General features: G+C 39.3%; 2 protein-coding genes and 1 long non-coding RNA gene across 4 annotated transcripts; 2 read left to right on the top strand and 1 right to left on the bottom strand.

Annotated features, from left to right (window-relative positions):
• Nucleotides 1-8,524: 8,524 nt before the first annotated feature.
• On the top strand, nt 8,525-17,589 carry PSMC1 (proteasome 26S subunit, ATPase 1). Its single transcript, XM_055717171.1, has 11 exons — nt 8,525-8,637; nt 9,372-9,425; nt 10,259-10,355; nt 10,761-10,885; nt 11,384-11,569; nt 11,758-11,886; nt 12,879-12,975; nt 13,149-13,338; nt 14,417-14,568; nt 16,338-16,492; nt 17,292-17,589. Exons 1-11 carry the CDS (start codon nt 8,635-8,637, stop codon nt 17,424-17,426), a joined length of 1,323 nt encoding a protein of 440 aa, XP_055573146.1. The 5' UTR covers nt 8,525-8,634; the 3' UTR covers nt 17,427-17,589.
• A 2,617-nt stretch (nt 17,590-20,206) lies between these two features.
• On the bottom strand, nt 20,207-50,690 carry NRDE2 (NRDE-2, necessary for RNA interference, domain containing). Of its 2 annotated transcripts, none has more exons than XM_055717169.1 (14): nt 50,478-50,690; nt 43,065-43,173; nt 40,839-41,066; nt 38,712-38,861; nt 36,756-37,212; nt 36,161-36,563; nt 32,383-32,516; nt 30,273-30,393; nt 28,110-28,288; nt 27,032-27,418; nt 25,083-26,005; nt 22,745-22,883; nt 21,695-21,766; nt 20,207-21,036 (listed from the first exon to the last, which is right to left on the bottom strand). In XM_055717169.1, the coding sequence occupies exons 1-14, from the start codon at nt 50,554-50,556 to the stop codon at nt 20,911-20,913; spliced, it is 3,507 nt and encodes a 1,168-aa protein (XP_055573144.1). In that variant the 5' UTR covers nt 50,557-50,690; the 3' UTR covers nt 20,207-20,910. The 2 variants fall into 2 exon arrangements, with proteins under 2 accessions (XP_055573144.1, XP_055573145.1); XM_055717170.1 differs by having other exon boundaries at nt 40,839-41,063.
• Nucleotides 50,663-52,840, top strand: LOC129736554 (uncharacterized). The gene is made up of 2 exons (XR_008733322.1): nt 50,663-50,791; nt 51,354-52,840. It is a non-coding gene; the product is annotated as an uncharacterized LOC129736554 (long non-coding RNA).
• The last annotated feature ends 19,249 nt before the right edge of the window (nt 52,841-72,089 follow it).

Below are 72,089 nucleotides of genomic sequence, written 5' to 3'. Positions count from 1 at the left end.
CTGACATACATGTAAATACTCCTTAGATCTTTTTTGTTTTCTATTATTGATTTTGCAATGTTAAATATTTCCTCCTTGGTGATTTCTATTATCACATCCCATTCTGTCATTGTTTAGTCTCTCACTTTATTATGTATCTAGGATTGAGCTAAACCGGCCTATAAGTATCTCGCTTTTTTCTGCAGCTGTGACCTTTCTGTGTAGGAAGACAGTTTACTTAGATTGTATGACCGCTGCATAGGTGTGCACTGTCAGTAAGAGCAACAGCAAACAATAAATGACTAATGGGGAAAACCAGGATAACCTAGAGCAAAAAGTGCATCTCTTCGTGAAAACAGCAGCACACATACACATGAAGATCTCGGCTGGCAAGTTCTAAGCTCTATTTGAGAATCACTGAGATGAAAATGAGAGTCAAATTATTACACTGTTTAATGAATTTTACTTCTAACCATAAAGTATCACTTGCGTATTTGTGGAGGAATATTGTCATGGCACTTTTTCTTACAATGCATGATCTATTCTTAATGTGTATTTTCTACCAAATATACTACTAATGTAGTTTGAAAGGTCCAGACATTCCTGTGTAATTATTGCCAATGGTGTGCTGTGTTTAACATATCATTTTAGCTGGAATTCTTTTAGTTTTGCAAAGAAACATTGTTTCTCTGAGCAGGCATCTGCCTTTTTCATTCTCAGGCTGGGGAGGTTTGTTTTACCATGACCTAAGATGTCTCCTTTTAAGAGCTGACAGCAGAATACATTGATATTGTTTTAACTGCTGTCCCTGTTTCATATTTAATTAACTGGAACACTTCCATGAGGTTCCTGCAGCCACGATTGTGCCACAATGAAATCACATTTCATGTATAAATATGCGTGGGCTGGACCATTATTTGGATGTGAGACCTGCCAGCAATATACTGCTGCTACAGAAAGTTGTCTTTAGGTGTTAAGAGTGATGAAAGCAGGATAAGGGACTAGAGAATTTTGCATCTTGATGTTGAGTCACATGTAGCCTGTGTCAGATAGGTCACTTCAGACTGAGCTTGGGGGTACTCTCATAGGTTACATCAGGGTTTTTTTTCCAGACTGAAAAACATATTCTGAAAAAAAGTAATGTCTCTTCTACCTCTAGCCTGTATAAATCTATGTATCTTTGGTTGAAGACTTTCTCTTTTGTTAGAGGGGATACAAACAAATCCTACCAAATAATCACAGCACAGACAGTTGCAGTCCTCACACTGATGCAGTGCTTTTGACACAAAGAACTGTGTGCATCAGCCTGTCACCAAAGCATTACAATCTCCTCGTGTTGCCATTCAAGAAGTCACTAATATAACAGGTGATTTTACATGTTTCAAATGCAGTTAAGAGTAAATAGCATAGCTTCTAAACCAAAAGGTTATGAAAGATGTGACGCCCAAAATGTCATAGTATGACCCCAGTGCAGTTTGGTGTTATTGAAAAACAATATAATCCTACGAATCAAACTCATACACTCTCTAAAGACTAGATTATGAAGTATATTATCCTGACAGATATAACATCTGAATGATACAGTACAAAAGAAACTGCTGTGAATGAAACCCAAGGAAACTGAAATAGCGAGCTATTTTTAAAGCAGGGAATATGGAAATTTTCACTAACTATAAACTTCTATCTGAAAACCTTTGCTAAGGCTGACTTTATATGGGATTGGGGGGGAAAGAATCTGTATCAGGGAGGGACAAAGTTTTTTTTCAATAGATTTCTTTGTAGAATTGTAGAAGACAGAATACAGCACATGCATGGCTCCTGTGCTTTTCCAGAGGAGACTGGCATCTCCAAATACTCCTGAATTCATCATCCTGCCCATTATTTGAAAACCCCATGTGAAGCAATACCGAAAGCAAACAGAAATTCATGCATTTCTCATTTCTCACTCTGCATGCCACTACCACACTCATTCCACTGAATTCAGGGCCTTTTCCAGCTGTTTTGAATAGACAAGATTTCTGCACACTCTCAATAGTAAGTACTGGAACTTCCATGATGAGGCTTTGGTTCTTATTTTCGAAGTTTTCTTTCAATAAGACTATCTTTTGTGTAAATGAGCAAAGTGGAACTAGAAAAAACAGTCCCTCAGCAGCTGAAGAAATAATCTGTAGAAACTACTGCTTGCAAGTGACGATGACTGATTTGACTAACTCAACAGATTCAATTTGCATTATTAACAGTAAACATAATTACATAGGTATATCAACCATACCTCCAGATAGCTCTGCAATTACAGGCTGATTGAACAGACTATGCATCATGAAACTGAAGCCACAATTACTCAATAGAGGATGTGAACACGGTGGGACGCTTGAGCAGTATTAGATTACAGTGCTGCAGGAAATGACAGAAAGGAGTGATTACGTTATAGCCAACAGATTAATGTAGAACCAGTACTTCAGTGAGGAGCAATTAAAACCAGCATATCTTTATCTCAACTCCAGTGGCAAGGTGGTGAAGCTAGTGACCCCTAGGTTACTAGGGACATTAAGATTTTTCCACTTGTTTTCTGATGTCTCAGATAATGACTTCCCATTCTCTTACACTGATGATAGCTCTCTCCCTTCTCTCCACTTTCTGCTTCCCTTTAATACTCCGGTGCATTATGTCCACTCACACTATTCATTGTTATACCGAGCCTTTCCTTCTATCTAATTCAGTGGGCTTTGCGACTGTCCCTAAATGCTTTCTGACTTCTCAAAACTACTGTCTTTAACAAACCCTTCGCTAGTGCATCTGCACTGATCTGTTTTGCCCTCTGGCCTCCTTCCTGCACTGCACTGTGCGGAGAAGCCCCATGGAGCAGGCATAATGCCTTTCTTGGGTTTTGCAAAGCATGAGGATCTGCAGCATTAGGTAAGTAATTATAACAACTCTGCCTTTTCATGAGAAAAAAAAATACAAATCATTAACAGTTAATAATTCCATGGAGTGCACAGGCTTGACAAACATCTATTGTTGTCTAAGGATTTCAGGATCACAGCCTAAGTAGTAGTCAGTATAACATCTAGAAAGCATTCATAAGTGTCTTTAGAAACATTACTTTCTGTATAATGAGGGGGTAAGTCTATTTCTTTCCATGAAAATTATTTCAGTATTTCTCCTTCAATTGAATGAGTCCTGCAAAGTGGCTCTGGAACAAACTAAGTTTATGTGCAGGCTGATGTAACTGATGATGAAGTACTCAGTTTGTTAAAACTATTCCAGGCTCTTAGTATATTGATAGGTCGACCCTGAGGAGTGCTGGGTGATGGCACCTTTTCAACATCAGCAACTATTAATCGGCCAGGTGAAGAACTCTGTATTCTGTTTAGATGGCATCTCTGTATTTTATCACTTCTCTTTTTCTCTTTCCCCCAAATTTAGTAGTATTCTCATCAGGCAGTCTTTTGTATCAGCTTTCATAAAGCTACGAAAAGCCCTACAAAATACAGACTAGGTAGTATGTTAGACCTCACAAACAAATCAGCTGATTATTACATTTGCCTGCCACGCAACAAAAAGTCACCATAGCAACATCATTCTTTGTTCACTGCTGAAGTACTATAAATTCTTTTCTTACAGAAATACAAGAACTAATAAGCCACACCACCTAGTATTTTGCCAACCACTGTTTCAAAAACAGGAAAAAAAGACATTTTCTTCTTACACTCACTTTCAGTTGGGTTTAGGATGCACCTTTCCTCTTGTGCTGCTTTCACTCATCGGAACCCTTTGGGCCAAACTTTGCCATCACTTATGGGAATGCATTTGCCACCAGGTGAATGAGGAGAATCTGATACTGCTTATACTAAGGAAGACACAATTTCACTTTAGGACTGAAACAGTCTCCTTCACCTACCTGCCTCTGCCTGCCTACAAGACGATGAGGTTTAACTTAGGGGAATTATGTGTTGCTTTGAGACTTCCAAATGAGACCATATGAAGACACAGCATATTACAAGCATAGCTTTTAATATAATGACTTGTCCTGCAGTATTCTAAAAACATGTGTGAGTCAGTCTTCAAGGTGTCAGACTTTGCTACAGCACTGAAAGATTCCCAATAATTTTATTATCAACATTTTTAAAAGTGTCCATTCACTCTGGATGTTTTGAATTCTGCTTGTCCAGTTCTAAATAACTCCTGCTCCAAGGAGTCTACTTCTTAGTGGTACTCAGATTTCACAACACCAACATGTATCAGTGGGAGCTGCTGGGCAGAGGAACAAATACTTGAAGATAAAGTGATGCAGGTGAGTCAGTAGCTGGAAACTCAGGTGAGCAATCCAAAGACACTTATTTGAGCAGCTTAGTTAAAAAAAGTCCTGTCCCTAGTTCCCTGGGTGGGCAATGTAAAGTGAAAGACTCTCCCAGAAGGTGATGAGCCTTGTTCTGAATTGGGGGAGAAACTTCTCTTAACTGACTCTGTGGGGAGCCTACATGGAGTAAATACCCTGCAGATAACTACCCTCCACATAGTTACATGCCAGTTAGTAGGTGGTGGGAATAGCTTCCATTACTAAAATGTTTGAACAACTTGTAAGCAGCACAGAAACTTAAAGGTTAATTGGGTACTCAGACACACACAGACTCAAAAAAAATATGTATTTCCAAATGGTCCTTAATAACTTGCAGTTTTATTCATTTATTGAAGGGGATGTAAGTTCATAACCCACTTACAAGGGGAGCCAAATTGCAACTTTTGAAAATATAACCCACTATATTAGCTACAATAGCAAGATTAATATTCCTCTTATCTGTAGGTTTGTTTATTTAAACTTTTGGAAACATAAAAAGCTCTAGGCGCCTAGACATAAATTAAGAAAGACAAATTAATATGAGCAATCCTAGTAATTTCCTCTGTGTGCAAAGGGAAAATAAACCTCTTTGCTATGTACTAATCCCAACCCCAATATTCCCCCAGCCCTCAGCTGCCCTCTTCCTCCTCAAAAGCCTGGGAAAAGAAGTAGGGGTTTACAATATGCCTAAAAGATAAGCCTACTTCAGAATAAAGAAAAGGGTATAGAAAACAGCAAGAAAAACAAAGCACAAAAAAACCCCACCTTCCCTGAACAACTTTTAGTATTTTTTGATATGAAGAGAAGCTTTTTGATGCCCCCAAGGCTATGTTTGTCTTTAGCAAACAAAGACTGTGTGTTATTTCCTGTTACTCCTCTTTGCTTGCTGTTTTGTTTTTTTCTAGCGAGGATAACACACACAAAAAATCAGAGGTGCTTGGATCATTAAACATATTTATTGTTTAAACTTTCTAATTTGATATTATCCATACTCTGCAGCTAAACCAAAAATCTGGATGTGGAAAGTTAAGACAAGCAGCCAGGTTACAGAACCGCATTTCTGTAATGCTTACAGTTAGCCAGTATTACTGACCCCAAGAGCTGAAAGCCGTTAACCAGATCGCCCCAAATCAGGAAGCTGGTTCAAAACCCACAGCATTTCCCTTCTGTGATTCATGTTTTCTGCCACAGCATGTATTTAAGCAAATGAGCTGGGAGACAATGTTGACAGCATCCTTTTACTGTTGCTCCCATATATAATTTCCTAATTTTTATAAAGGCTATAAAACCAGATATGCTGGCGCAGATGTGTCTTACAAGCCCACAAATGCGAAGCTGAGCTTTTAGATTCACCCAACACCCCTACTGTTTAGGTCAGCTTATGAAATAATTCTCCCACTTCAAATGACTGCAAAGCTACAAGCCACTAAATCCGGGTTTTATAAGAAAAAAGTGACGACAAATTTGAATCATACTGACCGTTACCAATTACAGGTATAATTCTAAATAAATATGGGTATGTCTGAATCTAATGTGAAGTTGAAGAGAGGAAATTATATTTGAGGGAAAGGATGTTCTAGCATCTGTGCACTGTAAGGTTAAAAGAAATACAGATGCAATCCTATAAGACAGTAAATTCCATAAAGTGTATGTTATTAAAGCAAAGAACATCTGTTTTCATTTCATTTCATTCCAAGTGTCCTTAGAAGTTACAGAACAGCTGATAGCATAACAAAAATGCAGCTAATTCACAAAAAAATAAAAATAATAGAGAAGTCAGATTAAATCCACAGTGCAAAACAGTAACCCTTGTGAACAAACAGAACCAAACCAAACCCAAATAAATTATCAAAATCTCACCTTTTTACACAGCCCCGCCAGTTACATTAATATTTAATAAATAAAATTCCCTACTCAGACATGGATTTAGAGAAAGCATGAAAGAAGAAACAACATCAAAGCAAACAGCAAATCATACTTCACACCCTACTGACTGCTCTATAGTGAAGGCGTTTTTCATGAACACTGATCTTTACATTGAGAACAGTGATGGATGTAAATACAATCTCTATGCTGGTTGATTTATACAGAATACAAGTATTTTTAGACTACATCCTCATTGTGATTGTAACTTTTGTGCTGATAGTGACGCTGACAAAAGGCCCTGTCCTTCCATATTGATTCCCCACACAAACTTGCAATAACTTCAGGCCAAAGAAGAGGAAGTATCTGAAGATCCCCCAAGTTCATCAGCGACACAGCCAGGGTTCCCAGAGGCAGCAGGCACTTCGGTTCTGCAGCAAGCTGCCACGGAGCAGCCGCTGCAGGCCCCCAGCAAGGATGGGGCCTCTGGTGCAAGGACACAGGGGAAAACACACTTGACCCAAAACCGGCATTTGGTCCCAAACTGATCACATGCTTGTGTTCAGTCTGTGCTTTACCTCTGGGAATGTCAAAAGCTGGCACCAAAAGTTTCCCCAGGAGTATTACAGATTGGTAGAGCTCACTGTAAGTAGAAATGTTATGTTTATCTGGAGGGAGGGATTTCCTGAACTTCACCGGTGTTCCTACAGTGCTACCCATAAGCAAAGCAAGTCTTACACACAAAAAATTTACATTTTTATATTGACTAGCCAATGCAAGAGATGAAAGGAAGCATCAGGCCTAGGAAAAAAATCCCATAACTTTAAATATAGGCCATGAAGAATATTTACCACTCTTCCTCCTCTGCTTCTACACTCCCACACAGGTCAGATTACAGCAGGAAGTCCAAAGAGAAAGGTCACAGTGTCTCTTCTTGCTTGGCATTTAAGACTCCTGAAACTTAGATTTCATTCCTAGACATAAAAAACCCCACACCAACTCTCACTTTCTTTGATTTGTATTTCCATTTTTTAATTACTGAGAAGCTTATCTGGTTGCTCCCTCTGCAAATAACTTTAAAACAAGGTTGGATGTCTTCACTTATTTTGAAAACACAGGTGGGAAAACGTTACAGGAAAACAAACTTTTGGAATAAGAGTTACAGGCATTTTATACACAGAATGAATGTGTGTTTATATTGCTGGAACAGTCAAAACACATGGCAGCTCACACTACAGGTGGAGAACCACCAGCACCAGTAGCACTCTGAAAACAAGCAGTACTCAGTACCAGACACAGTCTCAGTAAAAGATCCTTCCATCGGTGTTGTAAAACACGAGCTGGTTTTGTTCCTTTCCATACTTCATGCTACTCTCCTGAGCTTTAAAATTCTGTCCTCTTCAGTGTTCACATACCTTCTTCCACAGCACCAGGCTACACATTAAAAGCAGAGTCTGCAGCATGTGCAAGGCTGTGTTGTGACTGATGAATTCTTCCTGACAGCATATTTTAAAGAACCTCCCACGGTACCTGATGGGACCAGGACCTCGGCCCAGGCAGGCGTACAAAGCAGGCAAGAGCTGCAAACTCTAACGTTCCCACTTGTGGCACAACACAGCCAGAGTGCTTTGGGTTTTCCAGGAAGACCCATCTCTCTGTGGTGAAGTAGCAGTGCTTAAGGGACATAAGCAAAACCACCAGGATTAAGGCATACTTTCCCAGCATATTCAGAGGTTTTAACACCATTTTTATGAATTTTAACCTTGCGGCAACTGGCCATTATGAGCTTTAATACGTATCATAAGCTTCTTGTATTGATGTGAACTGTAAAAATACCTGAGAAACATCTCACAGGGAACGAACTGCTTTCCTCTAGGTCTCGGTGGTGGGGCAGTGCCATGCTTTCGAAGCAAGTCCCGCTGTTGGCAGGCTGTTGGACATGCCTCCACCACTTAGTCGCTATGAAATGCTTCTTCTGTTAAGAAAAGTGTTATTAGTCTGAAATTGTACTCAGAAGGTATTGCAGCTGAAGTAGTAGCTGAAATGTGACCACGAAGTGGCCCCCAGCGGGGCAGAAGTCGCTTTTTCTCCACCAAGCGGTTCACTGCGGCCAGGAGGACGCCCGCGCATCCGACTGGACCGGCTGCAGGCGGGGGACAGCCGGGCCGCCGGGGTGGCCGAACGCCAAAGCCCCGCGGCCGACGGGCACCGCCGGGGAGCGCGGCGCGCCCAGGCGGCGGCAGGGAGCCCCCTGCTGCCCGGGGCCGGCGTGACAGCCCGAGCGGCGGCCCCAGCGCCCGGGAGGCTCCGCGCGGGGTCACGTGACCCACGCCGCTTACGCGGGCGTCGCGCCCTTCGCCCCGCCCGTCTTGTCTGTCCCTTGCCGGAGCCCGTAGCGGCGGCACCGCCTCCGTCGCCGGGCGCGGGCGGGGCAGCACTTCCGGCGCGGCGCGATGGTGAGCGGGCGGCACGGGCCCGGCCCGGGGCACCGGGGGCGCGGCCGCGCGCGGGAGGGGAGGGGGCCGCGCCGGCGCCGCGGAGCGGAGCGGAGCGGGGGGCAGGCTCGGCACGGCACGGCTCGGCGCGGCCTCCTCAGGCATCCCGCTGCCGTCGGCCGGGGTTTTGCGGAGTCACCGCCCGCGCTGGGCCTCCAGGCCGCCCCCGGCGGGGCAGCAGCGGGGGCCGCGCGGCCGGTGGCGCTGGGGCCGGGCAGGGCGGCGCGCCGGGGCCCGGTGCCGCTGCAGGCTCTCGCGGCCTGGCTCGCCGCGGTGGGAGGCCGGGGGGCCGGGGGGCGGGCGGCCTCCTGCGGGGAGCGGCGCTGCGGGGCGCGGCTGGCGGGGGGCGCAGGTGAGTGGGCCGGCGGGAGCGCGCAGGAGAGCTGCCTTGCGCTGCACGGCGGTTAGTGGCGCTCGTTAATTTAAGGGAGCAGGGAATGAACTCAAACTACGATGTAGCAAAGCACTGCAGTGCTACGTGAGTCAGAACCACACGGGTGAACATCTCCTGCCCTGCCTCATAAGTCCACACTTTAATTCACTGGCTTTTGACATTTAATTGGTATATGTTAGTACTTAGTTTAGGTAGGAGAAGCCTTATTATGGCATTTCTTTACGTGGAACTGTCCATAGGCGTTGAGGTTCATAGCAATGTACTTACATTTGGCTGGTTTGTGGTTTTTCTTTTTACACAGGGTCAAAGCCAAAGTGGTGGGCATGGTCCTGGTGGTGGCAAGAAGGATGACAAGGTAATTGAAACCAAAACAAATGCTTTTACTGATAGGGCGAGGTACAAGTGTGCTACAGAGGCTGGTTGCAGTAGGTTTTATTTTACTTATTTTTTTCTCCAGCTGTTGTACTTGGAACTGCATAAGAATATGCTTTTGCTAGCTTGGATGAAATGTCATCTCTTTTGGATGTACATTGGAGAAAATAGCTTGCTGTTCAAAACCAGAAAGTTGTACTTAACTATAAAGGAAAATGAAATTATTTCAGTAATAATTTATTCTTAAGAAGAATAAGACTATAAATCTGTCTGGGCTAGGAAAGACTAGTTGCCTTCAAACTGTCACTTAAGTAACTGGCTTTGATTTGAAAGTGGCAGCATGCTGTCATCTCCACAAGATCTGTACTTCATGTGGTGGACTATTAGAGACCTTTCCAGATTCCTTTTTGGATGGAAGTGTAATGCACATGGCAAACTATGTCTAAGCTGGCAAACTGAATGCGTGTTATGTGTTTATTAAAATGCAACAGCAATGTTCAGGCTCAATATTTTCCTTATCCTTTCACGTATGATTTTTTTTGGTGTGATTTACTTCAGGCTTTAGCCTTGTAAGTTCTATATTCACTGAAAATTGACAGAAATCTAAATTAAAGAGAGGAATGTAAAATAAGCAGGAGAAGAAATTTTTGCACTTCCTTTAAAAACTAGGAATAATATTTATTTTGTATTTCTTGCTATATATCATAATTAGACCCTTAAGCTGAGCTCTCAGTCTGTGCGCCTAACATCTGTGTGTGTTTTTCGATTGTTAATATCCTGATTTTTTTTTTCCCCGGAATGCTCTTTATGAATAAGGATAAGAAGAAGAAATATGAACCTCCTGTTCCAACCAGAGTGGGGAAAAAGAAGAAGAAAACAAAGGGTCCAGACGCTGCCAGCAAACTCCCCCTGGGTAAGGATTCTGCCTGCCCCAGCAGTGCTGTGGGCTGGCCCCTCACTGAGAAGTACAGAGCCGTCCTCTCCCCTAGATCTGGCTGTATGTAGGTCATAACTGATTAAACAGAAGGCCAAATGTAGGTTTTTTCTAACTAACATAAAAACACAAACTAAGGTTGTTGTTATGCAAGATGCAGCCTATGGATTACTGGGTAAGAGAGAGAGAGAGAAATTGAAATGAGGAGAAATGCAGAGGAACATTGTCTTTTAACCTAGAATTACAGTGGGACAAGTAAAATACTGCTGCTTGTATAGAAGTTCCTGTCAGAAAACAAAAGCAGAATTTCTGGTAAAGAACTAGTGAATAATAGGTACCATGTCAAACTTGGTGTAAAATACTGTGATTGTACTTTGATTACAGTGACTCCTCACACACAGTGCAGACTCAAATTGTTAAAGTTGGAGAGAATTAAAGATTACCTCTTAATGGAGGAAGAATTTATCAGAAATCAAGAGCAGATGAAACCTTTGGAAGAGAAGCAAGAGGTGAGGTTTGAGTGAACTGTTACTTCTAATATTACAGTAAGTGCTCTAATCTAAACTGCTTCATACAAAAGCAATCGAAATAAGGTGCTATGAATGTGTAAAGTCAGTACAAATACCATGTATATTAATATTCTTCATTAAATCACAACTACTGTCCAGAGAACAGAGGATTTTTTTTCTAGTGGTGTAACGGTTGTGGCCCAAGCATGAGGCCACAGTGGTTTTTTGTTTCTTCTGTTTTGTTAGTGGTTTGTTGAAGTGCAGCTCCCAGATATCCATCAGTAGAGAAAGAAAGTCTGTTCTAGCTATGTACATCTATATAGTGACATCCACAGGTAGAACTAAACCAACAATGCATTTGTTACTGACCTGTGCTTTTATGCCTTTTGGGGAAAGACCGTTTCTGTTATGTTTGCTGTGAACTGTTGAGCCGGTGTTGTACAAGAATGTTTTGCCTGTGTTCTTGAGGGTTTTTTCTTGGATTCTTCTTGACAACAGGAAGAAAGGTCAAAGGTGGATGATCTGAGGGGAACACCCATGTCTGTGGGTACCTTGGAGGAGATCATTGATGACAACCATGCTATCGTGTCCACGTCGGTAGGATCAGAGCACTATGTCAGTATTCTGTCTTTTGTGGACAAGGATCTGCTAGAGCCAGGCTGTTCTGTTTTGCTAAATCATAAGGTGAGTTGTTTTTATAAAATGAAGCACAAAGTTCTTGTACCGTTTTTAACTAGCCTTTCTTTCTGAGAATCACAGTAGAGCCAATGCTGTTTGTTTTACACAGCTAAACAGATGGCATTGGGTTTAGGCTTCAGCTTGTATTAATAATGCTGCGTGCTTTCTTTGACAACTCTTAATGTTTGGATTAGGTTCATGCTGTGATAGGAGTTCTGATGGATGACACAGACCCTTTAGTTACTGTGATGAAAGTAGAGAAAGCTCCTCAAGAAACATACGCTGACATTGGTGGCCTTGACAACCAGATTCAAGAAATCAAGGTATTCAGCTGTACTAATTTACTGTGTTAAGCCAGCAACGTAGCTGTTGTGCTGGGAGCTTGAAAGTGTAAGAGCAGGACCAGCTGCTGTTCGTGGAGTGCTCTTTTGTGTCTTGCACTTCTTCGTTTGACTTGGCTAGGCAGACGCCTGGACCTAAATCTTTTCAGTGGGTAGAGTACCCATTCACAAACCGTACGCGCAAAACTTTTCAGTTGCTGTGGAACCTGGAGAGCCCTGAGCTCATAACAATCCCTGCAATACCTTACTATTTTGCAAATTGTAAAGTTATTGATTGTTGCAAGATGAGAGTTAAATTGTAAAAAGTGCTGAGGTTGTTTTGAGTGTCTGATGCCATGCAATCTAAGGATTTTGTGGGTAGGGCTTTTTTGGCTTGTTCTGTGTTTGCATTTATTGTTTGTAACATTGGGGTTATATTGTTTGTTCATGGGGGGTTTTGGTGGGAGGTTGGGGGATTTTTTTGTTGGTGGGTTTGGGGGGAGTGTAGTTGATTGTTGGGGTTTTTTGTTGGTTTTTTGTTTGGGGTTTTCTGTTTTGGTTTTTTTTTTTTTCCCTTACCAGCAGAGCTCTATCTGGTAAAATGAACCCTGGTAAAATGAAACTCTTTTGCTTTGTGTAGGTGTCCAAAATCATAAATGCTCTTGAAAGGAAGGCATCCTTCCATAAAGGGTTCTCCTACGCCAGGGTCCTCCATGAGCATTTGGGAGTCAGGAGGTTGGAGGAAGGGGGAACACTCACTGGTTCTTTTCCACATGTTGAGTGGAAACACTGGGAAGACCTGTTCAGATAGAGTAGCTGTCTGCCTTTAGAACTGGAGGCAGCAGAGACACATGCTTTTCAAGGTCTGTTTAGAAATCAGTTAAGTTTTTTGCCCTGATTACTTTTATTAATGCTGCTCTTGAGATCCCTGCAGAACTTCTGCGGAGAGCACCCGCTCTTCATAAAAACTCAGGTTTGTTTTTCTTGTGCTGCAGGAATCTGTGGAGCTTCCTCTCACTCATCCGGAATACTATGAAGAGATGGGTATAAAGCCACCCAAAGGAGTCATTCTGTATGGCCCACCTGGCACAGGTATCTTACAGTACAGTAACAACTGTGCTGAGCGAACGCAAGTGAAATAAATTACGCTTGGTTAGGATTAAAACACAGTTAAGTCTGTCACAAATTTCGTATTTTGTTAAAGCGCTTCCCTCCCTCCCTCCCTCTGCAAACTAACTACAGTATTTCTTTTCAATTAAAAACAGGTAAAACTTTACTAGCCAAAGCAGTGGCAAACCAGACTTCGGCAACCTTCCTGAGAGTGGTTGGTTCGGAACTTATACAGAAGTACTTGGGCGATGGTCCAAAGCTCGTGCGTGAACTGTTCCGTGTGGCTGAAGAGCACGCGCCCTCAATTGTCTTCATTGATGAAATCGATGCCATTGGTACCAAGAGGTACAGTATTCGAACTCCGGCTTTGTATGCAAGGGTTGCCAGGGGCAATAAAAGGTTTCCTAGAAACACTTCTTATGCAACCATATTGATACTCCGTTTCTTGGCTCTGCTACCGTTTTCCTAATTGTCTTTTTGATATAAGCTTTTTTATCAAGTAAAACTTCAAATAACTTCTTTGAAATTAAAATACATCATAACCTTTTCATACTGAATAGATACCATCAGGGACTTAACCTCTGTTCTCTTGCTACCTAGTAATATCTCTATGATAAAGCGTCTTAACAGAGAGAGATGCTGTGTAGAAGTTCGTATGGTATCCTCCAAGTGCAAATCCAAATAGACAGTAATCGGCTTCAGTGATTCGGCAGTAACACAGCGTCTGTGATACAGGATATATCCACTTATCATTTGCCTCTCCAGATAGGTGGCTAAATACTTAGATTCTTAGAATATTATATAGTAAGGTACAGCATGTGATGTCATGGAGAAGCACTGCTTGTGCCACACTAAGCTATTGTTCAGTCTGTATCCAAGTTGTATTACTTCAACAGTTCTGTAGGCTGGGTGGAACTGTCCAATACAAATAGTCTTTAAAGTAGTCAAATGTTTTTAAATAAATAAAAAGGTGCTCTTACATATTACTATAAGGCTGCTAGCCTGAAGCTCTAGTGTAAGGCAGCTTCTGCCCCATGTGTTTCAGTATATGTAGAAAGAAACGTGGAATTCTTCATAAATGTTATGTCACTTCAAACTGTTCCTAAACATGGGTGACCTGTTTGGATATAGATTTTCTAGTCTAGATTTCCTTCACATGACTGCTGTTGCTTTCCCCAGCTACAAGAACAGTTCACTGTCTCTTTAACCTAGACGTCACAATATGATTCGGAAAACTTGTTTTTTGTTGTTTTCTGTAGGTGAAGATTAAATTTAAAAAAAAAAAAATCTGTTATGGGTGTTTAAAAAAAGCAAAAAAAACCAACCCACAACATACTATTTTGTTTATGCATTTGTGGCAGTTATGTGAAGTATGTTCTTAAATTTGCATAGTGCTTTATCTGACTACCTTGTTTACTTAAAGGTATGACTCAAATTCAGGTGGTGAGAGAGAGATCCAGCGTACAATGCTGGAGCTGCTGAACCAGCTGGATGGGTTTGACTCTCGGGGGGATGTTAAAGTTATCATGGCTACAAACAGAATAGAAACGCTGGACCCAGCTTTAATTAGGCCAGGTAAGAGTCTTCCTACTGTGTACGTTTAAGTTGCTTTTCTTTGTGAAAGACTTCTCAAGCATGGGCTGGTAAAAAGAACGCAAGTTGCTGGGTAGTCTTCATTCACAGTCTCATCTGTGTTGGTGTGGCTGTTAAAATTGGAACCCCTTCACAAGTTTCCCAACGGCAGAAAAACCTGTGGAAGAGAAGTAGTATGTTGGTTTCCCTTACGTATACATGAACAATTTGAATGTTCTTCCTTTGTATTAAGATGACATAGCTATTTGGAGTAATTGTTAAGGCAGACTGTAATGCAGAGCGTTTCGTTCACTTCTGCAGCAGCTGGGGCAGGTAGGGCAGCACCACTTGTGCTTCATAGGTGAGGACGTAAGCCTTAACAATGGGAGCCTGGGTTTTGGTGGAAGGAAACAAGTCTGCTTCCTTACCAGCCTGCCATACTACTGTGGCTGGGGGTTGAGCGAGGGCGTAGTACCTTGTTTTGACACATGTATTTCATCTTGAGCCAAGAGCTTGGACAGGCACAAGCAGTATTTTTAGATGGCCCCTAACAATGTACCAAAACATTTCTGTAGGTATGTGGGGTCTGTTAAATCGGAAGGTAGGAAGCAACACAGATCAAAGCTAAGCCTCCCACTAGTGTCCTCAAGTAAATCCTGAGTACTGAAGAGGGTGGTAAAGATACTCCTACAGTGGAAGAGGTAAAGATAACTTCAGATGAAATTGCCAAAGAACAATGAAGAGCCACTAGACTGTGTGCACCCAAGCAGTTTAGAAAAACAGACTCCACAGTATGAAGTTGCTGAGGAGTGTGTTCTTTCAAAAAGGTCTGGGTTTGTCACTGTCTTAGCCTTACGCCCTCCAAATCAAAACCAGTGCTGTTTGTGAGAGTACAGAGGAGAGAATACTATACCAGTATTAAGAGACAAGCTAAGATGATCTAAAATTTAGTGGAAGCTTCCTATACCTATTGGGTATTTAAATTACAACCATTGCTTGAGCAACCAAGGCACTTCTGGCAGCTCAGTAGATCGATTTACTGTTGTGTGTGGTAGCCTGGAATATCATATGTGGTGCCATTGACCCTTTTTAGAAAAGATACTGTAAAACTAAAGAAAAACAGGAGTGATCTGGAGATGGAAAATATCTTCAAAAAGATTGCTCACTGAAGTTGGAACAATGAGTACCACAACATCCAAAGTCCCTGCTGACATAAAGGACACATCTGGTAGGGACTTGCAATGGAGCTATTTATGCAGAACCTTCCTTCTTCAGTTAGGGCTTTGGGTTTTGGGGGTGTTCTTTAGGAAATTGGTCATACAGGGAGGAAGGGTTCTTCAAGTTGCCGCAGTGATTTATTCTCTCTGTTGTGTGTATGTACGTGGCAGAAAATTAAAACTTCAGAGCTAACTGTAATCTCCAAGTAGAATAAAATTTATTAACAAGAGCATAAGTATTTGATTATTGCTTTTCTGTGCTGTGACACATCAAGTTTTTTACGTTTATACGTGACTCGGGGAAGGTTTTTCATGTTTCCCAGGTGAGGTGTCTCTTACCACGCTGCTGAAAAAGGTGGTGTCGTTGCAGGTGTCTTTCAGCTCCAGTACCTTCCTGTTCATTGCAGATAGTCTGATCTCACCACCTACTCCAAGACATGATTGACTGTGGTGTGAAGAAACAGTGACTGTCTGTCTACCCTTGAAATGTGCCTCCCGCTCTGTTTCCCATAGCTGCATGCAAAAAACCTAAGACTGAACTTTTCTTCTGCACAGGACGTATTGATAGGAAAATAGAGTTCCCTCTACCCGATGAAAAGACCAAGAAACGGATCTTTCAAATTCACACAAGCAGGATGACATTGGCTGATGATGTGACTTTGGATGAGCTGATCATGGCAAAAGATGATCTCAGTGGTGCGGACATTAAGGTAAGTGTATGTCACTATTGTTTACACTTCAAAACACAAATCAAACCAGTTGGGGGTTTTTTTACTGCATGTGGAAGCATGGTCTGTTGAAACTGTTCTCTAATTACCTGTGGTTACATCACTGAGGGACAGTTGGATGGCTGTAAAATACCTTTTATGAGTGCCATGTGCTTGGTTTTACAAGTGGGAAATTTATTGTAATTATGAGGTAGCCAGTAAGAGTATGTACCTGTTACCTGAATATGGAAGTGGACACTAGAAGCGAAGCATGGAGTCTTGCACATTTGTGCAGGATTAATCTTAAACATTACTCAGGATAGTCCCTGAAGATGCTTCTTATCCTGCACTACATGGCAAGCAGATAAAAGTGCAACTGTAGATTAGGAAGCTCCAGACACGCATGTCTGCTTTTCGGAAGCAGACAGAGCTCTTGCTAGAGTTGCCACGCTAATGAGCTTAACCGGACATGACGTTACTCATCAGCTCACTGCAGAAGGGTAAACACAGCCCGCTGTTGACAGAGCTGGATGCATCTGTTCCTTGCAGGAGGGAAATACTGTTGTTACGAAGGTGCCTTCCTGCCGTGGGAGCATTGCTCTGACTACAGAAGGGCATACTCAGTGAGCTTTGGCTAGGTGGTTTCACATGCTTCTGAACAGCATCAAACTTCAGAGTGCACATTTCGTTAACATTCTTCACTTCTGCTACAGTCAGTTGGAGCAGTATGATGATGATGCTGTCTTCTAAGGTATGGCTGGAGGGGTTGCGTAGCCGCTGACCCTTGCTTTCTTTGTTGCAGGCCATTTGTACAGAGGCCGGTTTGATGGCTTTGAGGGAACGGCGAATGAAAGTAACAAATGAAGATTTCAAAAAGTCTAAAGAAAATGTTCTGTATAAGAAGCAGGAGGGAACCCCTGAGGGACTGTATCTTTAAGTCCTCTGTCTCTGCAGACTGTCAGGAACTCTTTCTGTGTTGATGATGGTCTTTGTGTAAAACCATAGTCTAGCTGATTTTCATTCTTGAAGAGGTTAAATCCCAGTGGGTTTTGGGTGAGTGTAACACTTCATTTCCCAATAAAACACTTTCATGAATTGAACTGTTTTGGCAGCAGAGACCTGCTGTGTACATGGACCTGTCTGTTGCTTCAGTCAGACCGACTCTCCAGAAGAAGCACCAGTGCCAGGTGAGTGCTTGCCTCCGTGGTGCACAGCATGCTGCTGACACACCACAGCTGCAGGGGGTGCAGGCACCCCCCGTCAGTCCTTAGGCAGGGCAGTATCCATCTTCGTCTCATTAGTACTCATAGTTTAGGGACTTAAGCACATTTGGGTGAGGTAGTTGTAATGGTGAAGAGTTTACAAGTTTGTTTTCCTAAGAGGGCTACGTTCATTACATGGACCTGTTTGCTTTACTGCAATAGAGAATGTCTTTGAAAGGAACCCACGCAGCAGGAGGCTCCACAGCCCCAGGCCTGATGTGCGTACTGTTCAGGGACATGCGCTGAACAGCCCCCGTGCTGGAGGTGCACAGTTTGTCATACTGCAGACATGCAGAGAGTAAATTCAAACTACAAGTCACACGCTTGACACTTCTGCAGTGTCGTCTTAAAATGAATTCTTCCCTTCCAAACAAATCTATTGCCTGCAGCTCCATCCCCATAGCAAAATAGACATAAACTCCTAAGCTGCAGTGGTGCATATGCTGCTTATTGAGCGTTGTGTAGCATGCGCTTGTTAAGGTCTAAGAACTAAATTTCTACGTGTTGTACATGTGATTTTTAAGGCTTATATAAAGTTCCGGTTTGCAGTTAAGCAATGTGCAGTCTTTGTTCTGGAAACGTTTTGTGGGAACAAATGCTCTGGGCAGTAACAGACATCTGAGAGTTAACACGCAGCGCAGTCCCTCTGACTGCCAGTGCTGAAACAACAATGGCAGCAGCAAGGCCAAGAGATTTTGGTTTTCCATGTAAAAATTATGTGGTTCATTGTTAAAAACAAACCCTACAGATGAATGGAGTCTATTTAATCTGGATGACAGGAACCCTGAAATTGAGTTGTTTTTCATCTGGAGATAGAAAAACAACAAGCAAAGTTTTATTACCCATTCTTATAAACCTTAGATCCATCTCCTTGGAAAGGGCACAAGCAGCCAGCAATTTTTTAGCACTTTCTAATCATGGCAGTTGATCTCATCATTGCTTGAGGGGCTGAGGAGTTTTATGATGTGTGGCAAGCAAGGCTTTTTTTATTTGGGACACGGCTGCTGATGCTGGCTAGAAGCAACAACCCCAGAGAGGTCCGTTCAGCTGACTGAAGGAAAGCTGCAAGGGATTAAGCTAAACCCAGAACTGTCTGCCACAACGGTTACCAAAAAAAGAAACATAGCTGAAAATTACTTTTTGCAGCAGAACTTACCTTCTGCCACTTTTTCCAGCATTTCTGAACGTGAGTCACAAAGATCATGACAAAAGGAGAAAGTGAACAGTGAGTACGTTCCCCATAGGGACAGAAAAAGTGACTGGGGTGTGAATTAAAAGGCAGGACTTAGCCTAGGGGCTCCGGTGTGTGAGCGGCCTCCGCCCACCCCCAGTGAAGGAAGCAGCACTGGGAGAAGCTGTGCGAAGGGAGGGGCCCAGGGGCAGGGATGCATGGAACAGTGACTGAAACGAGTTATTGCTGCCATCACCAGAGGTGTTCCAAGATGCAGCTGAACAGGGTGCTAGATAATCTCACCTAGGCTTGCTGTCCCACAGAAGGTTGGCCCAGATGATCTTTCAAGGTCCCTCGCAACCTGGACTGCTCTGTGATTGTATACTCTGAAGAGAAACAAACAGGAGCACAGCCAAGCTTCTCCTGTTCTCCATGTGCCTTCCAGGTCTTCAGGGGGAAGGGCATTCTGCTTTGATGGAGGAACAAAGCCACACACACACACAAAATTTGCAATGTTACTGTGCAGCACACAGCCCTACCTCCAATTCAGGAGCTCTCTCACTTCTGGAAGAAGCATGGATTTTGAAAAGAAAATATGTATTTTTTTACAAAGACTAATCAATTCTCTAGCAAAATCAACATCATTTGCAACCACAGCAATATTCTAAGGTTCTTAAGAAGTGTAATGCCATGTAAAAGTCCACACATTCTGATTATTTTAAATATTGCAGGGAAAGGAATAAATGAGGTGCAGCCCAAACTAAAACATACTGTATCCTGTATTGTGCTACAGGCAAAACTGAGCCATAGGTTGTATAGCTTTCTCCAGCCATAGTTTTCCATGTACACAGATCTCACCAGGTGGATGATCCCAATTGTTTTAGTGCTGTTAGTAATATTTTTTTCCTAAAAACTCTCCGAAACAGTTTTGGGTATTCAGTGGCTGCAGGTATCCTCTTGTCAGATGAAGATCCAGCTTCTGAGTACTTGGTCTCAAAGAGTAGAGATGCTAAACTGTCTTCTGCATATTTCAGCATATTCTGTCTTATAAAAACAGAACATAACTGTATCTTTAAATTGTTACTATATTTCATATTACTTCTGTAGGAGAATGCCTAAAGGCTCTTGGAATAGAAGCTACTAATTAATCATGTTTTGACTACTCTGCCTTCTTCAGGGAGGAATAAATCCAGACCTCTGTTTCTCTCACAATGCCTACATTTGGGTCAAAAGCAAGTAATCAGTTACAAAAATTTGTTTAAAAGCGCGCTGCTTGGAGACGCATTATAGATACACTTTCATTTTTAATACACTCACAGTTCTATTAAATTAAGAAATAATTCAAGTTCCTTTTGAATTTTCAAATATTCAGGTATATTTCTCATAAATATTTATATTAAAATGGTCATCTGTTAAAACATACAAGTCCAAAACAGGTGCCTGCTTAAGCAAAGACTTAGCTTTTACTAACAGTATATGTACAAATGTAACTGCTTGTACAGATTTAACAGCTGTTTGACTTGGTAGTTACATATACACACACACACATACCAAGCTGAAGGAAATTACTGAAGCCTGCCAAGTGGAGAACAGTGGAGCATCCATCTGGCAGATGTTTATTTCCTGTGCTGCTCACCAAACCATAGCTGGCACGTACTGAATTCCTGCTGAACTCTAGGGAATGTAATTTCAAACAACAGAATAAGAAATGTGGGCAACATTCAACAGGAGGCTCCTTCTAAGAGGGTATCCTCCTGTAGCAGCCAGCAATACTTCAAAGAAATGGATGCATTTTTGTGGGCAAAATGCAGTACTTTATTCCAGAATACTTGCAGCTAGCAGAACTCCATTTTGACAGCAATTTATATAAAAGCTTTAAAAAAAAGTACATAGTACCCAATTCTCAACAGAGCTCCTGTTTGAAAAGAGACAGGTCTAACTTTGCTTCAGAACTACCTTCTGTACTTTCGCCACTCTTCTACAGTCTTTTAAACCTCTAATAGTAGATCCAGCTCTTCCACAGGTACCCGCACTCTCAATTCTTTTTCAGTCATTAGATCAAGCGTCTCTTGCAGATGATCAGGGAAGTACTCTACTGCATCCATGTAGAGCACCTAGAAAGACAATGAGAACACTTTCTGTGCCATCTCTCCATCATAGCAAGAAACAGTATAAAGTACGTAGATATGCAGAAAAACTCTATAGCAAGAACGTAAGTATCGTACATTTCTCTAATACAATACAAACCAAATTAGTACTTCTACAGTGACAGCAATGTAATGTTTAATCAAATCTTTTCCAACTCCCACTAAATAATTTTATTCAAAAAGATAAAACATAGGTCAAGGGGTGCTGGAGCATTTGCAGCATATACAGATGTTACCTGAGGAATTGCAGGTGTTCCTGAGCAATTTCTTGTACTATTAACTAAACACATTTTTATTTGCCTATATATTTTTGCTACTACCATGCTCATGATAAAAGTCTAAAAGACACAATCACTTCTAGATGACACAGACAGGAATTTATCTCCTTGCCTCATGCAATGCAACGCAACATCTTTCTGTTCTGAAAAGCAAACACCACTGACCACTATTTTTTTTTCCGTTTCCATTTTACTTGCAGAAAATCTTACAGTATTTCTCATTCAGAAATCTCTCATTTCAATTGCATAGAAATCATGACAACTACTAAAGTCTAACTTTTTTTTCCCCCCAAATACAGAACTCCAAGAATTAAGAGTATGATGACAGGTTTCTATTCTATGCTTACCTTTGCCCAAGGACAGTTTTGAAGTGCTTTATAAAACAATCCTCTACTTTTTTCCTTTTTTCCTAGTGAAGTCTGTGAGAAAAAAAATGTTCATACTTCAATGCAGTAATAGCTGAAATAATAAAATGGTTATCTCTGAGACAAAGAAGTTACTGCTGGAAAACTCAGCACTTCTGCTAAGGAATCCTTATTACTATATATTGTGGTAGCTATGCAATTTGACTGGTGACACTGGTTACACTCTTCAATGTAATTGAGATGTCTTTAAGGAGTGTCAGGACTTTACTTGTCCTACAAATAATGGAACAAAGACTACCAGAAAGAGCCTCTGTTGAGTATTTCAATTAAAGTCACTGCCTTTGCCTGTATTTGACAACAATACTGCAAGGGGTACAGGTTGCCTGGAGTTACGGAGTCTCCATCCTTAGAGATATCCAAAAGCTATCTAGACATCATCATGGACAACTGGCTGTGGGTGGCCCTGCTTGAACAGTGGGGTTGAGCAAGATGATCTCCAAAGGTCTCTTCCAACCTCAACCATTCTGTGGTTCTGTAAAGTTACACAAAATCAGGATCTAGATTTGACCAAAATATCAAAGTCCTTGTAATTTCCTTACAGAACCCTGAAGTAGGTCTAAAGCATAAACACACGTAATCTGTGCTGATTTTACTTACATAACAATAATAAAATCCTAAGTCCCTACAATTTCTTTCCTCTTTTCTTGAATTTTGCTCCCCTGCCCACTTACCTTTATATTGTGACTAATGCTGGGTCAAATGCATCTATTGACATCTTATGACATATTTTTAATCTACGTAAGATGGCAGCCACAATAACTTGCCTGCATCTATACTAACACCAAACTGTCAGAAGCTATTACTCCATCTAATCTACATTTACCTTAATATTCCCAGCAGTAAGCAGCATTACAATTCAAATATATCACCTTGCAAATCACAGAGGTATGGCAGCATTTAGTACTGCAGCTGTGTTCATGAGAAATTCCAAATACGGTAAAAACAAATCAAAAAACCTGACAGTCTTCTTACCAGAAAGTTCAAATACATTCTCCACAGCAGTGGACAATGGGTACCATTTTCACTCTGAACTGCGTGTTCAAATAGAGCTACAATCCGATTTGTTAACCCAGTTTCAGGAATCGTAGAATGTATTTCACCAACATCTGCCCTGTAACAGAGGAAAAAAGAAACCACAAACCCTTAAACCCAAGCTAAAGGACCACATCCAGGTAAGAGAGGGTAAAAATCAATGTGCTGTCCCTGTTCACATAGCACTGTATATAGCCAGGTTTTTGCATTTCATGCTACAAACTCTGAATGTTATAAACCAGACTTTCAGCACTTGTTAATCTAATCAACACATTTCTATACAGGAAAAAAATCAGTTAAAAAAACCAGAAACGAGGTATTTTTGTGAAATTTCTTTTGGCATGTAAAAAACCAATCCTGTCCAACAGGAGTACAATAATCCACCACTATCATACGATCTTAAAACACCGATCTTAATCTTCATTCAAGACTGCGTATCATTCCAGACTTGCCACAGCAGCTCAAACTAAATCCAAGTCTAGGTCAGCAAGCCGCCTCCTGGTGCCCAGGCAAGCCTGTTCACATTTACCCATCACCTTTGTAAGACCATTATGTTGGTCTCAGGTCAAGGCTCTGTACCTCAACCACGATTACAGTAGTAACTTTCTTTTTCACCCAGAGATTCAAATCCCCTAAGTTCCAGGCATAACACAAAAGCAGGCATGTATTTTTCACCGAAGCATTGATTTTCATGTACAGCTGATACAGACTGGCTTATTTTTGATGCTTGAGCTTGATGAAACAGCCTGGAGCACTCACAGCAGTATCACTTCTGTTGGTGTGCACTCTCTTGGCCTGCCAGCTTGTTCCACTCAACCTCAACACTTGCTCCCAATTTGCCTCTTTTTCCAAGGGTCTTTGAGGTCATAGTTCTTCTCATCTTAACCTTTGCCATGAGGGAAAACTATGTAATCTACCCTGCACAGAGTCAGACATCAGCAGGGAGCACTGTACCTCACACTAACATACACACTACTGCTTTACCCTTCACGTTCATTTCTTTAAAGGAATTCCACGCACCAAAACAAAATAGGAAGTACTCACACATAGTACAGATATTTTCTTAGTTTTTCACAACATCATAAACCACTAGTTTTAGTGTTTTATGCGTGACAGGCCATTTATGTCTGTGTGGTAGTAGTACAACTCTGCTCTTGCAACATCCAACTTGTCTCTGTACAAATACAACCTATAAGAAAGGCTATGCTGGCGGAGAACAATCTGGAATGTCACAGAGGAAATCATCATTCTGGAATTTTAACATCAGTTTCCACTAACAATAATGAACCATATCATAGTGTCAGTCTGTAATTAACAGTAAATCAAATTATAATCCTCCTTTATATTTGGTGGCTGTAGAATTCTTATTACAATTTAGGATGAAGTATACTGACAGCTCAGGAATGTCACTGTCATGTATGCATGCCTGTTGCCAGACTGTGGCAATCAAAGCAGTGGGCGCACTGTCATTTTAAAGTATAGTGATCATTCTGTAATTTCATCAAGCATGAATATTATAAGCTTACAGCTATGTAAAGCTTCCAGATAACATTTCCTAGAAATCTCTGTTGCTATGTGCAGACACAAAGAACGAAGCCACCAATGTTATTAGAGAGATGTAGGAGAGGTAGTTCCAAGCAATGGGTAGACAACAGTTCGAGATTAAGCTTTAAGAATGAACCTTCAGTTCCCCACATATCCTGTCCTTTTCTCCTTTCCCAGGAGCGGAGCCCAAACCACACTGTGATTCGGGAAATTTCCAGCCTCTTCTACCTAGCAACAGACCCATATGAAAACCAAGCTCTCAAGTACTCACTATGGAAACAGATCTGCCACAACTGTATTCCGTGATCCAGGAGTAAAGCAGGGCAGTGAGCTCAGTCAGGAACTGCAGCGTAGCTCCGTATTACACTCCTTATTGCTGTAGTATTAAAATGCAGCAGTTTCTAAGCTCACAGTGTCCACCCTGGCCATCTAAGGCAACTCTTAGCTATTTAAAAACGACTCAAATGCGTACCATCTTGATGTCAGTACCAAGTAAGTAAACACAAAGCAACACACAATCTGATCCAGTAGAAAGGACGTAAGACTATCACCTAGATCTTTAATTCTGTTCCAGATTTTGCCACTGACTCACCATTCAGTCTTGAACAAATAACCTTCCCTAACTACAGCCTCTTCATCCACAAAATGAGAACTATGATAGCATTTTCTCTCCTCTATTAAGTGATTAGACAGATTAAAAAAAGCATAATCATAAAGAGCTGCAAGATATTACCTCTGGACATTCTCAATGAGTTTTTTTCTCATTTGCTCTGCTTGGATTGCAAACAGCCATGGCTCTAAAGAGTTAGTAGACCTTGTGACACCATCAAAAAATCTTCGTGCTTTGCTAGCACTGTGAGACTTCCTTTGGATATGGATATATGACCTCCAAAGGGACCGGTTGCTAGGATACCGTTTCAGAGCCTCTGTTAGTGCCTCTCGCAGAGGATTCAAAGGATAAACACTAATTTTCATGTGGAATCTGAGCAAATTTGTATGCAGCAGTGTGACAGCTTCAAGAGCAGTGGAAAAATTTCGAATGCCAAAATTCTCTCCAGTATTTTCACATTTCTGTGGACCAAGAGCTTCAAGTTTTTCCGAAGTCTGTGCATATATTAATACTGCAGCATCAATCCCAACAGTCAAATACTGGAACAGTGCGTAACAACCAACCAAGTTAACCAGCTGATTAGCATCACCAACCTGATCAGAAACTGGTGGTTTACTTAAATAATCTTGCAGTGCATGCTCATATGTTTTACGAGCTTTCAAGACATTTACAGCTAACACTTGTCCACTATATGGCACATATGGTCCACTTTCAGCCAATTTGGTCAATATATGAACAGCACGTGACATAACAGCTCCTTCTATACTTTCTAGTAGTTCAACTTCCAGCTGAGCATAAAGCAGACTGAGGCTGCAGATTTGGGGACTCTTCAATCCTTCTGTCCCTGCTGTGCAAAGAGCTGTGTCAAATACCTTCCTGGCATCGTCAATGTTACCAAGCAGCCATTCCAGGTAGGCATACAATTTCCAGAGAGAAAGGTGGTTTCGGTTGTCAGGTGCTTTAAGGAGATTCTTGGCCAACTTTTTGCTCTTCCTCCCTTGTGCTTTCAGCTTCTTCTTCTTTTTCGCTTGGAGACACTGAACTACCTGCAGGGGAGAAAAAACAGAACAAATTTTGAGAGGAGTGGGAGAAATAAGGGAAAAAAACCCACCATACCTCACAGCATTTTTTAATTTCATTACTGTGTTTGTTTTTGTATGGTTCCATATTTCACCACAGTCTTATCTGTTGCTACTGAGTGCTGTAAATTGTCACAACTGCTTGTTGTCAAGTCCCCTGAACACAGCCAAATTACAGAGAATTCTCACTCTCCTGCCTCTGCCATTAATATCAAATTTCACTCTTTTAAAGGGCCAACTGCTCAAATAAAGTGCTACTAACCTGTAATGGTTGAGAAAAGGAAAATTAACTAACTTGTCTGGCCAGACACAATTTATGACTAGTACAATTAAACCACCAAGCAGCTTTTCACAATGACGAATGTGCTGACAGACAAATCTGCACATGGGGTGGGAAAATCACACATCTTCTGGCCAGGTAGAGTTTGGGTAAGAGACAGGGAACTTCTCTGTAAGGAAACACAATACTAAACTTCCTGAAGCGTTAGGAAGACAACCTGGACTCTCATCCTCCTGTGGGCATTTTTACCTAAACAGATCCGTATTCAAGTGATAAAGTGCTACTTCCTTCAACAACACTACAAATGTAACTTGTATAGGATGTAGTTTCTTGGTAAGATGCTCTTATCATAGTATTGAGTATTATGCACTTAGTAGAATAGTTTGGTGAAAGCACCTAGCTGACTCACTTTGCCATGTAGAAAATCACTTGCATGCATTCCTGTCTGGCATACAATGTATCATATAACATTAATCCAAAACGGCAAAAAATGTTTTGCTACATGTATGCCACTGTAACATATACTGAAGAAAAGGGGTGGTTTTGTTTGTTTTGGGGGTTTTTACTCCCAGTGCAATCTTTACCGGCATTTCCTGATGTGAATACTTAGTTCTACAAGACTTGATTTTCATCAATATTTAAAGTCAATATAAACATTAATACACAAGAAAGCCACATATCAAAAAAGTGATTATATGCAGATTCCTCATTACCTTAGATATTTCATACTGTAACCAACAAATGGACAGGTTGGATTTTTCCTTTCCTGAAAATAGCAGGAATAGAACATGAAAAACATTCTGTATGAACTCCTCTCCTTCTTTATAGTGGCCTATGTGATGTCTCCCTCGTAGCATTGTGTCCATATGACCAATACTGTTGAATCCAGAAAGTGGAAATTCAACAGAAGTCAGTGGCTTTTCATCAGAAAGCACACTCTCAAAGATGTTATTTTCATCCATGGCAATATAGAGGTTGGAAGGGAAGAGTTTACTTGTACATGGAACTCCCAGGAATTGCAAAAATGAGTAGAGTAGTTGACGCTGAAGATCTGGATTAGAAAGCTGGATTAAAGATGGTCCAAGATCATCAAATAATACCTAAAAAAAAACCAAATTAAAACAAACTCCATTAATTTATGCAATCAAATAAAACCAGCACACCTGTAATTTATGTAATTAGAGAACCTTTTTAAGTCAATAAATATTTATAATTACTATTTAAATGGTAACAGTCATTCAAATTAAAAACAGACAAGTTAAGCAATGTGCTCTTCCAGTCAGACTGTAAATTTGCTATCAAGATCTCTTTGCCCACGAGTACCAAAGACCTCCACAGAAAACTTACACAATAAAGGTCTGGAAGATATTATTGCTTAGGCCATTCTAAGATATTTTTATTTAAAAAAATCAATGTCTGTTTTGACCTATCTCCCAAGAAGGAAAAAAAATCCACCTGACTTGAAGGCAACAAAACATTTGTTTGTTTAATGCATATATCTTCTTAAACACAGATTTCTGTCACATTTCCACATACAGATGAAAGAAATCACAAAACAGCAAAGACAGACTATTTGCCTACAGCCCTTTCCAAAGTTTACCATGAGCTTCCCATATATTTCAGAAGTCTCAGCACAAAACCTCAGGTAAATTTTGAATTCCAAACAAAGAAAATAATATTTTTTCCGAAGAAAGAAAAGTATTACTCCTCTAAAATACACATTAGCAATAAATTCAAAGGAAATGATAACTCGTCTTATCATGTCCCCTTGCTTTATTATATCACAGTGACCTGTCTTTCTGGATCTTCACAATCTTCTTCCATTTCCTTTTTGGTTTTGTCTGGCCTCCAAGGTAACCAATGCCTTGCTTCACGAGAATACTCCACATCCAACCAAATATGCCACTTTGGGAGAGTTTTATCCTTTATTTCTTGATCCTCATCTATCTCTTCATCATCGTCATCGTCATCTAAAACCAAATCAAGACACAAACCCCCACATAAAATCATTATAGAAAAATTAATCCACCAAATCCAGAGGCCAGACTCAACATACAATTTAACTGCTTTAAAAATGTAAACAAATAAAGTGTTAATAAAACAGACACAAGACAGAGCTGAAAATTTCCACATCACAGTTCTGGGTTTTGACACCAACTCTGTAAGAGTAGGAGGTTTCCAGACTTTCTGAACCAATGAATCAGTGTCATCACTCAAACTTTCTCACAGAGGAGAAAATAAACCACTGACAGGCTGTGGACCGCTTTTATCAAAAGCGGTTTACAAGCAACAGCCAAGAATCAGTCACCTTTTTGTGCAACAGAGGTTCTTTACTTCATACCTGGGCATACAATCTCAAATGTGCTCTATGAATACTCACATGCATAAAACATTTTGAAAAAAACACTGGAAGTAAAAAGTAGTACTATAATATTAAACATCGCAAACCAAGCTTGACAATGTTGCTTTAAAATACCTGGTATTTTTAGTATTTTAATTAAGGTGCAATTGAAACAACCAATGTAGTTAAACACACACAAAAGGAAGTGCTTAACCACATCCCACTTTTATGATGAACCTTCTGGACTATTAGACACAATTAATGTATTTTTCCTGTGCGATGTATTAACTGTGCTGAAACTGACAAGCACCTGTAAGCTAAGGGAAAGCTTGTAGAGATTTTTCAGATATTTTTTATTTCTTGTTGGGAAAAAAAAAGGTCCTCAAAGTTTATGGTTACCTGTACTATTTTTTGGAGTACAAAACCAGGCCATTTCTATGCCACCTTCAAATTTTTAATCCTGACATTTACAATTAACTAGGTGAAACACTCCCACTCCCAGTTCTTAAATTTGAGGTAAAACAAACAGGTGATGGCAAGACTTTCACTCTCTATTTTTTATATTCTAGAGCTCCTCCTTTAGTTAGCAACTCTATGAAAAATGACAGTATTTCCAAAATCTAACCAAAGTTTGAAAGAAATTGACAGTTTCAGAGACTACACTTGATTACAGATTGTACCTGAACTTTTGGACTTGACACACATGGGGATAAGCACTGATACATGCTGGACCTGCCCAAGACCAACAGTGGTCATCTTCTCTGTACTGAATCTTCTCAATTTGTGGACAAAATGGTCAAAGCCATAAGGGGCAAGGAAACTCCATCTTAATCCAGGGACAAGGAAAGCACAGGATCATTTTTCAGTTCCCTCGTTTACTAAAAGCTGAGCCAAACTTGCTTCATTAGAGTTGCTACTGCAGCAGGAACAGCAAAAGCAGAGACAGCTCATCTCTGGTCAGATACATTCCAGCCCCCTGCTTCCCTTCAAGATACATCTGTCTGAGGAAGTCCCGGTGAGCACTGCAGACCAGAAGACAAGGTGGGAATAAGCACAGGGAGGCATTTTCTGCGTCCCTGCTCACCCAGAAGCACTCCAGCCAAGTGAGGATACAATTCCTCTGTTTTCTGCATCACAAAGAGAAAGAAAGATTTCCCTCCTGTTTCTACTATGTATTTGCTACAAGAAACTGAAACCTGATTCTAGAAATGGTATCATTAAGCTAGGAAACCTTGAGGCAACTATCATCTAACACTATAACCCCACCTGGTCTACCAGTCTGATGAAAGGGTGTTAAGGGAAGTAGCTTCCTTAGATGGGCATGGGTCTCAACCAAGTACTCACACCTTCAGTCTCCGCACAGAGTGGAGGATATACCCTGTTCCTTAATTCTTATCCCTAGGAAGGACAACAATATTCCATAAACAATATCATACATAGAATACTCAACACATGCTTTTCCTTGTGAAGTGTGATACACTTTACCTTAATCTCGCTAAGTATTTTTTAAAACGCCTATGCAAAAACATAAGAACAAACAGCTTGTATCATTCTAATCAAAATGTTTAGAAGAACACATAGACATACAACTACACATATCGACATAGGCATACCGGGCTTAAGAGCAATCCAGCCACCCTTTTCTTGTTGGTGCATCCATGCTTTCCAGCCTCTTGCTCCTTTTTCTCCAATTCGTGGTTCCCCGCTATCCCAAAAGGGTTCAAAGAATTCCACCTGTTGTTTTGGGCAGGGGCAACCAAAACAAAACAGAGAAAAATCATTTTTGCTGTTGTACAGACACTGCTTGGGTCAACTTAGATTTTCCAGACCCTACAATCACATATCTGGGTGCAACTTCTGTACCTCAAGACTTTGTTCGATGCTGCTTAAGAATCAGCAGGAACGACTGAGTACTTCAGTTATGCCTATGACACAGCAGGACTGTCATCAATCATGAAGACAGGTTGCTTTTAAAAGGTATTGGGCTTTAAAGAAAGCAGAAGACTTGTGTGCCAAATGCCCTAATACAGATCTTTCAAGGATAAGGATCCAAAGTCCCCAAAGTGTGGCTTTCAGAAATGAAATCTCTCATTTTCCCTATCTTCCATGAGACTACGAAGAATTTGGCTAATGGAATGATAATTCAGACAATCATACACCTATGGTCAAATCAAAATGCTACAGTTTGACATAAATATGACTGGACTGAGGACAAGAGGAAAAGATCTGTAAGGCCTTTCATTTCTCAGGTTTCAGGGTGGTCAACAACTTCAGGGCATTTTCCAGTGAATCATTGACTCTGTCACTGCCTGCATGCAATCCATCATCTTGAGATTCATCAATTCCTCCCCTGCTTTGTGGATACTTTGCTCTAATGACTCTGTCCTATTATATGCTTCTGCTGTGTACCAAACCTTGGACACTGAGATGTGACTTCATACAAGTATTAACAAAAAAATTTACTCTAAGAAAAATCAAGCATCAACATATCAGAAAATGCAGAGCTTAGAGCAACTGCAAAATCTAATTCTGCTCCTCATAGATTTATTCTTTGCTCCAAGTGAGAAAGTGAACTGTGAAAACAGTATGGAAACAAGTAATTCAAGACTGAGTCATAACACTTCTGTAAGAGGGCAATATGCAATCAGCTGTAAATCTGGCATTTTCCTATTTCAAGAACTGCACTTTCCAACTTAAACACTGTCCTTTTAAATTGATGTTCCTTTTCATCCTGGTTTCTTATGAGTTTTTAAACACTACAGATAATCTTGCAGTGTTGTATAACTTGAGCTTTATCTGTGTAACCACAACAAATGTCTCAAACTGGTAATTGTGATTTAACTCTAACCTTTTGGCTCTTTAAGAGGACACCATTATTATTTAAACTACAAGACTGCTCCATTGGTGGGTAATACCATTAATAAAGAGACCAAAACAATGGAGCATCAGTAGTGATTGCTGGAGAAGGTGGTGAGGTAATAGAAGAAAATTCAATTTCTGTCCTCTGTGGTAGCCCAGCTGCCTAACTGGTGCGCCACCCCCACCCCCCCCTAAAAAGGAAGCACCTCCCAGAAATTTAGTAGGATGATGCTACACTGGCAACAGCCCGCTGTAAATATTAATGTACTGATTATTATTGGGGTGCGAACCCAACATTATCCTGAGAAAATCAAGAGAAAAAGTGATTTAGTACTTCAACAGAAATAGCTGAATGGAATCTCATGGGCCAAATAAAAGATACTTTAAAGCATGAAGGTGTTCCTAATGTAGCCATCAAAGAACTACTGAAAACAGGTAGCTAAGAACCTAAGAAATGCTTGCAAGAACTGTCAAGAACAGAAAGCAACTGTAGGTTCTATCAGCTTTCTCCATCAAGAGTAACAAAACAGCAGTAGTTTTGGGGAAAAGAAGTAAGGGAAATGCTAACTAGACACAGATATTGGTCAGCCAGATTATTTTTTTTTTCATTTCTGATTAGCAAGAAAGAAGATACAAAACGACTGGTTATCACACTTTATTATATACAGTAGAGGCAGCCATTTAGCATGTAGTTCCAGAGGGCCCACAAGCATTTTTCCAATGCAAGCATCACCTTGAAGAACCACAAAGAACACTGCGACTCAAAATATTTCCCTATGTCCTTAAAAATTTACCAACATTCTTTTGTTACAGCATTCTCTGTAATTCACAAGGACATACACCCATTTAAACAGAAATTGCTACCTGTCCCCTTGTTGGCAGATCTTTTACACTGTCAGGTTTAAAGAAGGTGAAGTCAATCAGAGCCTGAAACAGAGACACTGCTTTCTCGGAGTGGCCAGCCTGTCTCAGAAAGTGGCACTGCTGAATAAATATAGCTGTAAAGTAAAGAAGATAACATTTTAATATTTCAAATAAATTTTTTGCACAGTATTTTTGCTACAGCCCAAATATGACACACACAAGTGCTATAGAGAATGGTTTTGATACATAACAGTATCAAAATCCAAAACACAGCAAATAACTAGCATAAATGTATGTCAGAATTGTTTTAATTAACTTTAAGACCTCCCACTTTAAATGTGTCAAAGAGATGATTTTTTATTCATGTCATACAGGCATTGTCCTTGTTGATGAGTAAGAGTTATACACAATAGTCCCAACTTCAGTTTATCCAACACCTGTCAGAGTGGGCCACAGTCCTCTTTGAAGATGCTGGGCATTATTATGATTCACACAGTAAGTGATTACAACAATTTCTGCATGACAGTTACACTGGTAATATGTTGAAAATATACCATTTTATTTCCAACTGTCATTCCCATTTTCTTCTCCTTTGCTTAAGAACTCAGTTAAGAGAAGTCTGCTCTTTACATCAAAGTATTACTGCTTGAAAGTAGAGTCCTATTCCTTGCTCTCCAACAAATTATTTCTGTAATCACTGCCACATCCCTACTGCACACTTAGCCCCAAGTTTCAACTTAAAAAGGGAAGCAAAGCCCATTTTTCTATTCATGTGTTTCCAACAAGAGTCTTAAATGAAAGAGCTGGGAAAATAACAGGTATTGTAAACACCTCTATTAGCAGGCAGTTCAAGGACTTCAGAGATACTCCATCACTCCAAATTACACTCAAGAGTTAACACAATAGGCTGCTCAAACCCCAAATTGCTTTAAATCAAAATTTTGATTGGCTTGCAAAACCACCCCAAACCCATAAATCAAGACTTAAATAATTCATCAATAGTTTTAAAAACAGTTCTTCAAAAACTATTGTTTCTTCACCAAACGCATTGGCTTTGGAGAGTTAAAACAGTCAAAATGTTTAATTGTCTAGATACATACATATAGTAATATTGGTTAGCAGCAATTGTTTCTAATGATCACCTTATTTTTTTAAAACTAAAAGATGACAAATGATTTAATCCCTTTAACTTTTATTCAAATTTAAATCAGATGTGTGTACATAAAAATTTGAATTCAGCTAGAACATGCAAACTAGACATTTTAGCAGATTTTCCTGCAAAGTCAGCGACTGTTTCTGATAACAAAGACTCTAAGATTTCTGAAGATATTTAAACACCACAAGTATGATTAAGTATATAACAGAATCTTCTTAACTATTTTAACCAACTCGGGCACTGTGTCCAAAGGACACTGAAAAAGATGTCCTTTCCTAGCCTCTCAGCTTCAGACAGATGAACTTTGATTTAAATAGTCTGAATGTAGAGAATGTCTCATCAGGACTTGCTGCCAAACTGGAGCCAAAAATAAATTATAGCATAAGATTTTCTGCATGCTGAAAAAAAACCCCCAAGATATTTGAAGAAATGCAAAGATCAGCATTTTCTTTGTGGTAAAAGCTGAAAACAGCATGAATACATATTTAATTTAGTCCATGATGGTAAGCCATTTCTGCAGCTGAACTGACCGTTTTTTTAGGATGTTTCTCCCCAACCAGTAGGTATAATTTGAAAAACAGGACTCTTTCCACAACAAAATTTGAGAATGTTTACCTTCATCTGCTTTACACTAACAGTTCCTAGTAAATTTAAAACACTATGAATTACCTCAAAAAGTAAAAAGTTATGTACAATTTTAAATCAATTCTTACCTGGTTACTTAAATGTCATGTTTTAAAAAACACACACCCATTTCCAAGCAGATAGTACTGCATACTGAATTGAACACTAGATGGCACAGTCCACCAATATTTAAAATTAGCTCATACTTCGTGGTTAGCAAAGGTCAAAGGTTGAAGATACAAGCCTACCATATTCCTACACTGCTACTCACCTCATAATTAATTTGTGAAACTCTTTGCATATTTATATTAACGAACAATTTGGTAATCTTCCTAATAAGTACACTGACAGTTCAAATTCAGCCCAAGAATAGGTATTTGAGTCACTAAAAAAAAATAATAATCTCCGATCAAGAAGTCTCCCCACTGGAAATTTCTCCACTCCTATTGTTTGAATTCCAAAGCGGGGGGAAAAAAACCCAAACAAACAAAATACCAAACCGAACAACAAAACCCCCAACTGCATTCATAAACAAATCACTACAGTCTTAATACAGAAAAACAAGACATTAAGAGTCAAACAGGAACACAAATGAAGTTGAGTTCATTTTCATTTTAACCTGTCTATAGACATTGCCAGCAAACAAGTATTTTGAAAAACGTCAGTCAATTTAATATAATTAACTAAATAAAGTTTAACTCTATTAAACTAAACTTCTCATTAACAGTTCACAAACGGTATTTAATGAGTCAAAAAACGTTCTGTGCAGGGAAACAAAATGAAAGAATAACCTTTCTGTTAGGAAAAAAAAAAAAAAAAAAAAAAAAAAAAAAAGAGAGATGCTGAATAAAACATTTGTCCTGAGAATCATTCCTTGTAGTTAGCATACAAAGTGACTGTGTTAGAAAACAGAAACAGTTGAAGCAATTAGAAGCCATCAAGCACAACAATATCCACCTGCCAGCACAGGTTTTTTCCTTTACAGCACTTTTATCACTGCCTAATCCAAGATAAATCAACCCAAGACCATAACAGATATGACCACCTGAAATTAATTTCTTAATCTAAGACTGGCTATTGCATAACAGATAGCATCATTGCTCAAACAGCACTTACAGGACTTGGGTACAAACAGAGGTTCCTTGGACTACGCCACACATGAAGAAATGCAGACCACTTTATAATAGTCTCCTCTAAATATAAAACAAATTTTAAAAGGGAAAAAAACCCCAAACATATTCCTGGTGACACTAATATTTCTGCCTCCTCAGTGTATTCATAGATTAATAATCACAATGACCCCCTGAGGTAGAGAAGCAAAATTGAGATGAGATAGGTTAAGTCATTTAGCTCCAGATAAATTTAAAGCCCATGGCAGAACTGAGCATGAACTTGTTTCTTCCCTGGATCCAGTCTAGCATCCTAACCATCTGACTAGCTTCCCTTCCAGGAATAATTATATAATAAATTATAAGTGGTAGATAAACGCATATAATAAATACAAAAGGTATGATCACATGGTATTACAGTTCAGAATTCCCCATCTACGAACTGGGATGCTCAAAATTTCACATCAGACTTCCCATGTCCCTTCTCTTCTCTGGATTAAAGTAATTAACTATAAAACTTTAGAACAAGATATAACTGTTTCTTTCACAAGCCAACCTTTTTTTAAAAAATAATAATTTTTTTTCAAAGAGAAAAGCACATCTCAACTGCTGGCTGCAATTCTCCAGCCTTGACATTGTACTATAAAACCGCTCAGCACATTAGACTTTACTGGATATTATATCACAAACTCTCCTGGGGAAGAAAAGCATCTGCTATATCCATATTTGGTTGGAATATCTGCTTTAATTCTCAGCTAAGAAATCAGAATGTCAGGCATTTTAAAAAAAATAAAATCTTCCTGTAATACATGGGGAAGTCTCTTATTACAGAGAATGTATTCAACTCCTATGAAGACCGTTCTGACCATAACATGAAACAGAATCTTACCCAGCATAGCTTCTTCTGTGCCAGGCAGTAGAGGGTGTGATACCATGCTGCCATCCTGTACAGCTGCCAGTGTAGTCAAACACTTTCCATAGAGACTATTGATTTTTGAAACAGAAAAGGTAGTGAACTGACTTTGACAGAACAGTAGATATTTCTTCCACAACTCCGGATTATTGGGATGTAAGAAAATTAGCTTCTGCCATTCTTTGATCAAAGCTGGTGGTTCCCAGAATTCTGCGCAAATCTTCAGCCTAGCAAGTTTCAGATCAACATTACTTGGATTGCTTTCAATTGCCCTCTCTAAAATAGCCAGTTTCTTTTCCAAGATTAACTTCAGTGATTTTCTTCTTACTTCCTGCTCTCCCTTACTGGCATAAGGGCTAGGTCCTCTCATTAATTCATCCTTAAAACAAAAAGAAAAATCATTACATGAGGAAGAATCGTCACTAAAATCACAAGAAAAATGCTGGCACATGTGAAGATGAATTAAGAGCTCACTCTTCACCAACAGAAGATACACACTCCTAAACAAATTAAATTACAATATAATGTTCATGTATTTCTTACAAGCAACCAGATCTGTCAGAACACATACCTGAAAAGAAACAAATTCCATCCAAGCATTAATATCTCTTGGGTTTTCTCTGACTTTCTTGTTATGTTCTTCCACTTTTGTCATTAGAATGGAGTTCATGTTTATCACAGGCTCTTGAACTGCTTGCTGCGCATTTACAGGCTCTGTACTCTTGCTCCCATTCCCTTGTAGCCACACTGTAGTTGATGGATCATAAATCCCAAGAGGATTTACCTCTGTTGTGTCAGAAGGATCCTCAGCTTCCATTTGGAAAACTGGTACGAAAGCAGCTGGGTCAGATGAAGAACTTTTACTGCAAACAAGAATCCCATCTGTGTTCAGCATCTTCACATTGTTCTTTGTGAAGTAGCGCTCAGGTCGCCTCTGTAACTGCTTCCTTTTTGATGCAGAACTGTCCCAAGTTATACACTGTTTCTTTGCATCTATGCCAAGACAGGACTCTCCTCTCCTTTTGTATCTTAGAAGGAAAAATACAATTAAGTATCTCCTAAAATACATGTTAGAAAAGGTACCTCCTTTTTGAAAGAAAGTATGGAAGAAGTACTTTAATTCAAATTGACCCAAGTAATGTATGCATAGACCTTCAAAAGTGTAAAGAACTTGGTAACTTTCTCCTTATTGAAGACTTTAATTTATATATTTTTTCAGTGCCAACACAACTTTTATTATCATACTAAGCTTCCTTTGAGTTCAACAATATCTGTCATACTCAGCAGAAGAAAGGGTTTTTTCCTCCTATCATTTTAAGCCATGTAGACAAACCTGGAGAAAGAACAACAGACCGCATTATTTAAAGCTATTTAGATTAGATTATTTCAAACTGAAAAAAAACAAAATCAGACACCAGTAGTTCAGTCTGGTACTGTCTTTCTGTATCCCTAAGCCTCTGTCCAGTTGATATGCCAAGAAGTGGGCAGGGGGTGGAGAGGAAGAAGAGATGAGGTTCATAAAGACCACAATAATCTTACGGATTAAGAAAGGAAAATACCATCTTAAAATATTACCAATAATATCGTTTCAGTGGCAAACATAGTGATGTGCAATGCTAAAATAACATTTTGCCTCTCAAACAATAGCTGACAATCCAAAGGTGGCAGAAAATTGGAATGGATTGTAACCAGGCAATTTTACTGCAAAGGTATATACACTACAAAAATAAAACCCATAAATCCTCCTTCCTTACTTCCTCTATATAGTATTTTTCTATATAGAATTTTCCTTGAGAACATCAAGAATGAGTGTACACACATAATGCACGAGCCCAGTGTAGGCTCCTTTAGATGAGCTTCTCCATTAATGCAGGGAAATGTCCTGAAGGGTCACCACAGTAAGTATCAGTAACCCGCTAAGGATTTTGAATATGCAATGTCATTCATACTCATTTGAAACGTAGCAATGCATAAGATGGATAACCTTTGGTACAATGTCTGGGTCATCTAACACAGAACCTGTTTGCTAAGAAAGTACCTGTACATTGTTTTGCAAGGACATCAAACTACTCAAGTAAGTGAACCTCTTCACAAATCAAGTATGAAATAATCGGTACCTTCATTTCCCTTTCAGACACAGAAACAGAACAATAAAGAGAGCGCAAAAGAGACACTTGCCCAAAGACGACCTGTAACAGAACTTGGGATTTCTGAGCTCAAAATCATACTTTTGAATCTGCCCCATGCTGTCACCTCCAGATGGCAGTCCTACAAGTTCACATGCCTACAGCCTACTACACAGAGTGTTGTTAAAGAAAATCATGCAATTTATGCCCCTTGTTTCATGCCAACTTTCACCTTTTAAAATATTTACGCCTAATGCAAAGTCAAGTTTTGAAGTAAACTATTCAGTTACCTTATCTTCCCACCTTCTACATAAAAACGTCATGGCCAGACTCAAGTTAATGAATCCTGAGACAGTGACTCCATGATAGCTGGAATACCAATAGAAATCAAGACATTGTACCTTGCTATGTCCCCTCGATACAGGGATTTGTAGGCCCAGTTTGCAGGGTCTGGTTTCTTGTCTATTCTGAAGGTTTCTGCTGTGAAAGCCTGGATATCATCAAGCCAAAGCAAGCGACTGCTGGTAAGATTTGGTGTTTTCTTATCTGGACTGCAGAAAAGAAGTAGTGTATTTATTCTAAGCATTTGTCCACATATTCAGTATTTACAAAATCCAGGAAACACTGAGTAAATTAAATTACTATGAACTAAAGAAATGCAGAGTCATGGTACATGATCCATTATTGCAAAGTCAGTCACACACTTGGGAAAACAACTAGAAATACACTAATAGGACCATCAAAACAAAACACAAACATTTCTTGCACTTCCAAAAACTGGATTTATGATTATGAAAGGTAATAGCCAATCAATTGCTTGGCAAACAGTCTAAAAGCCATATATTACTACTTCCATAATTTACTTCTGTCTTACTAAGATGCTACAATTAAGAAAAGAGGATAATTTCTAAGAGGATTGTGTTGACTAGCTGTAATTATACCCACGCATTTCATAAAACAGCACACAAAGATGTTTGTGGATTACAGTTATACAGATGAACTTAAGTGAAAATTGCCACCTGCCTTTGAACTGTAGACAACTATGAACTTCCAATCTGAATTCACAAATATGTAACTCAGTAAACGGGTTTTATAGTCTTGAGAAGCTTTCTAAAATTTCACAAGATCTATTGCATTTACAGCAATTTTGTGGTTCAGGTTTCAAAAACAGTCTCCTGAAAACTCAGTATTCTCTCAGTATCAACAATTTATGGAAAGAAGTAAAACCAGACATCCTGAAAGAACTTCAGCCTTTTCATTTGGGCAAAGCACTGGCTGGTTGGGCCAGCCTAGCAAACAGCAGATAAACCAGGTTCAGCACATAAATCCTTTCCATCCAGCCCAGACACCCTTCCAGCAAAGACTAGAGTGACTGGGCAGAGCAGAATGGTCTTGGCATCCCAATGATTTTCCATGGGGAAACAATGTTAAAAACCCTTGGCACAGACACATGCCCACAAGCCTGTGCTCTCAGCTCCTGATTAATTTGCCTTGGGAAAAGTAGTAAACTGAGGTAAACTCAAGGACTGCCTGGACTACCCCTAGCTGTGAGAACAATTCCTCAATGTCACCAAATCCTCACTCTGTCCCCAGAAGCAGCTGCAATGCTGTGAATTAAAAGCCAGAGCTGCTGATGCTAAAGGAAAAACAGGAACTAGGGAATCAGAGAGGCAAACTGGCTGCTCAAACTAGCAAACATTATGAGAAACAGGGAAAGCTGACTTACGCAGCCAGTTAGATTGGGCCACTTTGAATGAAATGACCAAAACCTATCAGACTGAGGAAAGCACAGCTAGGTATGGCAAATTTGAACACTCAGTGTGTTCACAGGACCTCTTTTACTGCTCAAAAATCATGCTAGTCACACGTGCCTATTTTCTTGTTGCATAAAAAATTATATATCCACTAATTACACAGTAATTTAAGGCTCTGGGAATTAACAAAAAATTTCTAGCAAAACAGTTTCAATTGTTTAAATACCCATCTAGATGTACCATGAGCAAGAAGTACAAAGCAACACAGCATACAGCAATAAATGGCTGGACATAAAAGAAATGTTAAATCATACAACAAACTTTGTCTTAATATGAAAAAAAGGAAACATTAAGTCTGTGAGGAGGAAGTTGTTTTACAAGGCAAATACAGCTATATATTGACTTTTGCACTAATTAAGAACATGCAATCCCTCTTCAAACTCTCCCAAAAGAAGATCCATGAAAGGAAACAAGATACTTACAAAAACTCAACATAAGTATCTACATGTCATTTAGAATGTATTTCATTACTGCCATCCCATGCTTTGTTCTGCAGAACAGTACTTCACAGAATATTTTAGTCAGTTTTTCAGGTATGAATAAAAAAGTGGTTCTAATTCAATTTTCATTGCTTTGAATGCAGGTTTACTCATATACAGCTTAGAAAAAAAAAAAAATGACCCACAAGCAGTAAGAATTTAATTCCTGCGGTTGAAGAAACAAGTACAAGAACACAATGAATTCACATCTTGCATAGTATTAATAAATACATACTTTGCTGCTGCTTCCTTTTCGTTATTTCTCCCACTTCCTGTGGTTTTGTCCTTGATGTACTTGGTGTCCAGGTCTGATTCACTGTTACTGGAGTCCCCTTTGGTTTTCTTTTTTGCCCTCTTATAGTGGTGATGTTTTTTCTTTTTCTTTTTTCTTTTCTTACTTGACTGTTTCAGAGTCTCATCTGTATCACTTTCCTCTGACAACTCTGACCTTGAAGTAGTCCTGCTTGGAAACAAGTATATATATTTATATATACACCTATATATCCAAGTAGTAAAACTGTAAAGAAATACCACTATGAGAAAGTTTAGAAAAATTTTACCCTTTACTTTTATTCTCCCTGAATTTTTGGAGAAGAGAGTTAGCAGCAACACATACCATGGAAGTGATACAAATCTGCATTAAATGGCAACTATGTCTTTTCAGCTGCTGGAATTAATGACAACCAGTCTTAAAAATTATAATTGTCAAAGGCATTTTGATGTGTGATCTGTATAAATATCCATCTGTTACCATCACCAAATTAAAAAAGAGGACTGAGCTGATAAAGTTTCATAACTTTGCTAAGACAACTTAGGTCAAGCTAAAAGGATAAGAAATCTTTCAAGGTGACCTGCAAAAGAAAAAAGTCTGCAGGTTTTTTTCCTTGTTTCTTTATGATTTACATAATAATTATCAAAAGCACACTTTTAAAATCACTTCTGATCAGAAATTCAAACCTCACCAGTCAAGGAACGATTTTTGATGACTACTGAATAAATGTTACCATATAACATAACGCAGTAACAAACTACATCCAACAGACAACCGACTTGCTGAGAGATCACACAAGGGACAGATGGTTTTGTCAAAACACATGTATATCATTGTACATACTACATATACGCTGATACTTAATAATCAACTGAAATCACAGAGGTCTTCTCTAATCCTTAATTAAAGCAAAAGCTCCATTTAAACAGTTTTTCTGGAATCTTTCTAATCGAAGAAAGGAATGACAAGTCTTAGTATTCCTAATGTCAATAGAAGAAAATGTAGCATTTCAGAAACAAGGTACCTCAAAAAAAACCCTTACTCAATTTATTGAAGGGCACTAAGAAAAGAGAAGCCATGAGAGAACCATTAGCAGGCCTTTAAAAGAAACATACAGAACAACCCCCCAAAAAACACCAACTATGTTGGAGTAATTAGTTTTTACTGAACTGAAAACGTACCCTAGTAGTAGGCAAAAAGATCAAACATCTCTGTAGACTATCTTTTGACAAATTCTTTTTTGAAGATTAATTAAATATGGTGAGTTTGCTATGTAATTCTATCTGAATGGTAATTTGTAAATTCGTCAGTTTTATGACATTAAAGTCCTGAAAAGATCTGAAGAAATATAAGCAGAAATATAGCGTATGACTGATAAACAGAACAGTGATGGCATTTTCATCGCACAATGCACATAAATGGAAGAATAAGTATAAGAAAGATGTATTCAGCTGTGCTTGTTATAGACATTCTCTGTCATCAATAGATATCCTAAAACAGGAGCTTGTATCAAATTAAAAGCGACTAAGTTTTTTAACTTGGCAACTGCAACTTGATTCCATTCATTATTAAGTGCTAGTTACAGTGATTATATGCCGAGTACAGCAACTATTCTAGTGAAGGTATTAAAACTAGCTCTTCAGCAAATGTGGCTGCTTAAAGCTCATTTTTATAAAAGAATATAATCACCCACTTCAGTGATCAGCATGTTCTACACAGCCACACAACTTGATACATGTAGTATTTCATTAATTCACATCTTCAACTAGTTTTTAAAAAGTAAAAAACTTAGCTGTGAAATGGTTGATTGAGCTGGTTTTCACAGAGAAATCACAAAGATGATGCTTAATCTTTAAATTATTTCAAGGGTCACTTAGGACATTTAAAAGCTAATGAAGACTCATGACCACTCAGTTCCCTTCCAGTTCCAAAATAACAATGATTTAAATGTAGCTGTGAGAAGAAGAAAATGGGAATGTAATTGCATAAGTATAATTTCTCATTACTTTAAGTTAAAGGACATGGAAGCATTATTCATACTTTTATATATGACTCAGTTCAGGCCTTTTTAAATACTGAACAGTGGAATGAAAAGCAGCCCTAAAAGCTCTTGATTTTGGTCTCATATAAAAAAAGATAAGCAGAACAAAAGAAAGAGGCTATTTTAAAAGATACTGAAGCATATTCTACCTTATTAGTGGTGATTTTTCAGGACTGAGGTTTACAGCTTCTGCAGTGCGCTGATGCAGTAATAGTGCATCTTCTGTAGAGAAGCTTGGGTTACTAAGCCAGTCCAACTCTGCAGGTAAAGAAAAGTGTGAGATCAATACAAATCAGCTTGCTGTGCTTTTTAAAGTTGGGGGTTAATTTAGTCAGCCGACAGCTAAATTCACAGCAAATGTCACTAAGTCATGTGTAATAACTGAGCATACTGGAAAGCAGTCCATGCGATTTCCATTTAGCAGAACACTAGGCTGTAAAGAGGTAAAATATTTAGGAGATAGAATCTTCCCCTGACATAAATCTAGGCTTGAAACTATATAATAATACTTACAATTTAATATTGAAAGCAGATAATATGTTTCATAAATTGTTATATAATTTAAAAACCCCAAAGCTAATATTAATTTTTACCACATAAAAATTCTAACTACATATATATTACATGTTATGTGTGTAAGAAGATTTTCTAGTGTATCTTCATATATTTATATTATTAAATAATTATAATCACTATATACAATACAGGTATTTACATATTCAACAAGCAAAACTGAAAAAATTATAGCAGGACATAATTAAATGAAAGGTGTAGTTAATGTAATGCAACTTAGGTAAACTTGCAAAAATGCATTTACTCACTGTATGGAAAATATTTTTAACACTATTTTATTGATACCAACACCCATTACTGGTAAGAATACTCAAGCGTTTTATACAAGGTCAAAATTTGTCACTGGATTCTCAGCTCTCTAACCACCAAAATACCATTAGGCTTATAAGTAGTGTGAAAAAAAGCTAAATTATGTTAGTTTTGATATATTAGTCAGCATTAATCATTCCGCATCTAGACCTCAGCCATTTCAGTCATTGGATAAGATCAGATACTGACAGTATGAGGAAGGGGAATTTTTTGCCAAGATTTTACTGATATTGAAACTTCTATAACTATTGTCATAAATTTCATTTCTAGAATTCTTTCAAGTACATGAAGTTTTCTAACCTAAACAACAAATGTTACTTCGCATTAGCACAGAATTTAACAGCAGTCTCTTCAGTGCCAGACCACAGGAGATAACAACAAAAGGAACATTAAATTTGGTCTGTCTGTTCTCCATGCTGTTTACAATCATTTTTGCCTCAGCATTCTTCCTGTCACACTCCTGTGTCTGTGCTTTTGTCCACACTGACCTCTAATCCTTAAATAGCATGAACTAATTGCCTGCCAAGCCATACACCTCTCCACCTTCTTAAGTGTTTCTTTCAGAAATAGCTCTTCCTACCAAAATTCTTTCTTCTCTCTCTTATCCCTCAAATGTTGTCCACAAGAGGATTTAAAATGGAGTAGGCTGCAAAACAGTTTGTTAACCTAAATTTACCTCATCAAGAACTACATACAATGAAGCAAACCTCCAGCGTGTGTTTCCCAAGAGACTGCCCCTGCTACCAAAGACCAAAGGCCCTGTAGGGATAGTCACCTTCCCTGGTTCATCTTGAACCTCCACAACTGTGCAGAGGAGAACCAACAATTCATGACATTGTCAGGACCAAAACACACTTCCCATAAGCATCCCAACCAATACGCTGCAGAACACTGCTACACACCATTTCCCAGCTCACCAAAATGTAGGACAGACTGAAAAAAAAATTCAGCTGTATAATATATATGCATATTATTGTAACTTCCTGCCTGGCAATCAGAATCACCAAACCTAAGGCAAATACACCACCCTACTTCGGTGCAAATCAACATAACAGTGTTTTTTTCTCCCTTTCAGGAAAATACTTAAGATGTATTAATGTAAAATTAGAACAAAAACTGAAACCTTAAAACCACAATCCTTACTTGCCTATTTAAAATATGATAAAAATCTACTATTTCATATAAATTAATCCACCCTGGCAGAAACGTCTTCGTTTTAGGTAGGTGTGTATGATTCTAAAACTCAATCTACCACAAAGCATTCTTCCAAACTCTTCAGTGAGCTTAAAGGAGAAAGATTTATGCTGGATAATATCCAAACAACATCAAAATAATTATTTCCCCTGCTGGGGAACAGTGTTTTTAACAGTACCTTAATGTCTTATTTCAATCCTGTAAGAGATGTATTAAGAACCAACCTAAAATTGGAATTACTTAGAAAAACTGTATTATGTATTTTCCATGAAATAACCCAACATGTTTCTCATGGATAATTCTGTAAACATTATATTACTTAAAACACAGAGGAGTTAAATAAATGCATACACCTGATAACTGCATAATCAAATTGGAGTTATTCAATATATGTCATGCAGTATACCAAATGCTGCAGGATTTGACATATATTTATTATTTGTGATATTGATTTTTAAAATTATCTTCCTTATATTCAATTATTTCTGCTCATTTTGGTAATGAATATACGGTGTAAAAGAAGGTGGGAACAAACTGCAACCCTACAATGTCTTTCTGCTGGTCACACTCTGGTCTTCCTTTAACAAACAGATTCAGAGAAAGTCCAATGGTCCAGAGCACTCCGGATTTCAGTAAGTACAACTAATCTGTGTATAAAGCCTTTTATTTATTTACAGAATTAAAGGAGACATTTAATTCCCTTTAAAAAAATCCATCTTTGTTTTGATTTGTGTTGTACTACCAAGATCCACCTAACAAAACAGAAAAAATTTACTGGTTGGCAGAGTTTCTGTTGCAAAGGTGTATCACGTAACAGCACAGAAGTGTAACTTACTAGCTAGACATATCTTTTTAAAGTTATTATGTGTGTTCCAGATACACAAAATGTACCTAATTTGTCTTTGGCCAGACCTCCAATAACAAACTTCAGGCTTGAAAATACTCTCTGTAGCCTTTGAGCTTCTCTTCTTTTCAATAAATTATTGTTTCCCTTTGTAATGTCTAATAAATCATTTACTAGTATTATTTTTTTGGTAGAAATAAAGGTAGTCCTGTACTGATTTGAATGAAGAATTACAGCTCAAAAATCACTTTAAATATATTAATACTAAAACCCATGACACTTAAAAGTAAGCTCAAGTTAAATAATTTACCTTTAGTCATACAGCTGTTGATGACAAAATTCAGAATTCAAGACTTAGAAGTCTAAGATGTTTAAGACCTTGATCTAAGTTCTTTTAAAATGCTGTACACATCAAAACAGGTTTTTCATTGATTTCAAGAGCACAATATCAGTTCCTCCAAAGATTAACGCAATAATGCATTTTTTAATATTATTCATCAGTGTAAACACTTTAGATACGGACCAGCCCAAACTAGGAAAAAAATGTTTGCATGTATAAAGTACACTAAAACTTTGTAACTTTAAGCCTTATGGCACTACAGTGCCAAATGATTTCCAAATGGAGATATAGATCCATAGCAGCATTAAGAGCTTCTGTCTTAAAAACTGGAAAATAGGAATCAACAGCTACATTTCTTTTTAAAATAGCATGATTAATCACATTGATGAAATGAACAGAGAAGAAAATACACAAAGAAAGCAGTAAAGCTCCAGCTGTTTTTGAAGACACAATAAAACATGGAGCTGACCAACCACATAAATTTCCCTGAGGCACAAAACACACTTTAAACAAAAGAGGCTACACCTGAACTGGCAGAAGAGGGGAAAGCCGTTATCTTTAGATCTCTCTGTTTAGAAGGCTGTTCTAAGACCAGAACCATATTCTTAAATAAAAACAGTGAGTTGGCAAAATTTTGATTCCCCTCCTTCTTCCAGCAAATTAATCCTGCAGCTCACAAAAGGATGAAGCCTGGATTTCTGAGCTGTGTCCTCCACCCTTTACACTCCCTATGGCTGCCACAGCTTCAGTAATTATCTCTAGACCCTTCTACAGTACTTTGCCACATCCCTTAATTACTGGCTGGGCAAGAGGCAGACTGTGCTGTGTCAGATTGTGATCTCCAAAGATGTTAGCTGGCTAAGGTACAGATGCTCATTGCCAAGCCTATCTGTCCTGGTTACAGTTCAATTCATGTTATAGCCTCTCTTGCAGCAGTGGCACTTTTATCTAGTTTTACCTTTCCTAAGCAAACATAGATTTTCACAGACCTCCTCTATAACCTTCTCTATTTTTGCCATTTCTCTCTCTTACCACAACAAATTTGACTGAAAGGGTAAAAACTCCTGAAGAGGAAGAGAGGGATATTGAGCAAGTAAGCCTGCAGACACATGCACTGCAAGCATGCATGAGATACATTTCCTTAGGAAATTTGCCTTAAATATAGCAAAATAATGCCTATTACCATATTTTTATTATATATATTTTATATATATAATTATATATTACCATATATTATTAGAAATAAAGTTCCAAAATATCATTTTGAACTAACTTTACCTGAAAGTATCTGTTATTCCCTTACAGATGTGAAGGTCACTCACTAACTTGGTGCAATATGATCACAACAGTGAGCACAAGCAGGGTAAGGTTTATTTTTATATGTTAAATTATTGTTTTGGGACCTCCAAGGAATAACTCACTTTGAGAAATGGAGTCAAAAATCCCGACTGTGCCTGTAGCTTGGTACTACCTGAGCAGATGACATCAAATTGCATTTTTAAAACACTGAAGAACCACAGTGCAAGGACCAACTCCTGTAGCACAGTCAATATGCCTCTGTGGATACACCAGGGAAAAGTTTAGAATTCTTCAGCTAGTGTTTTCTGAACAATTTAATCAAATTGACCTAATACTCTGGAAAGAACTGAAATTTTTTCCATTACACAACATACAAGTCCAAACCTCCCTGTAAATAATCTCCACTGAATCAGTTAGTTGAATATAAGCACTTCAATTATCAAAATGCATTCCAAGCTTTAAAAATTTACCTTTTCAATTTCTTATTTTTCCTTGTCAGATGTCTAAAAAGTTTATCACTTTCTCAGACCATATTTACACTCTTTAAGAACATAAAGTATAAAAGATGTAAAAGACTTTTGTCATAATATGCATGTACTTGTTTTTGGTTTACCATCCACATGTTTGAGCACAACACTAGAAGCAATCCAATACCATTCCTTTTATACCTTCCAAAGCAGGAAAAAAAATTTAAAATTTACCATGCATGTCTACAGAGACAATTTTTAAGAGTTATGCAAAGCCTTCTGTTGCCTCTCAGAATCCTGAAAATCTGCTTTCAGCAAAAAACCCTGCACCATCCTACCTATACAATAGTTACAGACTGTAAATAATGCTGTGCATAATGCTTACTACTGTCAGTACAGTTAATTATGACAGTTCATGGCTACTGATAAATTTGTAATTTATCTTTTACCAGAAACTAATTAAGCTTGACAACATAATTGTAAGAAACCATATACAAAATTACTTTGCATTCTAGAGGTTGCTGCAACTCAGCATTCTAGCAGGATAGGAAGTGTACATCAATACTTATATTTCAGGCAGCACTTGTAAGTGGTTTAGGAGGATTTGTAAAGAGTATGAGACAGAGGTGGTTGGAGGAATGAAACATGGCCAGCATATTTACATTATTACCTCAATTTTTACAGTAGAACTACAAAACAGTCCTAAATGACTGCAAAAGACACCTCACTTTTGCATATCATGTTAAATACAACATACTCTGTGATCTCTGTATTAGGATGGACTTTGGCTTCACATCAGCTCTGAGAAGAGAGAGTCATCTATCAGACAGATAGCAAAGTTGCCCATCGAGTTCTCACAAGCTGAACGTGTGAAATTTGACATATGACAGTGTAAATGTGGTTCTGAGTTAATACTTAATTTTTATAACTTATACTGAAACACGGTCGTTAAAACACGAAGTACAATATTGGCTAAAACATAAGCCTAACAAATTGTGTTTCTTAATGCTTTGCCAATAATTCTCATACAAAAAACTTCCAGTAGACCAAAATGTAACTCATAAACAGTGCTAGTAACTACATTCTAGATCCAAAAAGTCAGTCTTAACATCTTCTTCTGTGATGTTAGATCTTCCAGACAGATGGTCTGCAGCGACACAGACTATGTGTAACAAACCTAGAGGCTAAAATCACAGAGTTTTAAAATATAAGCAAGGTCTTACTACTAGAGAGTTTTACTGTACCTCTGTCTGGCAGAGCAGCTCCTCTCTTGTCAGAAGCTGTAATTCGGGATCTTATTGCATCCACTACTCACTGCACCTAGTGTCATTACCAGAAAGGCTCCTAAACATGGCTAGAACACCCCTATACTGGCAGACAGTATCAACAGCTGCAATGCCATCAGGGGTAACACACAACTGGGTAGAACAAGAAGCTAACCCCAGACTGTGTTGCTAAAAGCTTAAAAAAATCATCATACTGACTGTACCAAATACACAAGAAATTTAGCCCAGGGAAACAATTATCTTGATGCTTCCCCTTACTGTGCTGCCTACAGCATGGGCAGACTAAAAGGTGGTGGAAGCTGGCAAGCAAACAGCATAGTTCAAAAACATCTCCCAGTAGAATTAATAAACGTCATGCATATTTCAGCATTTGGCAATACACCAGATAGGGTTCTTCACTCATTTAATAAAAATATAACTTGCTAGACAGCCACCATGACAGTCAAAATGATACTGAATTATAATCTCACTCGTGACGTTTCAAAAAATAAATTTTACAACTAAAATTTGGCTTAATAAGCCTGGAAATGAGAAAACACTTTTTAAGCTATCCAAGGCTAGTAGTAAAAAAAACCCAAACACCAAACACACACACACACACAAATCCCACCATCTCGCCTCTGCATAAAGCGAACCTTCTCCACCACACAGAATGCTGACATACATGTATACAAATTTGAGCCATGCCTCCAGCACCCGTCAGCAAGCAGTTAGCTGGAAGCAAATCTGAACACACCTGAGAACCCGCCAATGCGAAGGGAATGGGAACGTCCCTATTTCGGGTTCCCCGCGAGTTATCTCACAGAAATTAACTTTATTCGTAACTAGTAACTTTTTTCACACGGGCAGCGGCGCGCCTTGCGCGGAGTGCGCCTGTGCGGGCCATACGCGCTGCGCTCCGCTCCGGAGGGATGGGCCGGGCCGGGGTCACGCCGCCCCCGCGACAGCGCCCGGCCGGGCAGGCGAGCCCCTCTGCCGCGCTGCCCAGCCCCGCGGCCCGGGGTCCCGGACCCCAGCGGCAGCACCGCCCGCGCCGCAACTGCATGGCGGGGGCGGAGCGCGCCCGGGCGGGCCGGGCTGCCCCGCCGGAGGGTGGGCCGGCTGGCGGCCGGAGCAGGCCCGCTGGGGTTTGCGGGGAGGCCGGCACAGTGCAGAAGGCTCCGCGTTGAGGCGAGTGGAAGCGGAAGGTCTGCCCGAGGGCCGGGCCGCGGCGGGCTGCTGGGCGAAAGAGGGTTCTCCTAGGACTTTACCTTTCCTGGAGCCCTCGCTGCTGCCGGTTGGGGGCTCCCCTGGCTCGGCGGCACCGGCAAAGGCCGGGAACAGGGCCATGTCTCAGCTTACCGCCACTACTATCGGCCCGAACTGCCCCGCGGAGCGGCGGGGCAAGATGGCGCCGCGGCGCCGAGCGTACTGGGAGACGTAGTTCGCCCTCCCCCGCCTTCCCAAAATGGCGTCGGGGCCGGGAGGCGGCTGCGGGTATATTGCCTTCTCCAGGCCTTCGCGTTTCTTGTGCAACCCGCCGCCGTCGCTAAGGGGAGCGGAGAGAGGAACTGGTGGAGGAAAAGTAAGGATTGGGGTTTCCAGAGCCAGCCTTTCCTTTCCCACCATCCTGTCATTCTCCATGGGGTTCCCCGTGAGGGAATACCTGAGTAACATCTGGAGACTGGAATGCTGAGCTGTGTAGAGGAGGATGTTTTAAGAACCATGCTGAAACCCGTACGGGGGGCTTAGGGAAGAAAAACCCTCCAGCGGTCAAGTCGGTGCTTTATAAGCCTCCTGACCGGGGAGTCACCCATCATGTTTAATAGCATCCATGATCCTGCCTTCCATAAAGGAGCTGGACCCAAAAGTGTGCCTTTTTTCTTCATATATTAAAGCTACTCTATAATGTTCTCCTTGTTTAATTTCTTTAGCTTTTCTAACTAACTCCTACACTGGTACTGCTGCATGACCAGAATTTCATGCAGTGATTAAATTACAGGTGTACAATGGGTCTAGGGATTATACAGAATTATAACTGGTTTGTTTTCTGATCCTTTAAAAAACTATAAAACTTTTTCTTAATCCTTGCTTCCTACTTTTGATATATTATTAATCCATAAAATGCTATTCATTTTTATCAACAGGAGTGAAGACTGTAAGTACAGAGATAAGAGAATTCAAGAACAAAACAGTGTTATGAACACTGATAGTCTGGAAGTCATCAAATGAGTGGGGCCTGATTGCCAGCTTGGAAAGAATGGGCTTTAAAATGTATGCTTACATGCGGTATGTAACATACAGAAATACGTATCTGCCTAGAACTGATACAGAAGATAGGGAAAAAATCTAAAAGAAGCACATTACTGATTTGTGACCAAATTCTGAAGAGATAATTTTAAAAAATATGTATCTTGTCACATGTGCTTTTTAACCTTTTTCCTGAGAAGATAAAACCTATGTAATTGTGCTACCTGAACAAGCATTTGGTTTTCTGTCTGCCTGGCATAATTTTTCCAGGTAGTGTTAGAAGTCATGACCAATTTCAACCAAATTTAACAGAAGGTTACAGGTTATTACATTGCTGCAAATTACATGGAAACAGGTAGCAACGCAGAGCAGGCTTTTCAGTGGGAGGAAAATGCCAGTGTGCATGCAGTTTATATTTGGAAAGTTGAGTCAGAAGTCTCCTGCTCATGGAAATATTTGCTATTATCGTATTTGGATAGTTACTGAAAATTGTAAATGTGTTTATTCTGCACACCTCAGCACTGGGAAAACTACCACATATCTACAGAAAATGTAATTATTTCCCTATTCTATTATGAGCCAGACTCAAAGCCCTTTCAAGATACTGATGTTCTAGATCCAGTATAAACTAAATGGATTTCACAACAAAAGCATTCAGCTTGTTTGCTGAATGTCATTATTCACATTGTCTCTTAGCTGCTTATAGTGATGGTAGCTAACAGCTTCACAATTAAGAGAATACAGAAAATAGGCTTTTTAAGAGTAAAGCAAATAACCAAAGAGAGAGTTTTTAAGAATCCTAAGTAGATATTTATGCCCTGCATCCCTGGAAATTAGCCCCAGTATGGATAAAGAGAGGGATAAGTTAACAAAGGGTGTTAACTTAATCCCTGTGACATTAAGAAAAAACACAACAAAACAAAACCCCAGCATATTTAACACTACCACAAAAATGCAGGCGGTATTTCCAGTTATTACAAGTGGAAGTCAAACTTGTATGAACGTTGCTTTTAGATTATTGCATATATTTGTACAAGTAGTTTATTTATCATTAGTAGAAATTAGTTATGTAGTAAAATCTTCTACAATTACATTTCCTTGACTTACTGAGTGAGCAATGCCCATTCTGATGAAATGTAGTTTTCTGCAATGTATTTAGTTCCACCTCCAACAAGTTTTATTTTGTAGCTTTTGTCTTAAAACTCTGCAAAATGCATTTTAATAATATCATATGAATACTTTGCTAAGCCTTTACAGACAAAAAGTACTATTATAAATAAATTATTTGCCTCAACACAGTTGAGCCAATCCTTTTATTAGGATTTAGTGAAGAACCTGACCAAAACACCTCTTGATGTCTAGAATAAAGTTACCTCAAACAGTCTGCACTGTTTCTTTAGTTCTATCCTAATAACAGCAAACCAGCAAGCCTTTTACAATACAGACAAAACCACAGCAGCTGTATGCAACAAGAGTTCCTTGTTAAGGAACAAACCAACTAGAGGAACTAACAAGTTCCCTACTTAAGAACACTCTGGTCTGCATTTTGCGTTGTATTTACCTATTTACATTTTAAAGTCTGGTATGGTTAATATTTTTATTACTAATCCATATTAAAGATTTTTCTTCTTTGGAAAGACTTATGGTAAATAATGTACTAAATTACCTAAGCAGATGTAAGACTGATAGTTTTCAGTAGATTTGGGACTTGAATTCTTTTGTATGTTTTGAGAAAAATGATAACATTATATTTAGGGACCAAAAAAACCCCCCTTTCATCAGGTCCATAATATTTTCCTTATTTCGGTGAAATTGTAGCAGATATTTGTGAATCTGACTTTTGTGAAATGTGTGCCATATGAAGCAGTAATTTGGGACCCCTCACCAGGGCCTGAAAGGCCGCAGCAGGCCAGTTTGGTTCTTGGCCTCACACATGCACATTTTGCTCTTGTCATGCTCTCCCCACACTTAACTTTACAGCCTGTGATATCACATCTCTCATACCTTTCATATTTTCTGTTGCTTCTCCACACTTTCTACTTTATAGTAAGTCCTGTAGTTAGTTCTTTGTTCTGCTCTGATGATTTGTTCTGCTCTGAGGAGCTCCTGCTAGAAGTAGGTTCATCCCTCTATGAGATATCAAGAGACTATCCTCTTTACAAAGGAGGGTTTGTTCTCGTATGCAAAAACTTACAAGAACAAGCCTTATAGTACAGCACTGTAAATGGTGTTATTTAATGCATATGCATTGGGTACTTTGAATAAAAGCATCAAAAATAAAGGCAACCATTTTGAGTAAGGGCTGCACTGCACTCATTTAACGAAATAAGCATCCCTAATATATTGTAAAATTGTGTAAGACTGTAAGAGCAGAGCTCACGTTAGGGAGGACATGAGATGAATTCTGACCGCAAAGCTAGAGGGACAATCAGGTGTATTCACATGTGCCTTCTTTGGCTCCCCTGAAGGACCCATATGGGATGGATTAGCAGGCTTCCACCTCTGTACTCCACCAGCCTTTTCAAACCTCATTGACATACCGAATGCTGCAGCATGTGCTGGTATCGTGATAAGAACGTTATGCAGTTTACTCCAGTAAGAAAATACGTGGTTTAAATATGACACATTTAGCATGCTCTAAGGGTGGGAGGAACGGGGCAAATGTGAAAGGCGGGTGCTGTAGCTGTATCTCCCTGCAGTGAGACCTATGGAGCACAACGGGGTTTCCAATAACACAGGTTCCTGTTCCCATGGCGTGCCAAGTTTCCAGCCTTCCTCTACATTTCCCCAGCCCCTTCTCAGGTTTCTTTCACTAAGAAATCCTTTTGTCTGTGCCAATGCTGGTCAGACATATTGAGATCCACTGAGTAATTTTACCAAGGGATAATTTTTTAGAGACCCGCTCGGCAGGCGGAACGGTGAGAGCTCTGGTTTCAGCTCTGCCTGGTGCAGCGCGCTGCCACAGGGCTGTAGCCTCAGCACCAGCCCGTGGCCAGCCTCGCCAGGAGAACATGGTGGAGATGATCTCCTGTGGGAACATCACGAATTTAGGACTTCAGTGATGCCTGATAAGGTCCTCATAGCCATTTTATTTCCTTTCCACCCTGCTGTCAGGGTACTGCGTGGGCCAGCAGCTCCCAGAGGACCAGGAGCTGTGGGGGCCAGGACAGGAGCTCTCCAGCCAGGAGCAGGGCTCCGGGGGCACCGGGGTGATGAACTAAAGCCATGGTCAGACTGACCCTGTATGCATGTATGAAATATGTATACACTGTTCCATAACACAAAACAGAAACAGCAACAAAATTAATATGAAAAACCTTTGTTTCAAAGCCATACTCTAGATAGGCCTTTTAGGTGTTTAGACATAAACCTCAGACTTTTAAAATATTTTAACTTCTGCTGTACATGCATATTTACATATGTGAATATACATCTGTATTTCTATATCGATACAAAAAATGAGGATCTCGATACTGTTCCCATTACATTTACTGAGAATTTTGTTGTGAACAAAACTACACCCAGAAGAGGAAGGAGATATTTTGCAAACATAGCATTCTGTTTGCTAGAAGTGCCCACCAGCTTTTTATACGAGCTTTCTCACTATGAAGACTAGACAATTTTAAGAAATTCTGAATGAATAGAACTTCCTATATATGCAAAACCATGCAAATGTGTCCAGTTTATTTTGTAGAGAGACAGAGTCAAGGAGTTTGATTCCTGAGAAAAACCAAACCAAACGAAACAAACCAACCAAAAAACCCACCTCACCTCCACCCTTATTTTTGGGCTGGTTTTATATCTGGTACCCTAGAGTCCTACAATCCTTCTTTTTGAAACAACACAGCAATAGATCTTCCTGTAATAAAAATGCATTGGACATACTACTTTTATTCTCAGATGAAAACAAGTAAGCGTTACATGCCATTCTGACGGAAGGCATTCTGTTCACTGCAGCATTTTGAGGTGGCTTTGTGGCTTCATCATGCAGCCACAGGTAAAGCTTCCAGTTACTGCAATGGGGTGGTTTATTTGTGTCTTGGGATCATAGGATCAGATGTTTTAATTTGGGGGAGGGGTAGTATGCCTGATGAACCTTTCAAAATGCAGCCTATGAAACACAGTTAGCATGTTTAAATAGTTGGTATTTAAAACTAAATAGGTTACGCTGTCTAATAGACAGGATTTTCCATTTTCTATTGCTATTATCGTTCTGCTTTTCCTTGGGTTTCATGTTTTCTTATGTAAAATCCATGGTAATTTCTCATTAGACTTTTCCTCCAAATAAAGTTTATCTAGCCATTTATCCCTCATCTCTAACCTTTTGTGAACACAGGTCTGGAAGGGATGGTCTGAGTCACTGAGTTCAGTCTTCTCTGCTGAAAACCTTACCACATAAGTCTGTTCATATATTCAATTTTGAAATTTTTTGTGCTTTTCTACACACAACTCCTGTTGCAAGACAGGTCCAGAACCTTGATTTTCCAATGCTTAGAAACATCCTGACTTCCTCCTTAGTTTCATTCATGCTCTGTTTATATCCATCTGTTTCTGACCCAGCATTTTTCTATGGCTTTAAATAGCTCTTTGCCTCACCAGGGTGCTAACCTGGATCTAATCTATGCACAGACAGTAAACATATGCCACTCAGTCTTTCTTCTGTTAAGGAATTTAAAAATTTTGTAAGATTTTTTTGCACTTTTCTCAGTTCATATTCTGAACTAGAATTGTACACACTTCCAGAGGCAGTGGTACTCCACAGAATGGCCTACTTCTCATCCTCTACTGAAAATATTCTACAGCCCTGTATTTAACGTTTAGTTGGCTGAATCATACTAGTGATTTGTAATGATCGTGATCAATAATTACACTTGGGCATTTCCAATCTATTGCTTCCCCTGGATAAATCCCCCTATTATACCAGAAAATCTGGTTATTAATCCCTAAGGACACAGCCTTGTATTTTGTATGAAATTTAACTTTACTTCTGTTACTCCAGGTTCCTAGGTCACCTGTTTGTAGGAATGAAATTCTTGATATGGCTTGTTGTGAGGTGAGCCAAGGCCTCTCAGTTTTTGCCATCAGCATCGGCATGCACTGCATTTATTAAATAAGATTGGGCCAAAGTCTGGTATAAGGAGCCACATTTATAATCCCTCTCTAGTCTCATAATATCCTTTCCAGCACAGACCTATTGTCATCCCTCTTTTAGCCACTTCTTTATCTAACTTACATTTTTGTACTATTTCTCATTTCAACTAATAATCTCACAAGTACTACGTTATCAAGTGCTTTACTGAGAGAAAAATCAATAGTATCTACCAGGTTTCCATCCATAAATATTCTGCTGCCATTGAAGTATACCCATGTACCTTTAGTAAACTTGGGCTGCATTTTATCCCATCTTCCATTTATACTCATAGTGTTCATTATTTTAAAATTTTGTTTTAAAGCTTTGTGTGTTATTGTAGACTAACAGAATAATTGCAAATATATTAAAAGTTTATAAAAAGAAAAGTTAAGCTTGCTATATAGCACCACCACAATGCAATGCATGGATTAAAATCTCTACCACAAGCCATAAAACTTCATGCTGTAGTTCTTTCATTATGTTTCATTATTTAATTCAATCATTATTTCAGTAATGTTTCCCCATTTGAGTAAGTTGAGCTCTCCTAGTTTAGCTTCCATGCCATGGTTCTTTTCACTTTGTGTATATTCTCTTCTAACAGCAAACTTAGCTTTTACTTTCCTTTCTACATCTTTGTCTGTTCTGCAAGCTGCAAAATTTACTCATTAGGCTGGGAAATGTAGCTAGGTTATATATAACCTCAGCGCTTTGGAGCTCCCACTTCTTTTTGTGGTAGTTGCAATGTGCTCCCTATGCTGCTAAATAGTCTTTTGCTTTTTGTTTTGCTCTTTTGCATGATCTAGCTCTGGGCTAGGTTTGGAAAACCTTCCCTGAGTCCTGCATCTCCAAGTCTCCAAGTCACAGATTTATTCATTCATTCATTTCCCTTCTCCATTCCATACTGAGTTTTCCATTGTTTTTACTCTGACTACTGAAGTGGTTACTCATCCCAGTTCCATACTTGGAATGTAAATTCCAGATGTTTTTTGCATGTCTGAGATAAATTCCAGATCTCTGTCATGTTTAAGCCTCTGATTTATTCAGACCATTTGAATACTTCAATTACTATAATCTACCAACATTTTTTCTTAAGGTATTAGAAAAGCCCTCCAAAACTTCAGTTGTTGAAACAGTTTTGTTTGTTCTTCCAAACAAAGACTGCTCTGTTTTTACTTTAAATGCAACCATCTCTCTCCCTATCCTTACTGCCTACCTAAAATTAGTCTAAAATAGCATCAGATTGTGCCCAGTAAAAAAAAAAAAAATAATGCTTTGGTTGTCACTTGCACAAATATCTGGGATGTACTGGTATTAGTAGCTCATATTTTCCACTTTACATCTGCATTTTTTAATCTCTCTTCAACCTCATCAGAAATCTCCTTCATCCCCATGTTTTACCAACAACTGAGCCATGATGCTTGCAGGAGATTTTCCTTTCTCTCATCTCCATTTGTACTGCAAAATTCTATTAATTCAGCTGCCACCAAAATCACAAACTTTTCTCCAGTTTACTAGAAAATTTCAATTGGTAAATAATATCACATAGGTATCCATTATTGATATAAAAAAGTTTTATTACCAGACAGTTTGTATAATGCTTGAGTTGTATGCATTGTCACTTCTCTGACAGAATGCTGGTCACTGTCACTAGACAACCAATACGACAGACATTGAAACTAGCTGATAAATAGACAGTAAAAAAAACCCAGCCCACCCACCCACCGCCAACAACATAATGCACTAGAATCCTGCTGTCCTGAACTATTGGACTGTTCTTTTGGTGCACTGAGGATTATTATGCCTATAAAAACACCAGTCTAATACCTAAATCATGGATGGCATCACTAAGTCACAATAATATATTAACTGGGACTAATCATCTATGTATTTATTAAAATGAAATCCTATATCTTACTAGCAGTGAAAGTCTTTTTATACAAACTGCAATTATTCTGCTGAAGTGCTGTTACTTTTGACCTGAAGAGCAGCAATATGCTGCACAACCTTGAGAAGAGGAAAATGCATAGGCAAGTATACTTGGTAAGTGCTATAATAGCATTAGGAAATGTAATCTTCATGTAAAGAGGAAAAGACATTAGTTTTATTTTTATAGTCCTTCGTCAAAGGTATGGCTGTGCTTCTTCCATGCACTTCTTTTTCACCTGACTTGTCCCTCAGTGTTTTCCTGCACCCACTGGAATCAGTTCTTTTGGCTCAGAAGGCTGGAAAAAACCAGCAGTACAGGCATTAGAAGTATTAGAAGGAAAAGTGAGGGTAATGGTAATTCAAACCTATTTCTTAGTGCAGTAAAATACCCTAAGCCAGAATAATTTGGATGTCCATGCACCTTCATCAGGGTATAAGTGGAAAAAAACCCCACATGTCTATACAATTTTACATTTCATAGCTTATTTTATATACACATACAGAAGTGGAGCAGTTTGAAATTTAAAAATTTCCAAAAAAATTGAGTATATAAAAAATCTGGTACTCAGTCTGTACCACAAGCTTGAACATGCACAACATCATAAAAATGTTTGCAACAGCCTTCTTTGCCATGTGAGCAGGAGGCTGGACTAGAGGACCTTTTGAAGGCCCTTCCAAGCCAACCCATGTTATGATGCTGTACAAATTCTCTCTCCCTCCACAAGCTTTTCTCTCACAACCACTGATCCCCATCCAGACACACACAAAACCAGATAACAACCCTTTGTCAAATACTCACAGCATAAATCTGCCTCCCATATACACATATTTCCTTTCCGGTACCCAAATTCAGGATGATCATCACCACCATGACCATTTGCTTACAAATGGCCAGTCATATATCGTTCCTTTTCTTTTTCCTAAGACTCAGCATTGTACAACAATCATTTATCCCACATACTCTCTCCTCCCTTAATAAATGTCACTTCCTTTTTTCATTTCCCTCAGATTCTTCATCACTTTATCTCAGACCATCAATTTTGTTCAAAGCTATTGGGCTTTCATGAACCCTGAGCTCATTTTCACAACTGCAGCCATTATCTGAAATACTTTCTACCCATCTGGTTATAAATCAGTCCTTTTTGGTCAGAGGAGTTCTTACCTATCTTCATGACTTCAGTTTTGGCAGCACATGAAATCCACCTTCAGAAATACAAGCTTGGATATATCACTGGGATAGAACCAAGGCATTACTAAGACAAAGGAACAACAAACGCTGCATCAGTCCAGGCTAGTCCTCAATAGCTTGCAATTGAAGCATTATGTGTGGTTCAGATGGGTGAAGGAATGTGATAAATACATGGAGTGTGAAAGATTTACTCATATCTGTCTGTGTGCTTCCCAAATACTGTGCTCATCTCTGCTAAACAGCAAGGTAGCAGGTAGCCATAGTGGCCTTGATGGGTAAGATGTCTCTGATGATCTAATAATTCTTGAGAGGTCAAGCAGTGGAAACCAAAGCCCACAGACAACAAAAAACAGTGTTCCAGAGCTTGTAATGAATGACTCCATGAATGAAGAAGCCAGAAGATTGATTTCTGTAACCAGTGTTATTTGCTTAAAAAATGTTTTACATTACTATTGAAATCATCTGGAATACTTTTCCTCAAATTCTTCTAAGTCAGTGTGTCAATACGTTGTCAATACATCAAGCATTCTGATGACCCCTCTCTAATAACGTAGTCTCAGTTACCTCACTGAGGTAACTGGAGTAGATTTAGCATTCCTTTTACCACTGTAGATTAAAACACTATAGATCATTCCTCTTCAATTTATTGTGCTAGTATCATTTGTTTACAAATTTAGGATACAGAGTGGTATAGCCAACCTAAAGCATTTCTTATTCACTTAGGTGGAAAAGGAATGAAAATGAAAACATTTCTCATTTACAGGTCATATTAACAAACAAAATATTGAAATGAATCTTTCTTCTGTAAGACATAACCCCACATATAGTGTGATCTGCTGTAGTTTTTCCTGAGCACATAGCTCACAGGCAGCACATTCCCTGCAAGACTCTCTGACACTGCTCAAGGCCTTAGAAAACTACTGCAGTAACTATGGTCCAGGTTGGTTCAGAACATAACAATTGTTTCCTGTAGAATATGAACTGCTCACGGAAAATGATACTTAGATAACAAAGCTTAGGCACACAGTCCCTATTACGTTGTTCAATCTTGCATTGTTGATTTTCCCATTTCCCAAAGAAGCATTTCCAAATTTCAACCCCTGCCAGGTTGGGGATTGGATTCTTTTCCACTGTCCATTATTAGAGGAATTAGGAATTTGCAGAGGAAAAAAACCCCAACCTTATCTACTGGTCCAAACCACAATACTGATTAGCCAGAAGGTGGAGAGTTTCTGAGAGGTTAAATATCAACCAAGGTAAGCCAGTGTGTCTAGCTCAAAGCAAAAATTAGGCATGTTTGATCTGCAGCACAAGTCCACAGACAGACCTGTATAGGACCACTGTAGATAGCTCTCAACAACTTCTGAGTACAGAGCATCCTTCCATTAGACTAAAAGGAGAGCAATGGCATTTACTACTCATCTAAACACATCTTAACATCTGCTTAGCCATCTCATAGATAAGTGGTGAGGCATAGGTTCCGCCTGTATTTCTAACAAATGAAGCCACAGTTCCCTTCCACTGAAATGAGTATGAGCTTCTCTGCACCTCCATTCAAGCGGATTAATTCCTCTCACACACCTGATTTATCTTGTTTTCATAGGTTATCACACTTCTGACTATAGATTTGAAGAGAAAGAATTCATTTTGACATTTGAGATCTTGTGAGGGGACAGGTTAAAATACAAAAGGAAGGAAACATTAACCTTTATCCTACTAAAGGTTAAACACCCCTGGAAATGTATGAGGTTTGATCTCAGAACTTTATAGGACTAAGGTTGCTTAATATTTAAAATACTACACTGGAAAAATAATTTAAAGTTCCATTATGTATTATCTCCTTTCCACTTCTAACAAATGAAAAGCTTACTTTATTGAGGGAAAAACATTGGGAAAATTACCCAATAAAATCTCAGTACCTCAAGTATATTATTCCTCTTGATCAAAAGCCATGAGAGAATGAACTATGAGTAGCATGTAGATATAGGAATAAAGTCTTTCTCTAGAGCAATGTGAGAGCATGTGAAAAATAATTAGAAGATAGAAAAGGGTAAAAGTCAGAAAATTGTAAAACACTACTGGATTTGTATAATTTAGTATTATTTGTCAAATTTTTTTGTAAAAGTGGAAGAGTATCATTTGAATATGGAAAACCTCTAAAATGCCTTAGTGAAAGTTTATTATTCCTTACACTCTACTTTGATAAACAGCCTTAGTCCGTTAATTTTTGTCTACTCTTGTCATTATTATCTGCATTAGATATGAGGTGTTCTCTGTATAATTTAGCCTAGCAATTACACTAAGTTATTATTCCAAACTAGAAATCATATATTAAAAAAATACAGAAAATCCATAGAGAAGTAATCAGAAATACAACTAACAGAAATACATGCTTCACCCTATTTATGCAATTTAATAATAACTAGGAAATTTTTATTAGTGTTCATCAGTATATCCAGAACAACTTCATTAATTTTTAAAGTATAGCCAAACATGGTAGACAATCTTGTACTGGAAGTAATCAAACACTGCAGCTGTATTTCCCAGGAAATGTAACCATTGATCCCTGATAATTTGGACTGTTCAAAAGTCCTAAAATCTAAACAACACTGAAATGGTATTTGACCACCTTTGCTACCAAAAGGGTGCCAGTGAGTTTTAGAATGAAGTGCTTCTTTTGAGCAAAGCATATTGCAGTTTTAATGAAGAAAGCACAACATACGCTTAAATCAAAAAATTCTGGCACATACATGCTGGAAGGGGAAGCTGCACTCCACCCCAAACTATGTTACAGCCTTTGGCAGAAGCATACAGTAGCCTCATATGAACTGTGGAATCTCTAAACACTGTCAAAGCAGCCTTCATTTAGGAAGAGCTGCATAAAGCAAGTTATGCTAGGTTCATCCAAGTTCAGTTATAGAACACTGTACCTTGGGTTTGTGAGTTGGTATCCCAAATTTCTTGGAAAACAAATCAGTAACAATATACTGGAAAGAAAAAAACTCAGATGTTGACATTATAGAAGAACCTGAACAGACGTAATCATTAATGGATGCCCTGCAGTAGAGTACCACTACTGAAATATGCACCCTGAAGACTAAGCCCTAGTCTAGAAAGCATCCTGTTTTAAAATGCTAAGGATCAGGGTTTTCCTTTGGCTGCTAGAAGTAATTGCTTTTTATTGCCATTCAGTAAATAACTATTTGAGAAAGGTAAATTAACAGGACTAGCAGTGGCAGACCAGCCTGGGGATAAGCATATTCAGATAATCAGCACCGTATGTTCAGTGAGTTGTCAGGATCATAGATAAACTGGGGAGGGGTGCAAGGAGAGACTAAGGAGGAAAGGGAGGGAGGAAGGCAGTAAGAAAGGCTAAAGCTAGAAAATGAAGCTGCTGAATGCCAATAATGTAAATTAATAGCTGTAGCCAAACAGAGAGTTTCCTGGTAATAGAATTTGTTCTTCTCAAGTCAAGAGAATTATTCTATTTTCAGGTGATCTTTGTTGTTCGGGGATCTCTTTCCCTGGGGTTGCCAGCTGTGTTTTGATAGCCAGATTGGGTAGGAGATTTCTCCAGCGGCAGATTCTGACATCTTTCTTCCCTGTTGAGGAAACAGCTTGACAGCCATAGGTTCCTTTGCTTGTCAAGGGAATTTTTTGCTCCTTAGCAAAGTGCCTGCTCTGTATTTATTCTCTTTGTTTGGATTTCTTTTCCTTTTCAATGATGTTTTTCGCACACAAAGGATTCTCACCTTCTCAAGGAAAACCATGGTTAGACCTATCCCATGCCACTCCTGGAAGTGACTTCTGAAGCCTTATGATCACCTCTCTCCCCTCCATGCCATATATTTTCTTTCCCCACAAGTGAGGTGGAGCAAGAGGAGGCAGAAGCGAGGACAAGCAGGGATATATTTCTGTGCAATTCCTGTGATACCATCCCTGTGGGGCAGAGAGCCCGCTGCAGACACTTACTTTGTAGCTTTTTCTTCATTGAAGTCGCTGACAAAGGTGACTGGGAAACCCAAGGCTCTATTGTTTTTCATTCCCAACAAGCCATGAAGTGCATGTATGCAGCTCGGTGAAGCCATCTAGCTTTTCACAGAGTACTGTGTGTGGTTTGTAATTTCGCAGCTGTGCCATTTTCTAAGTGGTAGTTCAGTACTAAAAAACATTTTCATGTACTAAAATGAAATAATTCTTTCTATTAATGCCGTTCCTAAATTATTTTATTTGCAGGGGAGAAAAAGCCTTCCCTCAAATCTCCACCTACCTATCACCATTTTCCATTTTTTAATACTTCATCTTCTCAGAGCAAACACGTTTGGTGATCTGGGAAGCATTGTTTTGTTTGAGGTTACTCCTCATTTACAATGGTACAGCTACTAAATTAGTGGAATTACAGGAGTGTAGCTGCCCTGTCACTATTGTTTCAAGATTAAAAAAAATTCAATAGTAGCTTAAAGCCTTCTTATATACACCTTCTGCCCCTCAGCTGTGCCAACACAATTGTTTGGAGGGCTTCTTAAATAAGGCTTATTAGAAGTTGTCTCTGGGAACTGATTTGATTTTTAAAACAAAGTTACTGATCTTTAAAAGTTGTGCTAGCACAACCAAATGGGTGGCATGCCACAGGCAGAAGAGGGAACAAAAAAAGGGAAGCAGGAATACCTCAAGCTGATACTGCTGCTTGGACAGCAGTAAAACAACAGCCTATGCAAGATAAAAAGTGAGAGTGGGCTTGTAACACCCATTGAGCCAATTCTCAATTATCTATGATTAGATTATCTATGCTGCAGATTATCTGCGCCACAAATGTGACCCCAACCACCCTGCCACCAGCGTAGGTGTTAGCTGAGGCCAACCACTGTGCAAATGTCTCTTGCAAGACTGTGCGGAACCTGGGAACAATACACACACCTTCATGCAGAGCCAGAGATCAGAAATTCTGTCAAAACAAAGTTGCCTCTGTGAATAAACAGCTGAGGCTTCTCCCCACCGTGTCCTCCGAACCAGGAGTGACAGATCGCATGCTGCAGTCACATCTCTCCGCTTCCAAGCAGAAACAGCCCAAACCCAGCTGGGCTCCAGGCCAGCAGCGGCCGACTCCATGTGGAGACAGCTGGAACGATCCCCAGCACGTGGGACTATGGGAGGCCTTTTAGGTCAGGTGAATACGATACACATGCACGGATCCAGTTTGGATATCTGACCCGACAAACTCTCCTGCAGGGAACTAAGGAGATGGCATTGAAATTTCAGCAGCAAGAAGCCTGGCCAGTTTCTGGAGGAAAGTATGGAAGCAGAATGAAAAGGTCAAAATGGCATAGGTGACACCGCCAGTGAGGCATTTACACCATAAAGTATTACTTGCAAAAGAAAACAGGAAACATTACAATTAGGAGTAGGATGGTGAGGAGCATTCTGTCTTTGGCTCAGCTCCAGCCCAGTTGAGCTAGATGACAGAGGATCCAGCTGAAGTTATAAGGTGATTATTTCTTGCTTGCCTGTTGCAGTGCTAACACAAAGCTTACAAGCACAGTAGTTTCCTACAAACCACCATAAAACAATCACCTGTCAGTGTGGAAGTACATTTCAATGCTAGATAGTAGCTTTGCAGCTGATTATTCTCTATTATTTATATTGCACCATAAGGTTGTTTACCGTTTTGGATTATTTTAAAAGAATATAGTTTGCCATAGAAAAGCAAGCTGACTTCCAAGTGAACACAAGTATTTTTACTCTAATGTAATTGCTATCACTGTGCCTTTAATGGATCATCAAAAAATGCAAACCTAATTATTTTAATGATTCGCAAATATTCAGATATGGTGTACAACTTCAGTAAATCAGCTACCTTCTGGAGTTTCAATTTTTGTGTGTTTTGTCTCCCCATATAAGCAGTACCAATGAAGCCAAACAGGCTGTTGGCCTGTTCTGTGTTGCAATCTTGTGTGTATTATATTATCTAGTAATGCCAATTCTTTTTGGCTGAAATTGTTGGCCTGCTTTTCACACCTTTAAGGTTGTTTCTGTTAAGAAAAGAAATTGATGACATTTTATATGATGCCCTTTATTTAGGAAGAATGGGCATAACATCCTCATTTATGGAGCACAAAGAAATTGAGATGAATAGGAGCAATTTATTTACCTGCAGTTCCCCGATTCTCTGTAAGCAGCTGTATTCCAAAAATCTTCCTTCCAGTATTTCTGACGCCACACAAGACAGAATTACAGCAGCTTCCAGATCACTTTCTTAGTTCTGAAATAATTTCTAAATCCTCAAAAAACAGTTGGACTGTTTGACCCTCCTGTTGTCAGCACCTGCATGTGACCCAGTGTCAGTACAACATTTTCTACTGCCTGATATCTAAATCAAAGTAAATTTTAATTGTTTATTGTGGTTTCTAAATGGAAAGTGGCTCTCATGGCCCCTACTCTGAACAAAATGATTGAACTGTCCAACACCAAACACAGTACCATGCCCTTCAGACTTCATTTTTTCATATTGTCAAACAAATCCCTTTGCAACTGCATGGAATCTCTTAGCTTAGCCAGATATCACAGGCAATCCCATGTGGCCATCCACTGAAGCCAAGAGAATTACTGCAGGGAGGGACTTGGCAGTACAGCATTTTGAACCGAGTTCCCTTAAGCAAGAAATAGCACAAATGTACAAATCCGGCTGTGTTTGAAGGTTCTGTTTTGCAGCCATCTGTGCAGGCTTTTATTGTTAAATAGGAGTAAAACAAATTCTGGATTAAATGATACTCATTTATATATGCGTTTCAGTAGAAAGAAAATACACAGAATTAGGAAAGCTGAAAATAAGTAGAAAAAACTGGTTTGAGTTATTAGAAGACCCAGAAAACTCTGTGTTTGAGTAAAATGCTAAGCATCCAGCTTAATATATGTTGAACACTGCAAATTAACATCAGAATCCCAATATGATTTCTTAAGCGAAAAAATACAGTCAGCTGAAGGCAGTTTACTGTGTGTTGATTTCTCAGACAAAACATGAGGGATGAAATGTTGCCTTCTTTGTAATGGTACATAAAATCTTGTATAATTTTTGTAAAAGAAGTAATGTGCTTGATTAGTGTTTGCCAAATCAATGAGTAATTACATGGTGAAACATATTGCTACAGAGACCCACGCAGGTCAAGAACTGAGTAAATTCTAAAAATGTCATGAATAACAAACTACCCAGAGCTGCAGTTGTTCACAATACTTCTGGAAGCCTTATTACATGTCATGCTCCAAATTTAAGAAAATCTCATACTGTTACAGTTTAGAATACAATCTTCTGTGGGGAACAGACTGTCTCCTGTTACGAGCAGTGAGTACTTCATTCAAGGACCTGATCTTGCCATAGCTGTAGAAAGACACTGACCCAGTCTGATCTTGAGTCTGATTCAGAACAGTATTTTCTACCTATCAGCCTCTGAGCTTCCTGTGACATCCCTGCTGTTTGGGAGCTGAGGAAAGCAGGGTGGATTCCCATTTCAGTTACTTTTTTACCATTTTGCTTTGTCAGTAACAACCATTTTAAGGATGAGGTGCATAAATAATGACACCAGTTTGTACATCTTTTTCTCAACATATCGACTCAACTGTGTTTTAAACTGTGCCTTCAGAGTTCTTTTAAAATGCAACTTTGCACAAAAACTTGATCCACATTCTGCTTTCACTTCTAATTTGGGACCAGCTTCTGATCATTTTAAGCTGGGACAAGATCAATAATCCTGTTAACAACATTATTTTTGCCTTTTTAACACTCTTTAAATTGCAAGGAACAACACAAGTGGAAGATACATACTCAACTGAGCAGTGGAACAATCACCACTGCAGAAGTAGTTCCAAGCAGACACTAACCATTCACACTGTGAAGTCTCCCTGTGTCTCCAGTATGCTCTGGCAGACCTGTTACTCTGAAACAGCCCGTGCAACCCAGGAGTAAGCTCCTCTACACCTGGAGCTGTGTATGATCAGCAGCTAACACCAACAAGCTGATGGGCAGTGACTTGCTGCAGTACAAGCCAGCAGCTCTTGCCTCTCCACCATCATTGCCACACCATAGAAGCCTAGCCAGAGCCACCTTTTTCAAGATTCTGGAAGCAAGACAAGGTAGCAAATGTGACATGAATGGAGTGGAGGTAGATGAGGGAATGGAGCTGGCTTCTTTTTGTGGAGATGAGGGAGGCACATTAAAATTTGGGGCTTCAGTATGTGATGCACAGACACAGGTAGTGAAGCGGCATAAGAGGGCAGGTGTGGAAGCACATCCATGCAGACCAGTCTGGGGACAGAAATTTGGTGCTACCAGTTGCACCAAAGGCTTGTCCCTATCCAATGGATTAAGGCTGGGAGCCCCTGCTCTGTATCAGTCTGTTTTGTTGTCATGGAATCAGTGCTAGGATGGATAACACACAAGTTAAAGTTTACACCCAGGAAGTTAATCACACGCTGTGACTGATCAACACACCCCCACAATGGAAGAAGGCTCAGAGCCATAAACTCCTGCCATAAAACCTGGGACAGTATTAGTCAAACAGTTTACTTAGAGCTATGGGGTACTATAGAAAAAACTCACCCACTATGTAACAGCCCAGTATAGCTTTTTAAGAAACCAGACAGGTTATGGCACATTGACTATAGGGCTTTAATAAAGCAACTGGCCCTTTAGCAGCCCCTGTTCCCAGCACAGTAGTTAGGAACATGCTTTTTTTTCGTGGGTGGGAGTGTTAGGGACAAAAGGCATGGTCTTTATGATCCTCATACAAGAGCAAGACAAGCCACAGTTGGCATTTACTTGGGGTGGAAGACAATATACCTTTTATTGCCTATCACAAGGTTTTAAACACAGCCACTCCTTTGCCCACACCGTGTTAGCTGAACAGCTAGAATCAATCATCCTCCCACATGAAGTAGCAATTTTGCAATATACAGATGATACTGTAATTGGAAGACATGATGGGGAAATAGTTCACTAAAGTGTGAATGCTATCATCCAGCATTTACAAAAATTAAACACTAGTGTTCCTGACTTGAAATGGTGAGGACCAAGTCAAGAATTTACATTTTTAGGTACTTGATGTATAGGAGGACAGAAAACTTTTCCAGAACCTGTATGAGCAGAGATACAAAGCATTCAAGCACCTCTGATAAAAAGGAATTACAAGCTTTATTAGGAACTTTTGGGTTTTGGAGGCCACACATTCCTGGATTCAGTATTCTGGGGGGGGATCTCTGCAATTTGCTGAAGAAAAATGCAATATGGAATTGGGAAGAAAATCATGAAACATTAAATACTTTAAATGACGACACTTTACTAACCAATCTATGTGACCCCTTAACTTTGCACACCCATGTACACTTCATATAGGCATAGGTTATGAGGGATATCAGTGGGAATTATGGCAACAAGATGTGCAAGGTAGAAAAGCTTACCTACTAGTTTTGCTCTAAATTGTGACAAGGCTCCCAACTACACTCTGTTTGAGAAGGTGCCAATTAGCTGCATATGAGGGGCTGCTAACTACCGAGCCATTAACTCAAGAAAGGGAAATCAGGTTATATGCCTCCATTTCTATTTTAAAACCAAGCCATTACTCTTACGGTAGCCCAGGAAACTGCTGTGCAGTTATGGGCTTTATATGTACTTTACTAGGTGACAAGTGATGGGATGAATAAAGAAAACAAATGATCAGAGTGCAGAGCAAATTGGGATGCCTATTGAATACTCCCATCTGCCCTCCTCTTGTGCTGCCCTGGGAAGGGGAGACAAAAAAGTTTGGTTCACAGTGGCTAGAGATCTGGGTGGGAAAAAAAAATCGGCAAGTAACGGTAGAGACACAAAGGTAAAGAAAAACTCACTGGAAAAAGATTTATGACACAGACCAATCTAAGTGCATATCCATTGGACATGTATCTGCCCACCAAAAAAACAAAAACCCTGAGGCAAACTGGAATCAGATGGCTGATCATTTGGCTAAAATAAATGTATTGCAAAACTTGAGGCAGAAGGGCTAGTAAGTGGGTACAGGAATGGCTAGGACGCACTGGGAATTATGAGTTATTTCCACAGGCTGTAAGGAGAGGGTGGCCTGTGACAAAAGCTCTGGCAATACACATTGTAGGTGCATGCCATTTTTTTTAAACAACGTAACCTCTCAAAAGGACAATAGTTTGCCAGTCTCAGGGAAGGTAAACTGAGAAACCCGTCAAGTCGATTATATTGGTCTTTTAAAGTGAACACCTGAAGGATGGAAATACATCCTCAGCGGAGTAGAAACAGTGGTGTAAGGAATATGCACCCCACCCAGGCTGTGACTGGTCCAGCAATCATTGCTGGTTTAAACCTGTGGTTTGCTACTTTTCCTTTGCCCAGAGAAATACAATATGATACTGTATCACACCTTAAAAAAAAAAAATAAATAAAAGGAAGTTTTACAAAGGAAATAAGAGTATGGGATTCTGCAGGCACTAGGGAGAGTATGTTAACAATAACTGGGGCTTGGATTATGTCTGAGACCTGTATGTCTTCTTTTGCAGGAAAATACAGGATTACCTCATCACCATGGGAATATCGGCAATGAGAAGGTATGCCCGAGACTTGTCTCTGACAGGTTCTGCATTTTCACATTGCCTTTGGAACAGCTCAGGTATTTAACATCAGTTGCAACGCAACTTTGAAACTAGTTACAAGAAGAATTCTGTCTGCATTAGCCCAAAGTCAAGGACTGATAGTAGGTGACAATGTTACAGTAATCCTAAGGTCTAAAATTACCTATAATTTTATATGTAATTTATATGTAATACTGGATGGGAAACTGCAAATGATTTTAACAATAAAATGAAATGGGTACTGCAGACATATAAGGTAAATAATCATACCTTAATGGCTCCCAAAAATTATGCTCCTGTTGTAAACAATGAGAGCAATATAATAATATACAGCAATTTTTCCATTCAATAGAAAGTTGATGTGAATGGACAAAATTAAGACACCACTTGTTCCTGACTGCATATCTTATAAAGCAATGAAAACAACTGCTTAACAAAGGTACTGCTTTGCTTAATGCAATTGCATGATGGATGAGAATTCCAAATGGATGGGTTATGGCTCCAAAATTAATGGCAATGAACACACATTTTAACGTAACCAATGTAAGCACTAGTGCATGGAACAAGATTTGTGCTGCATATGGTGACCCTCTCTATGATTCATGGCTACAAGACCATACACCAATAGGACACAGAACTAGAAGAGGTATCATGCAAACTTTGCTGGGTGGAATTGGTACAGGATCAGGAATACTGAATTCATTTGATAGTGAAACTCTATAAAATAAACTACCAGAAATGAAGAAATGAAAACTGGTGTAACCAGAATGATTGCAGGGTGGCTACCAACAGCTTTACAAACTTCCATACAAGACTGACAATGTACTTGGCACCTTTTGAGACACACTAGTGTATTGCTGTGGTCCCTGTTACTAACCACCAAAAACATACCACAAGAAGCCAGCTCGGCTTTATCTTGTGTTCTATTTCAATAGAATAGTATATACCAGGTTGATCAGATTTGGGTAGCCAGTGTAAGTAGTCAAAGACAAACCTTAGAACCAATGTTCCCAGACTTGGTAAAAGACAATTTTGAAGGAGGATGGCTTAAAACTATTGAGGGCCTTTATTATTATGATGCAGCTACAGAGGAGTCGGTATTCCAGTTGCTAGGAATTCAACAGATAAATCCCACTCATACAAAAAACATACCCTTATACCACGTGCTGCCATTCCCAAAGTGCAGTAAAAAGATGTAGATAGCTATAGTAGCAGGAGATTGCATTGTAATACACATGACATTTCTGAAATTAGTAAACACTACATCTACTGGCTATCACGCTGAGGATAGATCTTCCCCACCAAGCCTAAGAGCTCCAGAATTACACTGTATAAAACACTCCTCCGACTATCTGCCTCTGGCAGCACGTTCACAGTAACGAGATGCGAGTATATGGCCATGGTTTTGGATGCATGTCTGTATCCACCTTCAGTACTATCCACTTTGAAGAATATGTAAATTTTGGAACTAGCTGCTATAATGAGACATACATTTTTGACCAAATAACCAATCAGATTTACAGGTTAACTTCTTCGTGACTGAACAAAAGATGTCTTATTTCACATCATTTAAGATATAATATGACCTTTGATCCACAAGATGACTTTCTCAAACAAAATGCCAAGGTTGCCCAACATCTGTCTGAAACTGGAAAATGTTTAGATGAAAGACAAGTGGTATATGATAACAATGAACTCACTCAATTTGTGAAGGTAGAAACTAGCCTTACTAAACATCACTGGTATATCCTTAAGGGTTTGTTA

Source organism: Falco cherrug, chromosome 7 (assembly GCF_023634085.1).
Source record: "Falco cherrug isolate bFalChe1 chromosome 7, bFalChe1.pri, whole genome shotgun sequence".
Taxonomy (NCBI): Eukaryota; Metazoa; Chordata; class Aves; order Falconiformes; family Falconidae; genus Falco; species Falco cherrug.
Note: the sequence above shows the minus strand (reverse complement) of the source record. Positions and strands in the feature narration are given on the sequence as shown.

Bases quoted from the DNA above. Each gene is read 5' to 3' on its own strand.
- PSMC1 (XM_055717171.1), top strand. The intron at 10,886-11,383 runs GTGAGGTTTGAG...TCTTGACAACAG, and splicing joins CTTTGGAAGAGAAGCAAGAG to GAAGAAAGGTCAAAGGTGGA. The intron at 13,339-14,416 runs GTACAGTATTCG...GTTTACTTAAAG, and splicing joins GATGCCATTGGTACCAAGAG to GTATGACTCAAATTCAGGTG.
- NRDE2 (XM_055717169.1), bottom strand. From the start codon at position 50,556: ATGGCCCTGTTCCCGGCCTTTGCCGGTGCCGCCGAGCCAGGGGAGCCC. The intron at 38,862-40,838 runs GTATGTATTTAT...TCTTTTCTGCAG, and splicing joins GAAAAGGAAGCAGCAGCAAA to TCCAGATAAGAAAACACCAA. The intron at 27,419-28,109 runs GTCACTGTGATA...GTTTTTTTTTAG, and splicing joins GTGAAGATCCAGAAAGACAG to GTATTATTTGATGATCTTGG.